The sequence below is a fragment of the Salmo trutta genome, chromosome 1 (genome assembly GCF_901001165.1).
Source record: "Salmo trutta chromosome 1, fSalTru1.1, whole genome shotgun sequence".
Classification (NCBI taxonomy): domain Eukaryota; kingdom Metazoa; phylum Chordata; class Actinopteri; order Salmoniformes; family Salmonidae; genus Salmo; species Salmo trutta.
Genome location: NC_042957.1, coordinates 43,660,313 through 43,732,401, shown reverse-complemented (window position 1 = coordinate 43,732,401; position 72,089 = coordinate 43,660,313). Strand labels below are relative to the sequence as shown.

At 43.3% G+C, this 72,089-nt stretch overlaps 2 protein-coding genes across 3 annotated transcripts; one reads left to right on the top strand and one right to left on the bottom strand.

The window, feature by feature from the left end:
* Positions 1–14,341: 14,341 nt before the first annotated feature.
* Positions 14,342–55,569, top strand: LOC115196558 (globoside alpha-1,3-N-acetylgalactosaminyltransferase 1). Of its 2 annotated transcripts, XM_029757393.1 has the most exons (7): positions 14,343–14,602; positions 17,422–17,460; positions 17,611–17,646; positions 48,267–48,320; positions 53,183–53,215; positions 53,442–53,576; positions 53,982–55,569. In XM_029757393.1, the coding sequence occupies exons 1-7, from the start codon at positions 14,535–14,537 to the stop codon at positions 54,670–54,672; spliced, it is 1,056 nt and encodes a 351-aa protein (XP_029613253.1). In that variant the 5' UTR covers positions 14,343–14,534; the 3' UTR covers positions 54,673–55,569. The 2 variants fall into 2 exon arrangements, with proteins under 2 accessions (XP_029613261.1, XP_029613253.1); XM_029757401.1 differs by lacking the exon at positions 48,267–48,320 and having other exon boundaries at positions 14,342–14,602.
* A 9,019-nt stretch (positions 55,570–64,588) lies between these two features.
* LOC115196551 (interferon a3-like) lies at positions 64,589–68,897 on the bottom strand. The gene is made up of 6 exons (XM_029757378.1): positions 68,515–68,897; positions 68,253–68,340; positions 67,884–67,958; positions 67,615–67,764; positions 65,274–65,351; positions 64,589–64,928 (listed from the first exon to the last, which is right to left on the bottom strand). Exons 1-6 carry the CDS (start codon positions 68,613–68,615, stop codon positions 64,839–64,841), a joined length of 582 nt encoding a protein of 193 aa, XP_029613238.1. The 5' UTR covers positions 68,616–68,897; the 3' UTR covers positions 64,589–64,838.
* Positions 68,898–72,089: the final 3,192 nt, after the last annotated feature.

Sequence of the window (72,089 nt, the reverse complement as noted above, 5' to 3'; positions counted from 1 at the left end):
CCACAGAAGGAGAGTTGTATGGCATTGAAGCTCGTCTGGAGGTTTGTTAACACAGCGTCCAAAGAAGGGCCAGAAGTATACAGAATGGTGTCGCCTGCGTAGAGGTGGATCAGAGAATCACCAGCAGCAAAGAACGACATCATTGATGTATATAGAGAAAAGAGTTGGCCCGAGGCTTGATGCCTGTGGCACCCCCATAGAGACTGCCAGAGGTCCGGACAACAGGCCCTCCGATTTGACACACTGAACTCTGTCAGAAAAGTAGTTGGTGAACAAGGCGAGACAGTCATTTGAGAAACCAAGGCCGTTGAGTCTGCCGATAAGAATGTGGTGATTGACAGAGTCGAAAGCCTTGGCCAGGTTGATGAATACAGCTGCACAGTATTGTCTCTTATTGATGGCGGTTATGATATCATTTAGGACCTTGAGCGTGGCTGAGGTGCACCCATGACCAGCTCGGAAACCAGATTGCATAGCGGAGAAGGTACGGTGGGATTCGAAATGGTCAGTGATCTGTTTGTTAATAACTTGGCTTTCTTAGACCTTAGAAAGGCAGGGTAGGATAGATATAGGTCTGTAGCAGTTTGGGTCTAGAGTGTCTCCCCCTTTGAAGAAGGGGATGACCGCGGCAGCTTTCCAATCTTTGGGGATCTCAGACGATACAAAAGAGAGGTTGAACAAGCTAGTAATAGGGGTTGCAACATTTTCGGCGGATAATTTTAGGAAGAGGGTCCAGAATGTCTAGCCCTGCTGATTTGTAGGGGTCCAGGTTTTGCAGCTCTTTCAGAACATCAGCTATCTGGATTTGGGTGAAGGAGAAATGGGGGAGGCTTGGGCAAGTTACAGTGAGGGGTGCAGGGCTGTTGACCAGGGTCGGGGTAGCCAGGTGGAAAGCATGGCCAGCCGTAGAAAAATGCTTATTGAAATTCTCAATTAGCGCGGATTTATCGGTGGTGACAGTGTTTCCTAGCCTCAGTGCAGTGGGCAGCTGGGAGGAGGTGCTCTTATTCTCCATGGACTTTACAGTGTCCCAGAACTTTTTGCACTTAGTGCTACAGGATGCAAATTTCTGTTTGAAAAAGCTAGCCTTTGCTTTCCTAATTGCCTGTGTATATTCGTTCCTAACTTCCCTGAAAAGTTGCATATCGCGGGGGCTATTCGATGCTAATGCAGTACGCCACAGGATATTTTTGTGTTGGTCAAGGGCAGTCAGGTCTGGAGTGAACCAAGGGCTATATCTGTTCCTGGTTCTAAATTTTTTGAACAGGGCATGTTTATTTAAGATGGTGAGGAAAGCACTTTTAAAGAACAACCAGGCATCCTCTACTGACGGAATGAGGTCAATATCCTTCCAGGATACCCAGGCCAGGTCGATTAGAAAGGCCTGCTCGCTGAAGTGTTTTAGGGAGCATTTGACAGTGATGAGGGGTGGTCGCTTGACCGCAGACATATTACGGACACAGGCAATGAGGCAGTGATCTCTGAGATCCTGGTTGAAGACAGCAGAGGTGTATTTGGAGGGCAGGTTGGTTAGGATGATATCTATGAGGGTGCCCGTGTTTACAGATTTGGGGTTGTACCTGGTGGGTTCATTGATAATTTGTGTGAGGTTGAGGGCATCAAGCTTAGATTGTAGGATGGCCGGGGTGTTAAGCATGTCCCAGTTTAGGTCACCTAACAGCACGAGCTCTGAAGATAGATGGGGGGCAATCAATTCACATATGGTGTCCAGGGCACAGCTGGGGGCAGAAGGTGGTCTATAGCAAGTGGCAACGGTAAGAGACTTGTTTCTGGAGAGGTGGAAGCTCAAATTGCTTGGGCACAGACCTGGATAGTAAGACATAACTCTGCAGGCTATCCCTGCAGTAGATTGCAACTCCGCCCAAACATTGAACTCCGTTCAATGATGATTCCATTTTTTGATTGGACTTTGACTCACGTTGGTTGAGCACTCTCCACTTCTTTCCATTATCAATATTTATTTAGTAAGCTATTTAAGTCAACAGCCACGTGATTCTCCACCCGTGTAGGTAGCCTTCTCTATTTCAATGAGACTGCACATACTAGGTGCACTTGAACTCTCACGCCCAACTAGGAGACGTAGGCTACTGAAGTTGAAGCAGCGACTTCTGAGTGTTTGAATAACGTGAAACAGATGTGTTTTTAATACAATAGCTAGGCTAAAACATGCAAAGCAGAAAGAGGACCATTTCTAAATAATCTGAGGTACAACAGAAGTACAATATTTTCATCAGTCGGAACCTGCTGAGTGACTCTAGTGCAGAGTCAGTACACAACACTATGCTCATCATGTCTTAGCAGGATCAGATAGTGACAGGGGTCCCAGCAGGGTCTGACAGGCAGGGAAGACCAGTCTACAGTGCTCAGGTGAATTTTGCAGTATATTAACAATATCAGTGAATGATACAAAGCTCCATCTTGAATTGATGGGTAGACCTACAGTAGCCATAGTACAGCAGTTTAAGCTTGAAGCTACATGTCTGGGATCTGGGAATAATGGTCATTTCAATTATTGAACCATTGATTCTATTCTAGGATAATGTCATGTATAAATGTACACCAAAGTCATATTTTGTCATGCCTCTTCTTAGGAGGATCAGATGGTGACAGGGGTCTCAGCAAGGTCAGTTAGCCACGGAAGAGCAGTCTGTGACGGAGCTGAGGGGAATTTTTGCAGATACAACGCTTTCTCTCTGTGCTGCAAACACTGGACAAGCCAGATGCTATTCTAAGGCAGTCTGACAAACCTCCAAAGTTGATTTACAAACTGTATCATGGGTTGATAGAAGCTTTTCCCGATGACACAAAATATGTAAAACAAAAATGTGAGGACCTGGTAGAAGCTATTGATGAATAGATACAGATATGTTTGAATGCCCAGTCATGATCATATCATCTCAGACATAAATCACTGCAGTTTAAACCATCCATAAAACATACTATATGCCAGTGAAACTGAATTATATGCATTCAGAAATGTAATTCCTCTGCTGGAGGTGTAAAACATCTCACCCACCTACCCACTGCCTCATCATCCTCTCCCTTCCCTCATCCTCCCCAGGTAAAGTAATGACCTACCTAAAGTACAGAGAGATCCTCATGAGAGAGCTGCTGGAGGAGCACCACACCCCTCTGCGCCGATCCACTGGGGGTCGTCCTGCTGCAGACAATCCCCTACGCATCACTGTACGGCCTTTTCCCTGCAAAGTCCCTCAAACTACTTCTCAAGGTAGTCACACACGGAGGCACTGCAAAGTCTGCCTGTCTGGCACCAGGAGAAGGAAGCAGAGGAGGTTGACAAAGTACATGTGGGTTACAAGCTAAACACCTCTGTGTTTCACCATGCTTCGGGGAGTATCATATGCTCAAGCACTATTGAGCACATCTGCTGACCTGACAGGTGGATTGACAGGTGACCTGCCATGATACTATGCCTTTAGAGGTGGGGGGGTGGAAATGCAGTTGTTCAATCACTGCATGAATATGAAATATGGGTTATGCATATTCCGTTTTTTTCTTCTAGTAAAATAAGTTTTTGTTGTTCAACCATCACCAATACTTCAATAAAATAGACGACTATTACCTATTGGCCTCTGTTTTCTTGCTGTGTTTTCATCCAGCAAAACTGTTAAGGAGTGTACGCTAGCTTACAAAAGCTGGCCTCAATCTTCAGCTCGTAAGATGTCCAGTTCCAGTTATGATATTGGCAAATTCTGTTTGTGTGGGGTTTCTGAAAGTATAGGATAAAGAGGAATTATTAGTAATTAGAATACAATATCAGGATATAACCACATTTACAAAGAAGTAACATAATAACACTGCTATAAAAATAATATATTGCAATGACAAAATCACAAATATGAGTTATATCAGCAACTGTTGAGCTCCACAAGGGGACAGGGCAGAACAGAGCTGTGTTAAATAGGCCAAATGAAAACAAACCATGGGTAGCTTCAAAGGACAACACAAGCTAATCATTTTCTGACGCAATTAGCATTGTTTTACAGAGCTTATAGAAGAATGTAGCTAGCTACATAAGCACGATTTAATATAACATCATAAAGGTTATGAAATTAGTAACATTGTAGCGGTGTTGTAGCCTAGTGGTTAGAGTGTTGGACTAGTAACTGAAAGGTTGCAAGATCAAATCCCCAAGCTGACAAGGTAAAAATCTGTTGTTCTGCCCCTGAACAAGGCAGTTAAACCCCCTGTTCCTAGGCCATCATTGAAAATAAGAATTAGTTCTTAACTGACTTGCCTAGTTAAATAAAAAAAAATACAAATTGTTAGAGAGGGGTAAAGATAAAGCTTTTGTTCGGGTGGCAGGCAGGTACTAATCCTACAGAAAGGAAAACAGTAGGATAGAGAGAGTACTACTACTAGACCCACACACACGGCACAAGACAGATTCAGGATATTTTCCTGTAGTTTTCCTTACGTCCACCAACAGCAGTTAAGGACCGTCAACATAGTGACATAGTGACAAGCTTTTGTTCGGGTGGCAGGCAGGTACTAATCCTACAGAAAGGAAAACAGTAGGATAGAGAGAGTACTACTACTAGACCCACACACACGGCACAAGACAGATTCAGGATATTTTCCTGTAGTTTTCCTTACGTCCACCAACATCAGTTAAGGACCGTCAACATAGTGACAAATCAAATTTTTCTAATTTCAATAGCTCTTTAACCATTTCTCCTAAAACTTTTCAAAATTGGTCCTAGCTAACCCGATGTCATAGACATATTCCACACACTTTTTTTTGTCGATTTACATCTCAAACTATTTTAAATGATTTATTTAAATGTTTGAATTTCAATAGCTCCTTGGTCATGTGATCTGCTGACTTCAAACACATTGCACACCCTTTTGTTTGTCCATTTTCATCTCATGCAATTTTACATGAATTTTCAATGTTTTTCAATGTTTCTCATTTCAATAGCTCCTTAGTAATGTGACCTACTCACTTCAAACAAGGTTCAGAATGTCCACTGACGACCCTTCTATATTGCACACCTTTAAGTTTGTCCATTTACATCATGCTATTTTACATGGATTTTCCAATTTCAAATTTCAATAGCTCCTTGGTCATGTGGCCTACTGACTTCAAACAAGATTCAGAATGTACACTCAATGGGCCTACACATTGCATACCCTTTAGTTTGTCCATTTTCATTGCACATTTTTACATATTTTTCAAACTTTCAGATTTCAATAGCTCCTTGGTCATGTGACCTAATGACTTCAAACAAGGTTCAGAATGTCCACTGACTACCGTTCTACATTGCACACCCTTTAGTTTGTCCATTTTCATCTCACACGTTTTTACATGATTTTTTTAACTTTCTAATTTCAATTGCTCCTTGGTCATGTGACCTACTGACTTCAGACAAGGTTCAGAATATCCACTGTTTAACCTTCTATATTGCTCACCCTTTAGTTTGTACATTTTCATCTCACACGTTTTTACATGAACATTACAAAATTAAAAATGTCAACAGCTCCTTGGTCATGTGACCTACTGACTTCAAACAAGGTTCAGAATGTACACTCAGTGTCACGTCCTGGCCAGTATAAGGGTTAATTGTCATTGTAGTTTGGTCAGGACGTGGCAGAGGGTATTTGGTTTATGTGGTTCGGGGTGGTGTTTTTATAGTAAGGGCATTTGATTTAAGTATTCTGTGGTTTTTTTGGGCACTGTTTGAGATTCATGTATTCTATGTTTAGTCTAGGTAGTCTGGTTCTATGTTTAGTTAACTAGGGTGGGGACTCTCAATTGAAGGCAGGTGTGATCTATTTGCCTTTGATTGAGAGTCCCATATATTAGGGTGTGTTTGTCATTTGTGGGGGATTGTTCTTGCACTGCGTTTTTGTATGCATGTAAGACTGTTCCTGTCGTGTGTATTGTTTTTCCAGTGGATGCTTTACTCCTTTTTTTAAAATTAAAATATGAGCATCCATATTCCCGCTGCAGTTTGGTCTATTCAACACGGCTCTTTTTGTGACAGCGTGTAGTGGTGACGTCAGACCGTTTGGTTACGTAGCCAATATAAACAAGCATGTGTTTAACATTAACATTTAAGTCATTTAGCAGACGCTCTTATCCAGAGCGACTTACAAATTGGTGCATTCACCTTATGATATCCAGTGGAACAACCACTTTACAATAGTGCATCTAAATCTTTTAAGGGGGGGGGGGGTTAGAAGGATTAATTTATCCTATCCCAGGTATTCCTTAAAGAGGTGGTGTTTCAGGTGTCTCCGGAAGGTGGGGATTAACTCCGCTGTCCTGGCGTCGTGAGGGAGCTTGTTCCACCATTGGGGTGCCAGAGCAGCGAACAGTTTGGACTGGGCTGAGCGGGAACCATGCTTCCTCAGAGGTAGGGGGGCCAGCAGGCCAGAGGGGGATGAACGCAGTGCCCTTGTTTGGGTGTAGGGCCTGATCAGAGCCTGAAGGTATGGAGGTGCCGTTCCCCTCACAGCTCCGTAGGCAAGCACCATGGTCTTGTAGCGGATGCGAGCTTCAACTGGAAGCCAGTGGAGAGAGCGGAGGAGCGGGGTGACGTGACAGAACTTGGGAAGGTTGAACACCAGACGGGCTGCGGCGTTCTGGATGAGTTGTAGGGGTTTAATGGCACAGGCAGGGAGCCCAGCCAACAGCGAGTTGCAGTAATCCAGACGGGAGATGACAAGTGCCTGGATTAGGACCTGCGTCGCGTCCTGTGTGAGGCAGGGTCGTACTCTGCGAATGTTGTAGAGCATGAACCTACAGGATCGGGTCAACGCCTTGATGTCAGTGGAGAACGACAGGGTGTTGTCCAGGATCACGCCAAGGTTCTTAGCACTCTGGGAGGAGGACACAAGGGAGTTGTCAACCGTGATGGCGAGATCATGGAACGGGCAGTCCTTCCCCGGGAGGAAGAGCAGCTCCGTCTTGCCGAGGTTCAGCTTGAGGTGGTGATCTGTCATCCACACTGATATGTCTGCCAGACATGCAGAGATGCGATTCGCCGCCTGGTTATCAGAAGGGGGAAAGGAGAAGATTAATTGTGTGTCGTCTGCATAGCAATGATAGGAGAGACCATGTGAGGATATGACAGAGCCAAGTGACTTGGTGTATAGCGAGAATAGGAGAGGGCCTAGAACAGAGCCCTGGGGGACACCAGTGGTGAGAGCGCGTGGTGCGGAGACAGATTCTCGCCACGCCACCTGGTAGGAGCGACCTGTCAGGTAGGACGCAATCCAAGCGTGGGCCGCGCCGGAGATGCCCAACTCGGAGAGGGTGGAGAGGAGGATCTGATGGTTCACAGTATCAAAGGCAGCAGATAGGTCTAGAAGGATGAGAGCAGAGGAGAGAGAGTTAGCTTTAGCAGTGCGGAGAGCCTCCGTGACACAGAGAAGAGCAGTCTCAGTTGAATGCCCAGTCTTGAAACCTGACTGATTAGGATCAAGAAGGTCATTCTGAGAGAGATAGCAGGAGAGCTGGCCAAGGACGGCACGTTCAAGAGTTTTGGAGAGAAAAGAAAGAAGGGATACTGGTCTGTAGTTGTTGACATGGGACCGATCGAGTGTAGGTTTTTTCAGAAGGGGTGCAACTCTCGCTCTCTTGAAGACGGAAGGGACGTAGCCAGCGGTCAAGGATGAGTTGATGAGCGAGGTGAGGTAGGGGAGAAGGTCTCCGGAAATGGTCTGGAGTAGAGAGGAGGGGATAGGGTCAAGTGGGCAGGTTGTTGGGCGGCCGGCCGTCACAAGACGCGAGATTTCATCTGGAGAGAGAGGGGAGAAAGAGGTGTCGTTTGACTTAGCAAACGAGGATCGGATATCGTCAACCTTCTTTTCAAAATGGTTTACGAAGTCATCCGCAGAGAGGGAGAGGGGGGAGGGGGAGGAGGATTCAGGAGGGAGGAGAAGGTAGCAAAGGGCTTCCTAGAGGCAGATGCTTGGAATTTAGAGTGGTAGAAAGTGGCTTTAGCAGCAGAGACAGAAGAGGAGAATGTAGAGAGGAGGGAGTGAAAGGATGCCAGGTCCGCAGGGAGGCGAGTTTTCCTCCATTTCCGCTCGGCTGCCCGGAGCCCTGTTCTGTGAGCTCGCAGTGAGTCGTCGAGCCACGGAGCAGGAGGGGAGGACCGAGCCGGCCTGGAGGATAGGGGACAGAGAAAATCAAAGGATGCAGAAAGGGAGGAGAGGAGGGTTGAGGAGGCAGAATCAGGAGATAGGTTGGAGAAGGTTTGAGCAGAGGGAAGAGATGATAGGATGGTAGAGGAGAGAGTAGCGGGAGAGAGAGAGCGAAGGTTGGGACGGCGCAATACCATCCGAGTAGGGGCAGAGTGAGAAGTGTTGGATGAGAGCGAGAGGGAAAAGGATACAAGGTAGTGGTCGGAGATTTGGAGGGGAGTTGCAATGAGATTAGTGGAAGAACAGCATCTAGTAAAGATGAGGTCAAGCGTATTGCCTGCCTTGTGAGTAGGGGGGGAGGTGAGAGGGTGAGGTCAAAAGAGGAGAGGAGTGGAAAGAAGGAGGCAGAGAGGAATGAGTCAAATGTAGACGTGGGGAGGTTAAAGTCACCCAGAACTGTGAGAGGTGAGCCATCCTCAGGAAAGGAACTTATCAAGGCGTCAAGCTCATTGATGAACTCTCCAAGGGAACCTGGAGGGCGATAAATGATAAGGATGTTAAGCTTGAAAGGGCTGGTAACTGTGACAGCATGGAATTCAAATGAGGAGATAGACAGATGGGTCAGGGGAGAAAGAGAGAATGTCCACTTGGGAGAGATGAGGATTCCAGTGCCACCACCCCGCTGGCTCGATGCTCTAGGGGTATGCGAGAATACGTGGGCAGACGAGGAGAGAGCAGTAGGAGTAGCAGTGTTATCTGTGGTAATCCCTGTTTCCGTCAGCGCCAGGAAGTCTAGGGACTGGAGGGTAGTATAGGCTGAGATGAACTCAGCCTTGTTGGCCGCAGACCGGCAGTTCCAGAGGCTGCCGGAGACCTGGAACTCCACGTGGGTCGTGCGCGCTGGGATCACCAGGTTAGAGTGGCAGCGGCCACGCGGTGTGAAGCGTTTGTATGGCCTGTGCAGAGGGGAGAGAACAGGGATAGACAGACACATAGTTGACAAGCTACAGAAGTGTTGTTTCTTGTATTATTGTCTCTTGTGTCTTTAGAGAACTGTTTCACTTTGATATCCTTTTTCTTCTGTCCTGATTTTCTCTTTCTTTTCTTCTGTTAACTAGATATTCTTTGTTATTCTTCGTTAGCTAGCTCGCTTCTTCCAAAAGAGTCCCTAGCAACTGCTTAGCAACTGGTAAACAATTCAGCTAGCTAAGATAACTACAATTTTATGAAAAATAGTAAATTTTTTCAAAAGCCTATCTTCTTTGTTTGTTGCTTGTTTTTTCTCCTATTCAGTCTTGCAGTTTTCTTTTGCTTTTTTCCGAAGTACTTTACTCTAAAAACCATGTAAATTTCAATATTTGTAGGAGCTCAATTTTTCAGCAGCTGCTGCTCAATTTGGAACTCCGGAACATGTGTTCATTGATTGAGTTAAGATGAACCAGTACTCCAAAACGAGTGGACCAATGGAGTCTCATTGTCTACACCTCCCTTTAAAACCTTGACGAAAAAAGAAATGCCAAAACTTACAATAAAAAAACTAGCAATAAAAGCAAAGAAAAAGAAAGTTAGTAAATGCAGGCAAGAACACAGGCAAAATGGGTTAAATAGGATTGGTTGATGGCAAAGTTTAACTTAAAAGATCTTTGCATTCATAATTTTTTTTAAATTGTCAATCACTTGACATAAAGTTTTGCTCTCGCTTTATTTTTTACAATTCTATACATTTTGCTTTCAGTATTTTTTTTATTTATTTCAATATCATTTATTTCAACCTTCCACGAAAATATGTAAACATTTTCAACATTATTTTTCATGTTGACGATTTATTTTATTTTATTTTAAATTCAATACATATGTAGTGAAATTGGCCATATGTATTGGACCTAGTGAGTTTATTTCAATTGACTAATTTCCTTATAATCAAATCAAATCTTATTGGCAGATGTTATTGCAGGTGTAGAAAAATGTTTGTAACTGTTATATGAACTGTAACTCAGTAAAATCTTTGAAATTGTTGCATATGTTGCTTTTATATTTTAGTTGAGTATATTTAAGAAACCAATACAATTAAAATGAATTACGCTAATTCGTTATTGAATTGGAAATGCTTCTGCTCTTATAGTTGTTAAGCTGCAAGGTCAGTGGGTGAGGTAGTAAGGCACTCAGTGATACACTGCACATCAACAACGTGAGGTAAGTATATGTCTAGCTCTATGACTGTCAAGAACACTAACCCAGTTTAAACTAGCCAATCCCATGAACCCCCAACAAAGACAGATACAGCATTGTACCTTGCTGGCCCACAATGAGGAACTGTGCAGAGAGGCATATAAATAAAAACAAATTGAAGTGAGGAAAGTTTGGACTAAAGTGTGAAAAAGGATCCATAATAATAAGAAACTGTACACTGTAAACCATTTTCTGTTGTCTTTTTACGGTAACTTACAGGCAGCCAGTTTACCGTCAGTTACCATTTAAAATGGTACAGTATGTTACCATACTGTATTATACTGTTTCCAATAATTTTACTGTAATCTTTTTTTATCATTGTTTTTACAGTTACAAGCAACTGGCTGCCTGTAAGTTACTGTAAAACAACAGTACAGTTGGTTACCTCTAGAAGGGCAAGTCATATAAATTACAAAATGTTGGTCTTAAAACTTTTTAAGGTATAGGGGGCAGTATTTTCGATTTCGGATGAAATGCGTGCCCAGAGTAAACTGCCTAATACTCGGGCCCAGAGTCAAATATTTGCATATTATTAGTAGATTTGGATAGAAAACACTCTGAAGTTTCTAAAACTGTTTGAATGATGTCTGTGAGTATAACAGAACTCATATGGCAGGCAAAAACCTGAGAAAATCCAACCAGGAAGTGGGAAATCTGATGCTTGTAGTCTTTTCAAGTCATTGCCTATCTAACACACAGTGACTTAGGGTTCATTTTGCACTTCCTAAGGCTTCCACTAGATGTCAACAGTCTTTAGAACCTTGTTTCAGGCTTTTGCAGTGAACAGAGAGCGAACAAGAAGGCCGGGAAGTTGGTGACCCAGAAAATGACATGAGTTCATTGGCGTGCATTCACGTGATGAGGTAGCTGTGTTCCATAACATTTTTCAAGACATTGGAATCGTCCGGTTGGAATATTATTGAAGTTTTATGTTAAAAAAGCCCTAAAGATTGATGCTATACAATGTTTGACATGTTTCTACGAACGTGAAATTTTCGGCGCACTTCCTTCATTTGGAGTAGCTTACTGAACGCACAAACAACAAGGAGGTATTTGGACATAAATTATGGACTTTATCGAACAAAACAACATTTATTGTGGACCTGGGATGCCTGGAAGTGCCTTCTGATGAAGATCATCAAAGGTAAGTGAATATTTATAATGCTATTTATGATTTTAGATGACTCCAAAATGGCGGGTATCTGTATTGCCTGATGTATTTTTCTGAGCGCCATACTCAGATTATTACAAAGTGTGCTTTCCCCGTGAAGCTTTTTTAAAATCTGTCACAGCGGTTGCATTTAAAAGATGTTTATCTATAATTCTTTGAATAACAGTTTAATATTTTATCAACGTTTATGATGAGTATTTTTGTAAATTGATGTGCTAATTCACCGGCAGTTTTGGAGGCAAAATATTTTCTGAACATCACGCGCCAATGTTAAATGGGTTTTTTGGATATAAATATGAACTTCATCGAACAAAACATACATGTATTGTGTAACATTGAGTCCTAGGAGTGTCATCTGATGAAGATCATCAAAGGTTATTGAATATTTTAGCTGTACTTTTGTTTTTTGTGATGCATGTCCTTGCTTGGAAAATGGCTGTGTGGATTTTCTTGTGAAGTTTATGTCCTAACATAATCTAATTTTATGCTTTCGCCGTAAAGCCTTTTTGAAATCGGACAATGTGGTTAGATTAACGAGAGTCTTATCTTTAAAATGGTGTAAAATAGTTGATTGTTTGAGAAAATGAAATTATGAGATTTTTGCTGTTTTGTATTTCGTGCCATGCTATTTCACTGGCTGTTGAATAGTGTGTCCCGCAGGTGGGACGGTCACGTCCCACCTAGCCCAGAGAGTAACAAAGGCTTCCAAACTGACAGGGAAAAACAGATCAAAGGTGTCATGAGAATTTTCAATCCCAATGATAATAACTAACAATCAATAAGATTTGACTAATCCCCAAGGTTTGTAAGACACTGACACTGGGTTAATAATAATTAGGCAAAGACTCAGCTTATGCAAAAGGTTCGTACAGTTTATTCACGAGAACATTCTGAAGTCCATTATACAAAGACATTCATTTTATAACTCACTCCCTACTTACGCATATACCTCCACACAAACAGTAGATATCCTACACACATACATACACACGAACAGTAGGTGAGTTGTATCCCTCCCCAGAGTTCTCACCATGGTTAATCACTACCCAGTGCTGTCTGTTCCATTCCCCCGAGATTAGAGGAACCTTGAGAAGTACTCCCTGTCCTATTATCTAGCCAGGTCGAGCCAAACACAGTCTTCATTGTTCTCGGTATTCTCGTAGTGCTCAGTTGGTGGAGCATGCTGTGTGCAACGCCAGGGTTGTGGGTTCGTTTCCCACGGGGGGCCAGTACAAAAAAGAAGAAAAAAAACATATGAAATGTATGCATTCACTACTGTAAGTCGCTCTGGATAAGAGCGTCTGCTAAATGACTAAAATTTAAATGTAAATGTTAGGCACACACATACACACATACATTTCTCTTCCTCACAGGTCTCTACTAAACCTTATGTTTAGTACTTTAATCATTCATAATACATGCTACATAACTAATAATCACTAATAATCACTAACTAATAATCACTAATAGTTTCACGGTAGAATTATTTAATCATTACATTTAAACATATTATTCCCTTATCAAAAGGACATGGTAAATACTCAACCATTAAAGGTTTGAGACTTGCTGGAACTCCATTCTACCCCCTTTACACATTTAATTTAGCCTCTTACAAGGCACACCTCAAAATATGTTAACAACAATACTAAAGAAAGTAAGATGGGCAGAAACGGCTTCTCCAACAGAAATCCCCAATCACACTTGTGGGCGATGTCATAGCAACGTTGGCTAGCTAAACTCATGCTTAGGAACACGTCATCAGTCGTCTCGTGCCGTACTGCGCATGTGCAGGCCATTAAATCAAAGGCACTCCTTCAATAATAAGTTGTTTTTGATAAAAATGAAAACATGTCAGTTTGTGACTTTCACGAGGTTGGATTAATAACTACTTAATTAAGACATTGGCTCTAATCTACCGCAGGTTGTGCCTTTAGATTTCGATAACAATGAACGACTAAGGAATATTTATTAACTTTTCTTATTGAACACGGTTACATGCACACAATAATGCGATTATTGTGGATAGTCAGACTAATATAATATATTGTTTAAAACATTTAGGTGCTTTGCAAAAAAGAACGATTTTCCTAATAAGCCAATCAAAATAAATGCTCTACCACAGTGACCGTCTACGTTTTTGGAAGACTATTTGATTTTGAGTTGGGACATATAAAGTTTTTATGTGAACACTATTTCTAAAGATGCATACTTTCAGTTTTTCCAAACTCACTTCACTCTCACATAAGAGGGAGGTTTGCGCTACCAGTGCTGGCACATGTGCAGATCAAATACAGTACACCGCTGGATTGCTGATTAAGCTGTTTACATGACCTTATCATTTGAAAGATTGCTCAGAACAAAAGTGTGTTTTAATAGGCATATGCTTACTTCGATTGTGACATACCGATTAAGATAAGCAGAGTATGGTGTTTACATACAGTACCAGTCAAATGTTTGGACAGACCTACTCATTCCAGAGAGGATCTTTATTTTCACTATTTTCTACATTGTATAATCATAGTGAAGACATCAACACTATAAAATAGAATCTGAAATATCAAATATATGTTGATTTGTTTGACACTTTTTTCGTTACTACATGATTCCATATGTGCTATTTCATAGTTTTGATGTCTACAATGTAGAAAATAGTACAAATAAAGACGGTCAGCTTTGAGGCACTTGTTCATATGGTTGAGGCGCGCATGAATGCGCCGATGGAGGGGTGAGCGGAACATGGTAATTTGGGAATTAGCCAAAGAGAAAGAAAGTAGGAGGAGCCCAGGGAAGCAGTTCCTCCCTTATAATAGGCTACACGAAATACATACACACTCATATTTTGCGTGTCACACCAGTTTAAATTGATATTAAACATCTTTAACTTGTTCCTAAACCCTGACAAGGATTGATTTACTGGTGATAGATTTATCCAGTATCATACATTTGACCAGTATTAATAGGATCAACTAAATCTTTTCGTTACACTACTGCAGGAACAATGCGTTTTAGTTCAAACGTTAAGCTGTATGTTCTGCTTCTCGTTGTTGGAATCTTCTTGCTTCTTGGGTATGTAAACCATTTTGACATGACTTCTAGTTTATTTCTTTTTCTGGGATTAAATTAGTGGCCTTTGTGATATTTTCATATTAGTTTCTAAGAGTGCGATGTAAGTTTTCTTTCTTGAATGTGAGTATGTTCTAATCTGTTAATTAACACTGTTTTGGATTGCTACATGATTCCATATGTGTTATTTCATAGTATTGATGTCTTCACTATTATTCTACAATGTAGAAAATAGTGAAAATAAAGAAAAACCCTCGAATGAGTAGGTGTCCCACGTCCTTATGGGAAAAAACTAATTCATTTCACATGTGATCAAGTTAATGTGGTAACATGAGACAACATGTAAAAGCAACATGTGATAACATGAAACTAACATAAATGTGACATGGGGATGCAACATTTCAACATGTGATACCAGGAAACTACAAGTGACAACATTTGAAACTTTTCACAAGTGAAAATGCAATTCCACATCTGAGAGTTAGATTAAATCAGTAATTCACGCAGACCTGAACTAAGAGGTTGTGAGTTAAAATTCCAGATGGGGACATGTTGAATAATAATTAATGTATTAATAAACATACATAATATAATCCTGTATGTCAAATATGTAAGTGGAAAACACTGCGGCTATTTTGTCATGTTCAGGGGATATTCTAAAAACTTTTTGTTTGCAGGGCATCATGTGAACATTTGAATCTACATGTGAAATGTTATGTGATCACTTGAAATATCATCATATGTCGTGTTCCAAAACCACGTAGTTTAACATGATATCATGTGAAATTTCACAGGTGAAATAATGTGGGGTTTTTGTAAGGTGAGAATCGCTGTTTGCATCACCGAACAATGAACAATAAACTATTAAATCCAGTTTTTAAATGCTACTGTCACGTCCTGACCATAGTAAGTTGTTATTTTCTATGGTAGAGTAGGTCAGGGCATGACAGGGGGTGTTTGTCTGTTGTTGTATTTCTATGTTCAGGTTCTATGTTTTGTATTTCTTTGTGTTGGGCCGAGTATGGTTCCTAAAGAGAGGCAGCTGTCTAACGTTGTCTCTGATTAGGAACCATACTTAGGCAGCCTGTTTTTCCTTTGGGTTTTGTGGGTAGGTGTTTTTCTGTGTTGTTCCTTGTAACCTGGGGGAACTGTTGACCCTCGTTTTTTGTTGATTTAGTGCTATCATTATAGTAAATATGAGCACGTCACACGCTGCGCCTTGGTCCCCTTTGTACCACCCTCGTTACAGCTACACCCAATACCCAAATCAAATCCAGGCTGTGTTCTCACTTTGCGCACACACCTGTCTTTGTTTCACACGCCTGTTTGTCTAGATAATCAGCCCACAATATTGTCACCATGGTGCCCCATGCGTTAAGTAGAGGAAATGCGTGCACGCAAAGTCCAAACAAAACATTGCAAACCAAATTAGATTTTGATCTGGGGAGGGGTTGCAGCATATAAAAACTAGATTCAAAAGTGTCTTGTTCATTGCTAAACGATGCAAATAGCGTATGCAAAAAGAGTTTGTCCAATCGGAGCCGTCAACCGATTATGGATGTTGCTTTAGACGGGGGACACGGTCATATAACTTCTCAAGATTCCATAAAAAAAAATATCTCAAACTTAGCAATTTACAAACTTAAAACACAGCCACGAGGCAAACCTCCCTCTTACCCAGGGGTTATACATGGCCAACACACAGTTAAATATCAGTCACGGTTCAATATGTTGCCACTCAGTGAGTACCAAACCCTGCCGACTACTGTCAAATGTCAAACTTGCATACTACTCTATCTTTTCCTGTTTAACAACAACAGGTACAACCAGGTTCTTACTTTGGGTCATTTTTTTGTTTAAACAAAAACAGGTACAACCAGGTTCTTACTTTGGGTCATTTTCTTGTTTAAACAAAAACAGGTACAAACAGGTTCGTACTTTGGGTTGAATGGAAACATAGAATTCCCAGAGATGTCTGAATGTCACAATTGTTTTCCCTCCACAATAGTCAATGCAAGCTGAATGACTAAGGCTTTCTTTTGAGCCTGGTCAAAAGGGAAAACAAAGGTCACACAAAGATTTAACATGCAAAACCAACAAATACATAGGTTAAGTTGCAGGGTTGAAGGAAGCACTAACTAAACAGTCATTGAACTTCTCAAGATTTAATCAAAACTATTCAATACATTAACTATGTATCTTGGGACACTATTACATCACATATCCCTCTCTGAGTGGTATTGAATAAAGACAATGGCTCTCTGAAACCACATGGAATTAATATCAGCACAGCATTTTTATTGCATTAGCAAAAAATGTAACCCTTTAAAAATGTCTGCACACATGTGAATCGTTGCATTATTCAAGTGTGCAACATTATGTGCAACATGGTTTAATTGAAAAGCTCTTGTATACTTTCAATGTCTTGCCTACTTGTATATACCACTACATACTATGGTGTTCATGGTATATTAATAGCTGAACACACACATGCAGCACGAATGTGGCTTTGGCCACACCAAATCCAAGGTAATGTAAGGATTGCATAAATCCTAATTTACACTCTACACAATACAATAAGATACGCAAATGTGTGCGGCCCGGTAATGTGTAACTCCACGCAACTATGCAGTATTGCCATTTTGCGACACTAATTGCGTCCTTGGGTTGTGTACTTACTTAAGGGTATGAATTACGTTTAAAATACAAGTGGCAAATCTGATGTCGAAGAAAGGCAGCGCCGGCAACACATTTTGTTAATGTAAAAATATCCTAAATGTTTTCATGACAGACTTGAACTGATTCTCTTCTGCCTCCCAAAGGTATGTCTACTTCAGCTTCTTCTCTGAAAGGCTCAACCGGTAAGATCAAGTTCTGTTAATCTATTACAGCCTAATGACGCTATAATGTGATATGAAAGTTGCAATATTTTCTGATTCATATTAACAGGGTTTGGTTTGAGGTTTGAATTTAAGAGGAACGTTATTTTACGGTTTCATTGTTTCCAACAGAGATATCCCAGTTGATGAGTACCAGAAGAACAACAGGTTAGTTGAGATAAACAAAACAATTCCCCCAACAAGTCATGGTACTTCGTACTTTTAAAGTTAGGATGTTAGGATTTTAATTGTTTTGTTCTGTCACAAGATAAGCCATACAATTGCTTTAAACAACACACTCGGGAAGAAAATGGAATGTTCTATTCTCAGCCAGGCCCATCTTTCGAAAGAAAACACAATTTAATCTCTATTTGAGCAAAATAAGTAGTTTGATGTGAACACAAGAAAATCCTAACAATTCAGATAAAGAGCGCCACAGTCAAGCAAAGAAATCTCAATGTTCTATCATAAAGAGACAACAGTTAGTCTCCTTGGTTGAAATGGCTGCTACTTAGAAATACTACACTGCTCAAAAAAATAAAGGGAACACTTAAACAACACAATGTAACTCCAAGTCAATCTCACTTCTGTAAAATCAAACTGGCCACTTAGGAAGCAACACTGATTGACAATAAATGTCACATGCTGTTGTGCAAATGGAATAGACAACAGGTGGAAATTATAGGCAATTAGCAAGACACCCCCAATAAAGGAGTGGTTCTGCAGGTGGGGACCACAGACCACTTCTCAGTTCCTATGCTTCCTGGCTGATGTTTTGGTCACTTTTGAATGCTGGCGGTGCTTTCACTCTAGTGGTAGCATGAGACGGAGTCTACAACCCACACAAGTGGCTCAGGTAGTGCAGCTCATCCAGGATGGCACATCAATGCGAGCTGTGGCAAGAAGGTTTGCTGTGTCTGTCAGCGTAGTGTCCAGAGCATGGAGGCGCTACCAGGAGACAGGCCAGTACATCAGGAGACGTGGAGGAGGCCGTAGGAGGGCAACAACCCAGCAGCAGGACCGCTACCTCCGCCTTTGTGCAAGGAGGAGCAGGAGAAGCACTGCCAGAGCCCTGCAAAATGACCTCCAGCAGGCCACAAATGTGCATGTGTCTGCTCAAACGGTCAGAAACAGACTCCATGAGGGTGGTATGAGGGCCCGACGTCCACAGGTGGGGGTTGTGCTTACAGCCCAACACCGTGCAGGACGTTTGGCATTTGCCAGAGAACACCAAGATTGGCAAATTCGCCACTGGCGCCCTGTGCTCTTCACAGATGAAAGCAGGTTCACACTGAGCACGTGACAGATGTGACAGAGTCTGGAGACGCCGTGGAGAACGTTCTGCTGCCTGCAACATCCTCCAGCATGACCGGTTTGGCGGTGGGTCAGTCATGGTGTGGGGTGGCATTTCTTTGGGGGGCCGCACAGCCCTCCATGTGCTCGCCAGAGGTAGCCTGACTGCCATTAGGTACCGAGATGAGATCCTCAGACCCCTTGTGAGACCATATGCTGGTGTGGTTGGCCCTGGGTTCCTCCTAATGCAAGACAATGCTAGACCTCATGTGGCTGGAGTGTGTCAGCAGTTCCTGCAAGAGGAAGGCATTGATGCTATGGACTGGCCCGCCCATTCCCCAGACCTGAATCCAATTGAGCACATCTGGGACATCATGTCTCGCTCCATCCACCAACGCCACATTGCACCACAGACTGTCCAGGAGTTGGCGGATGCATTAGTCCAGGTCTGGGAGGAGATCCCTCAGGAGACCATCCGCCACCTCATCAGGAGCATGCCCAGGCGTTGTAGGGAGGTCATACAGGCACGTGGAGGCCACACACACTACTGAGCCTCATTTTGACTCGTTTTAAGGACATTACATCAAAGTTGGATGAGCCTGTAGTGTGGTTTTCCACTTTAATTTTGAGTGTGACTCCAAATCCAGACCTCCATGGGTTGATAAATTGGATTTTCATTGATTATTTTTGTGTGATTTTGTTGTCAGCACATTCAACTATGTAAAGAAAAAAGTATTTAATAAGATTATTTCTTTCATTCAGATCTAGGATGTGTTGTTTAAGTGTTCCCTTTATTTTTTTGAGCAGTATATTACAGTAAATGAATAGACGACTTTCACTGCTATAAACATGCCTTCAATACAATCGCATAGTTTTCATAGACCCACCGCGGACATTTGTCAAATAAATATCTCTGTGAAAAGGCGTCCCATGGTCTGTTTAGTCAACAAACGCAATGTAGACCTATTCCGAACACTGCTGGTATCCAATGTAGGCCGTCATTTTAAATACGAATTTGTTCTTAACTGTTTTGCCTCGTTAGATGATCCCGATAATTTAGGTTGCCTAGTGAATGATGCCCCCCTCTGGAATGTTTTATTCCGAACTGTCTGGGACTCGTTTCCCTGTTTCCTACTCAAATATATTTTACTTATTAAGTCAAATTGTTAACTAACTGCAATACACTGGTCTCAAATATATTAGCATAACTAGGCTACACAGAACCATGGCGGACCCATTGTGGAATTATAGGATTTTCATTTATTAAAACGTGTCTCAGTCCAAGGTGCCGAGCTCTGCCCACTGGGGCGTGGCTTAAGGAGCGCTCTTTGAAATAAGCGCTCGTGTCGCCTTTATCCCATGGGATCGACTTTTCTCATCACACTGTCAGTGTCAATTATGCTTGTACTCTGAATTTTGTTGACTTTGTGTGAAGAACAGAACTAAGACACCACTCAAGTAAATAAACTTCATTGTACTTATTTTTATTGTCACACACACATTTCGGGTAAGAGCCCTTCTTCAGCGTGCAAGGCAATGGCAGTCAATGTCACATCAACAATACCATACACAGGTGGGAATAATTCTGAATTGTCTTTCACTTTTGGCCCAATCAAGAGATCCCAGCAGAGAGAGCTGTGAGGGAAACATGAAAATCGAATAAAAATATATAAACACAGCAGACTATGCAATATGTCTCTCTTTGGAGATGCACTGTAATTGATCCCTCTCTCTTTACTTTGTGTAGAGTAAATATGCTAGGCTAAAGGCTTCCATACTTCACTTATTTGGATAATGTGCTATTTTATTATTTGCAAATCTTCTGCTGTATTTTGTGGAATTGCGTTATTGCAGATTCTTTTGGTAATTTCACGGGTCTCGTCGTTAACTTCTGGAAATGTGAACAGTGTACGGAAAAGGTACTCTTTTTGTGGAATGACCCTAAAGTTACACTACATGACCAAAATTATGTGGACACCAACTCGAACATCTCATTCCAAAATCATGGGCATTAATATAGAGTTGGTCCCCCCCATTGCTGCTATAACAGACTGCACTCTTCTGGGAAGGTTTTGGGGATCCTAATAAAATACCACTAGATGTTGGAACATTGCTTCCATTCTGAATGGAACTTGCTTCCATTCAGTCACAAGAGCAGTGATGTCGGACACTGATGTTGGGCGATTAGGCCTGGCTCGCATTCGAGGTTCCAATTCATCCCAAAGGTGTTCAGTGGGGTTCAGGTCAGGGCTTTGTGCAGGCCAGTCAAGTTCTTCCACACCGATCTCAACAAAACATTTCTGTATGGACCTCGCTTAGTGCACAGGGGCATTGTCATGCTGAAACAGGAAAGGACCTTCCCCAAACTGTTGCCACAAAGTTGCCTCCGGAAACTATTCAGACCCCTTGATTTTTTTCACACAAAAAAAATGGTTACAGCCTTATTCTAAAATTGATTTAAATCTGTTATTTTTTTCTCATAAATCTACACACAATACCCCATATTGACAAAGCAAAAACAGGTTTTTAGAAACTGAGATGGGTCAACCTTCCAGAATAACAACCATCTTCACTGAGGAGTGACTGAGGAGTGACCATTGGTTTCTTGATCACCTCCCTGACCAAGGCTCTTATCACCGATTGCTGTTTGGCCAGGCGGCCAGCTCTAGGAAGAGTCTTGTTGAATCCAAAACTTCTTCCATTTAAGAGTGGGGACCACTGTGTTCTTGGGGACCTTCAATGCTGCAGACATTTTTGGTACCCTTCCCCAGATCTGAGCCTCAACACAATCCGGTCTCGGAGCTCTAAGGACAATTCCAATTCCTTTTTTTGTTTTTTTTGCAAATATTTCTAAACACCTGTTTTTGCTTTTTCATTATTGGGTATGGTGTGTAGATTGCTGAGGATTGTTCTTTATTTAATACATTTATAATAAAGCTGTAATATAGGAAATAGTCAAGGGATCTGAATACTTTTCTAAGGGATTGTATGCTGTAGCGTTTAAGATTTCCCTTCACTGAAACTAAGGGGCCTAGCCCAAACCATGAAAAACTGCCACAGCCCAATATTCTTCCTCCACCAAACTTTACAGTTGGCACTATGCATTGGGGAAGGTAGCGTTCTCCTGGCATCCGCCAAACCCAGATTAGTTTGTCGGACTGCCAGATGGTGAAGCAAGATTCATCACTCCAGAGAGTCCAATGGCGGCGAGCTTTACATCACACCAGCCGACGCTTGGCATTATGCATGGTGATCATAGGCTTGTGTCCGGCTGCTCGGCCATGGAAACCCATTTCATGAAGCTCCTGACAAAAAGTTATTGTGCTGACATTTCTTCCAGAGGCAGTTTGGAACTCGGTAGTGAGTGTTGCAACCTAGGACAGACGATTTTTACGCGCTTCTGCACTTGGCGGTCCCGTTCTGTGAGCTTGTGTGGCTTACCACTTCGCGGCTGAGCCATGGTTAATCCGAGACATTTTCACTTCACAATAACAGCACTTACAGTTGACCGGGGCAGTTCTAGCAAGGCAGAAATTTGATGAACTGACTTGTTGGAAAGGTGGCATCCTATGTAAGGGAAGACCCCCATGAAATGGACAAAAATGAATGGGAACATATTGGCACCGCATGAATCATACACCCTAATGACAATACCACCCAATTTACATTTTAGTCATTTAGCAGACGTTCTTATCCAGAGCAACTTACAGTAGTGAATGCATACATTTTTTGAATGCATACATTTTTTTTTTTGACGTACTGGTCCCCCATGGGAATTGAACTCACAACACTAGCATTGCAAACACCATGCTCTACCATATGAGCCACACAGTCCACATTCATCCAAATCATATTGCAAATTTCATATGGCAAATGCCAAGTGTTACACCCCAAAAATCCTATAGATGGCGAGCGCGCTCCACCGTGGATTTTCTTATTGCAAATGTAACACAAGTCAACACCCAAGAGTCAAATTTTGAAAAAAAAAAAAAAAAAAAGTGCTTTCTGGACCGTTTTTTGAAATTCTTTCGATTTTGTTGTCAATTACACATGTATAAGAGCTGTATGAACATACTTTTGACATATTTTTTTGACATAAAAAATTTAAATCCAAGATGGCGTAGCAGTTCAGACGTCCATTACCCTCCTCTTGTCGTGTCCCGTGTATATATTTATTTACATATTTTTGTCTTCACTTATCTTTTTACATTTTTTATTCTAAAAACTCAACCTCAAAGCACTCTCCTGCAACCCGCCTCACCAATTTAAAAAAAAGAAAGTATTATTTACCTCATCTGAATTCCACAACAGAAGCTAGCCAGAGGTTAGCCATTTTCACTGGCTAACGTTGAAGTTCAGCTAGCCACGGTTAGCTGTCCTCAGCTATCCATTAGCTCGAAAAGCTATCGCCAGTTTTTGTACAGCGCGACTCAGACCAGAGCATACCGGACCTATTCTCTCTCCTTTCCCCGATTTCTAGCTCTGGACATTTACACCTGGATCTTGCAGCTAACTAGCTGCTACCTGAGTGACTATTGGCAACGTCGGTCCCGGAATTAACACACATTATTACGGAGCTAGCCAGCTAGCCAGCTGAAGAGTTCCGTCAGCCACTCCTGGGCTTTTCCTGAGCTAGCCAGCTGAAGAGTTCCGTCAGCCACTCCTGGGCTATTCCTGAGCTAGCCAACTGAAGTGTCTCCTGGGCTACAACTCACCTATCCTGACCCGTTTTACTGCCGATGCGGAGCCCCATCGGGTCTTCACGACTGGACCACCGACGTTATCTGCCCGAGGGAGTTATCCAACTGGCCCCTCCGTCGCGACGTAACCTGATCGCCCATCTGCGGCCGGCTAATCGTTAGCTGTCTTTTCGGCTGCGATCTGAATAGGTCTATCGGACACTTTTCTTGGGCCACTATAACTAACTATTTTGCCAACTTGGACAGGTCCCCCCTTCCACACGGAACCCCACTAACCCACAGACGGAAACGCACGAGGTGGCTAAAAACAGACCTCCCTCCTTCTTCCACCAGCTTGCTACCTATGGCCCGGCTAGCTGTCTGAATCTCACTGGACCCTTTGATCACTCGGCTAAGCATGCCTCTCCTTAATGTCAAAATGCATTGTCCATCGCTGTTCTGGTTAGTGTTTATTGGCTTGTTTCACTGTAGAGCCTCTAGCCCTGCTCATTATACCTTATCCAACCTCTCAGTTCCTCCACCCACACATGCTATGACATCTTCTGGTTTCAATGATGTTTCTAGAGACAATATCTCTCTCATAATCACTAAATGCCTAGGTTTACCTCCTCTGTACTCATATCCCACCATACCTTTGTCTGTACATTATACCTTGAAGCTATTTTATCGCCCCCAGAAACCTGCTCCTTTTTCTCTCTATTCTGGACGTCACAGACGACCAATTCTTATAGCTTTTAGCCGTACCCTCATACTTATTCTTCTCTGCTCCTCTGGGGATGTAGAGGTGAATCCAGGCCCTGCAGTGCCTAGCTCCACTCCTACTCCCCAGGCGCTCTCTTTTGATGACTTCTGTAACCGTAATAACCTTGGTTTCATGCATGTTAACATTAGAAGCCTCCTCCCTAAGTTTGTTTTATTCACTGCTTTAGCACACTCTGCCAACCCGGATGTCCTAGCTGTGTCTGAATCTTGGCTTAGGAAGTCCACCAAAAACTCTGAAATCTTCATCCCTAACTACAACGTTTTCAGACAAGATAGAACGCCCAAAGGGGGCGGTGTTGCAATCTACTGCAGAGATAGCCTGCAGAGTTCTGTCCTGCTATCCAGGTCTGTACCCAAACAATTTGAACTTCTTCTTTTAAAAATCCACCTCTCCAAAAACAAGTCTCTCACCGTTGCCGCCTGCTATAGACCCCCCTCGGCCCCTAGCTGTGCTCTGGACACCATATGTGAACTGATTGCCCCTCATCTATCTTCAGAGCTCGTGCTACTAGGTGACCTAAACTGGGACATGCTTAACACCCCAGCCATCCTACAATCCAAGCTTGATGCCCTCAATCTCACACAAATTATTAATGAACCCACCAGGTACAACCCCAAAGCCGCAAACACTGGCACCCTCATAGATATCATCCTAACCAACGTGCCCTCTAAATACACCTCTGCTGTTTTCAACCAAGATCTCAGCGATCACTGCCTCATTGCCTGCACCCGTAATGGGTCAGCGGTCAAACGACCTCCACTCATCACTGTCAAACGCTCCCTGAAACATTTCAACGAGCAAGCCTTTCTAATCGACCTGGCCCTTGTATCCTGGAAGGATATTGACCTCATCCCGTCAGTAGAGGATGCCTGGTTATTTTTTAAAAATGCCTTCCTCTCCATCTTAAATAAGCATGCCCCTTTCAAGAAATTTAGAACCAGGAACAGATATAGCCCTTGGTTCTCCCCAGACCTGACTGCCCTTAACCAACACAAAAATATCCTGTGGCGTTCTGCATTAGCATCAAACTGCCCCCGCGATATGCAACTTTTTAGGGAAGTTAGAAACCAATACACACAGGCAGTTAGAAACGCCAAGGCTAGCTTTTTCAAACAGAAATTTGCTTCGTGCAACTCCAACTCTAAAAAGTTCTGGGACATTGTAAAGTCCATGGAGAATAAGAACACCTCCTCCCAACTGCCCACTGCACTGAGGATAGGAAACTCTGTCACCACCGATAAGCCCATTATAATTGAGAATTTCAATAAGCATTTTTCTAGGCTGGCCATGCTTTCCACCTAACTACCCCTACTGCATTCAACAGCTCTGCACCCCCCACAGCTACTCGCCCAAGCCTCCCCCATTTCTCCTTCTCCCAAATCCATTCAGCTGATGTTCTGAAAGAGCTGCAAAATCTGGACCCCTACAAATCAGCTGGGCTTGACAATCTGGACCCTTTCTTTCTAAAATTATCTGCCGAAATTATTGCAACCCCTATTACTAGCCTGTTCAACCTCTCTTTCGTGTCGTCTGAGATTCCCATAGATTGGAAAGCAGCTGCTGTCATCCCCCTCTTCAAAGGAGGTGACACTCTTGACCCAAATTGCTACAGACCTATATCCATCCTACCCTGCCTTTCTAAGGTCTTCGAAAGCCAAGTCAACAAACAGATTACCGACCATTTCGAATCCCACCGCACCCTCTCCGCTATGCAATCTGGTTTCAGAGCTGGTCATGGGTGCACCTCAGCCACGCTCAAGGTCCTAAACGACATCGTAACCGCCATCGATAAGAAACAATACTGTGCTGCCGTATTCATTGACCTGGCCAAAGCTTTTGACTCTGTTAATCACCACATCCTCATCGGCAGACTCAGTAGCCTTGGTTTCTCAAACGATTGCGTCGCCTGGTTCACCAACTACTTCTCTGACAGAGTTCAGTGTGTCAAATCGGAGGGCCTACTGTCTGGACCTCTGGCAGTCTCTATGGGGGTACCACAGGGTTAAATTCTTGGGCCAACTCTTTTCTCTGTATACATAAATGATGTCGCTCTTGCTGCTGGTGAATCTCTGATCCACCTCTACGCAGACGACACCATTCTGTATACTTCTGGCCCTTCTTTGGACACTGTGTTAACAACCCTCCAGACGAGCTTCAATGCCATTCAACTCTCCTTCCGTGGTCTCCAACTGCTCCTAAACACAAGTAAAACTAAATGCATGCTCTTCAACCGATCGCTGCCTGCACCTGCCCGCCTGTCCAGCATCACTTCTCTGGACGGTTCTAACTTAGAATTTGTGGACAACTACAAATACCTAGGTGTCTGGTTAGACTGTAAACTCTCCTTCCAGACTCACATCAATCATCTCCAATCCAAAGTGAAATCTAGAATTGGCTTCCTATTTCGCAACAAAGCATCCTTCACTCATGCTGCCAAACATACCCTCGTAAAACTGACCATCCTACCAATCCTCGACTTCGGCGATGTCATTTACAAAATAGCCTCCAATACCCTACTCAACAAGCTGGATGCAGTCTATCACAGTGCCATCCGTTTTGTCACCAATGCCCCATATACTACCCACCACTGCGACCTGTATGCTCTCGTTGGCTGGCCTTCGCTTCATAATCGTCGCCAAACACATTGGCTCCAGGTCATGTACAAGACCCTGCTAGGTAAAGTCCCCCCTTATCTCCGCTCACTGGTCACTATAGCAGCACCCACCTGTAGCACGCGCTCCAGCAGGTATATCTCTCTGGTCACCCCGTAAGGCCAAATCCTCCTTTGGTCGTCTCTCCTTCCAGTTCTCTACTGCCAATGACTGGAACGAACTACAAAAATCTCTGAAACTGGAAACACTTATCTCCCTCACTAGCTTTAAGCACCAGCTGTCAGAGCAGCTCACAGATCACTGCACCTGTACAGAGCCCATCTATAATTTAGCCCAAACTACTACCTCTTCCCCTACTGTATTTATTTATTTTGCTCCTTTGCACCATATTATTTATATTTTAACTTTGAACTTTCTTCAAACTACAAATCTACCATTCCAGTGTTTTTTCTTGCTATACTTTATTTACTTTGCCACCATGGCATTTTTTGCCTTTACCTCCCTTATCTCACATCATTTGCTCACATTGTATATAGTCTTATTTTTTTTCTACTGCATCATTGATTGTATGTTGTTTTACTCCATGTGTAACTCTGTGTTTTTGTATGTTGTCGAACTGCTTTGCTTTATCTTGGCCAGGTCGCAATTGTAAATGAGAACTTGTTCTCAACTTGCCTACCTGGTTAAATAAAGGTGAAATAAAATAAAATAAATAAAAATACGTTTTTGGGGGGGTTTTGCTTGTACATAAGGCATATGTTTTGTCCATTTGGAATATGATTTCATAGGAAGTCAAAAGTGACTTTTTTTTTCTTTTTTTGCAAAATGCCATTAGAAATGTCCAAATGAAATGTCCAATTGTTTTTTGGTCAATTATACATGTATGAAAGTATTGAATGTGCCAAATCACAGCAAATATCCAATAGATGGCGAGCGCGCTCCACAGTGAATTTTCTTATTGCAAATGTAACACAAGTCAAGACCCAAGAGTGAAATTTGAAAAAAAGCATTTTTTCCCGAAAACTTATCACCCCCTTAAAAAAGTGCTTTCTGGACCGTCTTTCGAAATCTTTCGATTCTTTTGTCAATTACACATGTATAAGAACTGTATGAACATACTTTTGAGATATTTTATTATATATATACATGTATGAAAGTATTGAATGTGCCAAATCAGGATGTTTGTCCATTTGCCATGTTTGATCATAGGAAGTCGGTTTCCAAACCCAAAAGTCAGTGAACCATGTCCAAATGGCATTTATACTGTCCATATGATATATAGCCCTATGTTAAGCCATGAATCAACCTAGATGATCTATTTGTCATGTATAATGAGGGAGAAGTGGGACTCTGTTGTTTTTTAACGATTTTTTGAAAAACGTCCAAAATGACCTTTACCATCACGAATTTGACATGCTCAAAAATAGTGCAGAAAGGCAGAATTGACTGGCCCAATGAACTCGGGATGGCCGGGCAGTGACTCTGGTTCCTCTCCATCGCTCGTCACCCAGCAAGTCAGCGTCCATCAGTCAATTAGATGTCATTCTGACACCAAACTGATACCATCTGACACCAAATCCACTTTTTCCAACACGTTTAGAAGCCAACTATCACATATATCAGAGCAGGCCCATAATTCCCAGCGCCTTCAGTTTAAACCATAAAACACATAGTTACGTTCTAGCTGAGGGTCCAGCTCTGACATTATGTGTAGGCCTATGTGAGGCGACCCCGAATCCCAAGTTTCGGCTCGATAGATCATTCGGTGCCCGAGCAATGACCTTAATTGGTGCTGAAATTCAATTTTTTCCGGGCGTTGCTACGGGGTCCTTGAATGAGCTATCGGACAGAAACGTTGGGGTCCGTCTTTATTGTCCGAGGAGATTTCAATGCACCTAGTCCTGTGACTCTGGGACATTTCTAAATGTCGCCATTTTCGTGATGGTCAAAATGAATTGAACATATTGCAAATGTACGAGGCTGTTTCTCGGTCTGAGAACCTTCAAAAGCCACAGAACTCACCATGCGCTATCGACTTGAGCTCTAGAACATGTTTCTAAAGTTTCAGAGCTCTATGTCTGACAGTTCTTTGATCGTTTGAACGAAGGTAACTATTGCAGGCACTGTATGTCTCTAAGCCCCACAATGTGTCACTATGTCCTAGCTGTGTGTGTGTGTTAGTTTTTTTGCAAATATGATGGGATAAATGACTAATTTACAGTTCATGAGGGTTACCCAGTCACACATATGAAGTTTTGGAAAGAAGTTACTTTTTTAACCCTTCAAAACAGCTACTGTGACCCCAATTTAAGGCACTTCCAGTTGGCACAGGAAGCTTAGAATCGACACATGTTGTCATTGGGGTAGGCTTTTACAGTTTTAAGCATTTACGTTAAGAATTGACTCATTTACACAGGGTTGAATTGAGTGATTTTCACAATCTGCAGGTTGGTTATATCAAAACACCTTTAGGGTGTTTTTAACAACTTCCGGTTGCTCCAGGAAGCTTAGAATCGACACAGGTAGACCTCACAGTAGCCTGATGGATTTTTATTGAAGACAGGTTCATAAGGCATCCATAACCCACATAGGCTTCAGGTTGAATTAAGGGGAATAGGCAATGTATTCCTATGGGGAGAGAAGTCATTGCAAACTGTTTGATGTAAACACCTTCTTTTCTCTGTTAAGGGTTAATGCCACATGGTCAAGATTAGGCTTGCACAAATCGGGAGGACCTCAGGAACGTTCCTGAGGTCGAATTGTGCTTCTAACCCCAACAGTTCTCTCGCTGTCACCCAAAAGCACTTGAAATTTAGGGCCAGGCTTCATTTTGGGCCTACTTTTATTCAAGGTTGCTGCGCTCAGACCGAGTGAGCTACGGTCAAGCGGGGCATCTCGTTGAACTCGGCACAGCCTAGAGATAATGGTAATGCCATTGCTGGCTCTGTGTGTCTTTAACCTCTCTAGGGTAGGGGGCAGTATTTGCACGGCCGGATAAAAAACATACCCGATTTAATCTGTTTATTACTACTGCCCAGAAACGAGAATATGCATATAATTATTGGCTTTGGATAGAAAACACCCTAAAGTTTCTAAAACTGTTTGAATGGTGTCTGTGAGTATAACAGAACTCATTTGGCAGGCCAAAACCTGAGAAGATTCCAAACAGGAAGCGCCAACTCTGACCATTTCTTGGCCTTGTTGATCATCTCTATCCAAAACAGGGGATCTCTGCTGTAACGTGACATTTTCTAACGCTCCCATAGGCTCTCAGAAGGCGGCAAAAAGCTGAATGATGTCTTTGCAGCCCCTGGCTGAAAAACATTAGCGCATTTGGTAAGTGGTCATCAGAGGACAATGAGACTGAAGCGCGTGCACGAGGCGACACCGTGTTTTTATTTTTTCGTCTTTGAACGTAAACAGGGTTTTCCGGTCGGAATATTATCGCTTTTTTATGAGAAAAATAGCATAAAAATTTATTTTAAACAGCGGTTGACATGCTTCGAAGTACGGTAATGGAATATTTAGACATTTTTTGTCACGAAACGCGTCGGGCGTGTCACCCTTCGTCACCCTTCGGATAGTGTCTTGAACGCACGAACTAAACAGAGGATATTTGAACATAACTATGGATTATTTTGAACCAAACCAACATTTGTTATTGAAGTAGAAGTCCTGGGAGTGCATTCTGACGAAGAACAGCAAAGGTAATCCAATTTTTCTTATAGTAAATCTGACTTTGTTGAGGGCTAAACTTGGTGGGTGTCTAAATAGCTAGCCCGTGATGGCTGGGCTATCTACTCAGAATATTGCAAAATGTGCTTTCACCGAAAAGCTATTTTAAAATCGGACATAGCGATTGCATAAAGGAGTTCTGTATCTATAATTCTTAAAATAATTGTTATGTTTTTTGTGAACGTTTATCGTGAGTAATTTAGTAAATTCACCGGAAGTTTGCGGTGGGTATGCTAGTTCTGAACGTCACATGCTAATGTAAAAAGCTGTTTTTTGATATAAATATGAACTTGATTGAACAAAACATGCATGTATTGTATAACATAATGTCCTAGGGGTGTCATCTGATGAAGATCATCAAAGGTTAGTGCTGCATTTAGCTGTGGTTTGGGTTTATGTGACATTATATGCTAGCTTGAAAAATGGGTGTCTGATTACTTCTGGCTGGGTACTCTGCTGACATAATCTAATGTTTTGTTTTCGTTGTAAAGCCTTTTTGAAATCGGACAGTGTGGTTAGATTAACGAGAGTCTTGTCTTTTAAAATGGTGTAAAATAGTCATATGTTTGAGAAATTGAAGTAATAGCATTTCTAAGGTATTTGAATAACGCACCACGGGATTCCACTGGCTGTTGAGTAGGTGGGACGATTTCGTCCCACATACCCTAGAGAGGTTAAGGCATTTCTGGTTGACACAGGAAGCTGAAAGTGAACACATATTCTCCTTGGGTTAGGCTCTTATAGAATATTGAGTTTTAGGTCTTTACGTTAAGAACTGACTTCTTTACAGAGGGTTGAACGAGGTTGTGTTATTTCAGAAAATCACAGAAAATCACAGAAATATCACAGAGCTCCGAAACCTGCCTTAAGGGATTCATCTGAACACGCTGCAACTGGATCTGTAACTTTTTAGGAAAAAAAACTCATTTTTTTGAATATCACCAATTTGACATTGAACGATTTCTCTTAATTGACGATAGATAAATGTCTGGTTCTTTATTTCCTGACACCATAGGCTCATGTACTTTGACGTGAAGCGGTCAAATTAGCACTCTATTTAAATTTTTGACCTTTAATCCCAGAAAATTGGCCTTAACTCAAAAAGCGTTGAGGCCTCGACTCCATCTTGTTCGGGGCCAACTGCCCATTATGCCAAACCAATGCTCACCAAGATTCGTCTTCTAAGTCTTTTCCATTTAGGAGAAAAGGCCATGTCGTGATTAGTGATGTTTGTTACATTTGCAATATGATTCCATTCGCCCTCCTGTGGTATAATCCGGGACAGGTGAAAAATGACAAAAATTTGAACATTTTGTAAAACGGAAACCGAATGTCCGAAAGACTCCGTTTGATGACTTCTCAGAAGATCCGGCCCCGGTGCACGGCCCGACGCCGTCCGCAAATTTTACAAACGTTCGCGGACATCTAGTACGGCACCGTACATTTGCAATATGGACTTTCTCATTAACCATACAGCAAATGCCGAAATGTTCCCTTTATGTATGACAGTGACACATTGAAAGTCACTGAGCTTTTCAGCAAGGCCATTCTACTGCCAGTGTTTGTCTATGGAGATTGCAAGGCGGTGTGCTCGATTTTATACACCTGTCTGGAACGGGTGTGGCTGACATAGCCGAATCCACTAATTTGAAGGGGTGTCCACATACTTTTGTAGCTTATATATATATATATATATATTTATATATAGTATATATACTGCTCCAAAAAATAAAGGGAACACTAAAATAACACATCCTTGATCTGAATGAATGAAATAATGTTATTAAATACTTTTTTCTTTACATAGTTGAATGTGCTGACAACCAAATCACACAAAAATAATCAATGGAAATCCAATTTATCAACCCATGGAGGTCTGGATTTGGAGTCACACTCAAAATTATAGTGGAAAACCACACTACAGGCTGATCCAACTTTGATGTAATGGATGACGGATCACCACCTCAAGCTGAACCTCGGCAAGACGGAGCTGCTCTTCCTCCCGGGGAAGGACTGCCCGTTCCATGATCTTGCCATCACGGTTGACAACTCCCTTGTGTCCTCCTCCCAGAGTGCTAAGAACCTTGGCGTGATCCTGGACAACACCCTGTCGTTCTCCACTAACATCAAGGAGGTGACCCGATCCTGTAGGTTCATGCTCTACAACATTCGCAGAGTACGACCCTGCCTCACACAGGAAGCGGCGCTGGTCCTAATCCAGGCACTTGTCATCTCCCGTCTGGATTACTGCAACTCGCTGTTGGCTGGGCTCCCTGCCTGTGCCATTAAACCCCTACAACTCATCCAGAACACCGCAGCCCGTCTGGTGTTCAACCTTCCCAAGTTCTCTCACGTCACCCCGCTCCTCCGCTCTCTCCACTGGCTTCCAGTTGAAGCTCGCATCCGCTACAAGACCATGGTGCTTGCCTACGGAGCTGTGAGGGGAACGGCACCTCCGTACCTTCAGGCTCTGATCAGGCCCTACACCCAAACAGGCCCTTCATCCACCTCTGGTCTGCTCGCCTCCCTACCTCTGAGGATGCACAGTTCCCGCTCAGCCCAGTCAAAACTGTTCGCTGCTCTGGCACCCCAATGGTGGAACAAGCTCCCTCACGACGCCAGGACAGCGGAGTCAATCACCACCTTCCGGAGACACCTGAAACCCCACCTCTTTAAGGAATACCTGGGATAGGATAAAGTAATCCTTCTAACCCCCCCCCCTTAAAAGATTTAGATGCACTATTGTAAAGTGGTTGTTCCACTGGATATCATAAGGTGAATGCACCAATTTGTAAGTCGCTCTGGATAAGAGCGTCTGCTAAATGACTTAACCTGTCTGGGGTATGTGGGACGATTTCGTCCCACCTACGTAACAGCTACTGATATTCCAGTGGCGCGATTTTTGAATCGTTAGAAATACTATTACTTCAATTTCTCAAACATATGACTATTTTACAGCTATTTAAAGACAAGAATCTCGTTAATCTAACCCCACTGTCCGATTTCAAAAAGGCTTTACAACGAAAGCAAAACATTAGATTATGTCAGCAGAGTACCCAGCCAGAAATAATCAGACAGCCATTTTTCAAGCTAGCATATCATGTCACATAAACCCAAACCACAGCTAAATGCAGCACTAACCTTTGATGATCTTCATCAGATGACACACCTAGGACATTGTGTTATACAATACATGCATGTCTGTTCAATCAAGTTCATATTTATATCAAAAAACAGCTTTTTGCATTAGCATGTGACGTTCAGAAAACGCATAACCCCCGGCAAACTTCCGTTGAATTTACTAACAGTTTGCTAAATTACTCACGATAAACGTTCACAAAAAGCATAACAATTATTTTAAGAATTATAGATACATTACTCCTCTATGCACTCGATATGTCCGATTTTAAAATAGCTTTTCGGATGAAGCACATTTTGCAATAATCTAAGTACATAGCCCGGCATTACAGGGCTAGCTATTTAGATACCCACCCAGGTCAGCATCCACCAAAATCACATTTCCTATAAGAAAAATGTTCTTACCTTGCTTGTTCTTCATCAGAATACACTGCCAGGACTTCTACTTCAATAACAAATGTTGGTTTGGTCCCAAATAATCCATCGTTATATCCAAACAGCGACGTTTTGTTCGTGAGTTCTAGAATGCTTCTTCCCGGTTTCGCGCATGGCGCGTTGGCTTGTCAAAAATGTCTAAATATTCCATTACCGTACTTCGAAGCATGTCAACCGCTGTTTAAAACCAATTTTTATGCCATTTATGTCGTAGAGAAGTGATAATATTCCGACCGGGAGTATGCATTGAGCCTAAACAGCCGAATAAAAATTTCTCCTCAGAAGCGACTCATGCACGCGCATCATTCAAAGGTCCTCGGAGCATCCACTTACAAAAGGCGATAATATGTTTCAACCTGAGGCTCCCTCGTAAACCTTCAGTTATTTCGCGGGCTCTGAGAGCCTATTGGAGCCCTGGGAATTGTCACGTTACAGCTAAGATCCTTACTTTTCAATAAAAAGATGCAAGACGCACGACTCCTTGTCAGACAGGGTACTTCCTGCTTGAAACCTTGTCAGGTTTTTGCCTGCCATAGGAGTTCTGTTATACTCACAGACACCATTCAAACAGTTTTAGAAAATTCAGAGTGTTTTCTATCCAAACCTGAACAATAATATGCATATTCTAGCTTCTGAGTTGGTGTAGGAGGCAGTTAAAAATGGGAACATATTTTTCCAAAATTCTCAATACTGCCCCCTAGCCCAGACAGGTTAAATGTAAATGTAAATGTCCTTAAAACAAGTCAAAATGAGGCTCAGTAGTGTGTGTGGCCTCCACGTGCCTGTATGACCTCCCTACAATGCCTGGGCATGCTCCTGATGAGGTGGCAGATGGTCTCCTGAGGGATCTCCTCCCAGACCTGGACTAAAGCATCCGCCAACTCCTGGACAGTCTGTGGTGCAATGTGGCGTTGGAGGATGGAGCGAGACATGATGTCCCAGATGTGCTCAATTAGATTCAGGTCTGGGGAACGGGCGGGCCAGTCCATAGCATCAATGCCTTCCTCTTGCAGGAACTGCTGACACACTCCAGCCACATGAGGTCTAGCATTGTCTTGCATTAGGAGGAACCCAGGGCCAATCTTGGTGGAACCGAATTTGCCAATCTTGGTTTTCTCTGGCAAATGCCAAACGTCCTGCACGGTGTTGGGCTGTAAGCACAACCCCCACCTGTGGACGTCGGGCCCTCATACCACCCTCATGGAGTCTGTTTCTGACCGTTTGAGCAGACACATGCACATTTGTGGCCTGCTGGAGGTCATTTTGCAGGGCTCTGGCAGTGCTCCTCCTCCGTCCTGCTGCTGGGTTGTTGCCCTCCTACGGCCTCCTCCACGTCTCCTGATGTACTGGCCTGTCTCTTGTAGCGCCTCCATGCTCTGGACACTACGCTGACAGACACAGCAAACCTTCTTGCCACAGCTCGCATTGATGTGCCATCCTGGATGAGCTGCACTACCTGAGCCACTTGTGTGGGTTGTAGACTCCGTCTCATGCTACCACTAGAGTGAAAGCACCGCCAGCATTCAAAAGTGACCAAAACATCAGCCAGGAAGCATAGGAACTGAGAAGTGGTCTGTGGTCCCCACCTGCAGAACCACTCCTTTATTGGGGGTGTCTTGCTAATTGCCTATAATTTCCACCTGTTGTCTATTCCATTTGCACAACAGCATGTGAAATTTATTGTCAATCAGTGTTGCTTCCTAAGTGGACAGTTTGATTTCACAGAAGTGTGATTGACTTGGAGTTACATTGTGTTGTTTAAGTGTTCCCTTTATTTTTTTGAGCAGTGTATATTATAATATCCACTTTCTATCTCAGAATCATTGCAATGTGCTTAACATTAAAAATGTAAATGAAAATTATTCAAATCTTAAAAATCAAATTCAACCAGAGAGCGCCCTTAGATCATGGTAAAAGGCCGCACTTGACCGTTGCACTTGAATCATTCCCACGGTAAATGGCTAGGCCTGCTACGCTATGATACCACACACTATCGCAGAGACTTTGATATTACCGGCCGCAATAGATATGGTAAAAGCAATATATGGGGAGGCACAGAAACTCACATCAATACCTTTGTCAGGTGATGCTGTTAAACAAATAATTTATGCTGTTGCTAGTGTCGTGTCTTTGGCTATGCCGGATTAAGTGATATGACATGCTAATTTATAAAATAATTTCTCTGTAATTAATATTACCTGATTAAGCTAATCATGTAAATGTAATTAACTAGAAAGTCGGGGCACCACAGAAGAACGTTTATAGAGCTGTTATCTTCTGAATAAACTCTTAAAATACTTAGTAATATTTTACATCGATAGCAGTCAATCTTATCTTATTTTCAATCTCATCATGAAAGTTATAAATTCTTGGTTATCTTCACGAACCCTGGCTAACAAGTTGAATCAGCAATACAAAATTGGGTTTAATTATTTATTTACTAAATACCTAACTAATCACACAGAATTACAAATACACAGAATTCATATGATGTCATACAGAAAACGTCCTGGTGGACTGAGCCTGTATCATGGCTGGTTACACAAAGGAAAAGGGGGTTGGGCTTGAATGAAAGAGCGGGAAGATTTAGGAACACAGAAACAGCAGCTATGCTATCGTAAATACATTATCTTATGCATTCTAAATTACCGCCCATTTGGAAAAGGAAAATGCAATAAATATTTACTCTGAGCTGCGCTTCGGTAGATTGGTCGTAGATGCTGGCCGTGGTTGGCCAACAGATCTTCCTGTTGTGTAGTGGAAGAATGTCAATGGTGGTGGTATCTTCGTCTGGTTGTTAGACTGGATCCGTCGTCCGTCCTTTCCTAGCCCACGTTAGCAGCGGCTAATTCAACGGCTAGGAAGTATCACTTCTGTAGTGAATAAGCTCAAAGTTCATACCAGTTCATACCATAGCTCACGCCGAGGTTGGCTTTGTTCTGTTCTTGATATGTGTCTGTCCTTATAACGTAGAGGCTGCAGTCCTCCCGTATTGGAACCCTGAATGTCTTTTCGTCAAAGACTTATATAGTGGAGAGGGGGAGGAAGGAGGCTTCATCGTTTATAACCCCATGTCTCTTCACAGGGTTGGCCACTGATCGGCAGGGCACTTTCCCTATGAAAACCCGATTCTCTCATTTGGAAGCTAAAATTACATTTAATCTCCTAACAAACAATTTCAATATCAAACATTTCAATTGCATAACAATTCCATGTGACTCTGATAACTAGAGGGTGTATACTTTCTCCGGTACAGTTTATATCGTCCTGCCATCAATCATAATGTCTCAGATAACAATGAACTGACATACATACTCATTACGTTATCAAGCATATTTCCAACTGGTTTTATTAACAAAAGATGGTTCCTTTCCCTATTTGTTTGATGTTCCCAGACTCTCTATATTTAACACAGGCTATTCCAGTCCTTCAGTAGGGTCAGAGAGAGAGGGGAAGGGAGAAGGTATTTATGGGGGGTCATAAACCTTACCCACAGGCCAACGTCATGACAGTCCCCCCATGTTGGGTTCAATCTTGCGATTAACCTGCATGTTGTAAACCAACATAAAAATGAACGTGGGTTGTCCTGGTTGTGGATCATCGTTGTGGTCCCCATCTGGCGGTCGACCCGGGTAGGGTGTCTGCAAATGAAGAAGTCCGCTCCAAGGCTGGGCAGCAGATGTCCAGTTGGTGGTTGCTATTGCAGTCCCCCCTCTGGTGGTCGACCCGGGTAGGGTCTCTGCAAATGAAGATGTCCGTTCCATGACTCGGCAGCGGATGTCCGGATTGGGATCGCCGTTCCGGACCTGTCGTCTGGTCGTCCAGACTGGAATATCTGGGCAGTAACTTAGGCAGAGGTTAACAACGCACACACACTCATGAAATATATCATTACATTTCCTCCCAAATGAGCGGCGTTGTGGCACTAACTGATGGTTGTATGGGGGAGTTGTTTATGGCTCTATCACTTTCTATGTGCCAAAGAAAATGAAACAAAATTAATGAAAGCATAAACAAAACAAAATAGTTATGCCACCTTAATCATCTAATTGGACTGTATTCTATCTACGTCCATGGTCTTGGCAAAATGACCCTATCATGGCATTGTCTAATGTCATATCTAGGGCTTTCCTAATTTGCGGGGTGGCGCTTAGGGTACTATCCTAAGTTGACAACTATATGATAAGTCTACAGCTGTAAGGCACTAGTTTTGGGCAGTCTACAGGATGACCTATGGACTTCTGGTTAGAAAACTGGTGAGTGCTGTAGAGTCAAAGGCCTAGAAGTAAATGTTCAACTTTACTAAGGCTGATATTTTGCTTGGACCCTTAAGTGATCCTAGCATAAATCCTAATTGGATGTTCCGTTGTGCATGTGCGTTTATGCTTACACAATCGCGCATGTCAAGGGAAGAAAACCAAGTATCCTGGCAGATTACAACTTGTTCAGAATGAGTCTGACGTAGTCAGGTAATTTTCAGGTCAATGCCTTGAGGTCAGTCAGAATTGGTGTCAAGGGAGTCTGTAGTAGTTTTCTACAAGTCACGGTGTCTTCCACTATTGTAGTGGCGGTAGGTATGAAGTCTATTTCATAGCTATGTTATCCACGGAGGAGCTAACCTCACGACGGAAGTACTCTAAGTATTTGACCAGTCGTACGTGGTGTGATCATGGTTCATGACTTCTAATAACTTTTCTCCTGAACGGAGGGTTCTATTTATTAGTGGCATGTGTTAACCCTTGGAAGAGTGCACTGGAGATTCCCTTCCCTGTGTTGCACTCTGATTGACTCCTATGTCGCTATTATCAATAGCAATTTAACTTGTGAGGTTACTAATCCTCTTACTGAGTGTTGCTGGACTGACTGTGGTATTGGTACTGGTATTCAAGGGGTCCAGTTGTCCTACCGATTTATTCTGAAATATTATCTACCGGAACACATGATTGGAGCATATTACTAGTTGTATTGTAGTTGAACCTACACATGGCAAGGAATGATTATTGTTGCCATTTGTTTTGGAGGTGGACAAGTCCACTGGACTTCCTTTACGACCAGTGTGGTACACCTCAGTACTATCTTAGATGTGTTCTAAGATAATCCCCGTCTAGGGGCCTGTCTGCTCCTCACTGTTCTCATAGGGGAGTTTACAACTAGATTTGATTTATGCTCTGGCGGCCTCGTACGGTGTTGTCCGTAGTCTCGACCCCCCCACCGGCCTCGATGAGGCTCACCATGGGTCTGGGCTACTATTCCCCCCCTTTGTGTCTCGGGACCCCCCCACCAGCGGGTGGTGTTGGTGTCCGAGGCGCAAACGAGAAGGTCGGACCCTATGTACGAGTTGTCAGTGGCCGCGTTATTATGAGAATGGCTGTAACCTTTCAACCAAATCTCCTGGTGTTTGTGCTTCAACACCCTCAGTGGCTGTCGAGGTCTGTCAGTCACCACCGCGTCCGCGTGTGGCAACCTCTTCAGTACCTGCAAACTGAGACGAGGATATCGGTCTGTGATATCGCAAAGTGTTTCACCAATGGGAGTCATCGGGTCAGTTGCTGGACTGACGCCATTAGTGCCAGTAGTAAGGGGTGACAGTCCCCAACAAAGCAGAAGGTGTATCATCGGAAGCAGAGTGTACTCTGCACATCAATGTTTTTCTTGCTGAGACGGCCGCAGTGCTTGCGGAAGTGTCCGAAGGGCCAGAGAAGTTCATCTCAACTACCGTATTGCACGACTGCAAGAAGGAGGGAAGTTGCTCATTCACAGAGACAGCTGGCTCGAAATCATGAAAAGAATGGTCAATCAGATTGGCTGATGGAATGTGTCGAGATATCGTAATATCTCCTTGGATCGGATTCTGCACCAAGAGGTTTCTACACGTCTTTTTCCCAAGGGGTGCTTTTGACAGATACCCCTCGTGAAGGACTGCGTTGCAGCTAGCGTTAGGGGAAGACAGTGTGGTCAGTGGAGAAGGCACTGTGGCCTGTGACCATACCTGGTTGGTTTTCCAATCCATCAATGGGAGTAACCGATCCATCAAGTCTGCTCCAAGTAGCAGGGTTACAGTTTCGAGGCTGGTAACATACACAGGATGAACGAGCGATACGTCCTGGAAGTGTAGTTTCAGCATGACTCTCAATGTGAGAGGCGAGGTAGTCTGAGTGACCCCTCGAAGTGTAGTGTCGCATCGTTCCACTTTTAACCAACGTTTAGTTGGCTTCAAAGCCCTTTTGAGATCATCAAACAATGTTTGAGAGATGAGTGATATTGTCGCACCCGAATCAATTAGCGCATGACAAGCAAAGCAGTCCTCCAGGACTGTTTCCAGGTATGGCCGTTTAGATTCGTGGTTAGTGGACATATTCCCCACAAAGTGGAGTGGTCGTTCGCAACGACGTGATGTGCCATGTCTGTTCAAGATGGAAGCAGATTGACTTTTCCGATTTTGAGTGGGCTTGGCTTTAACTAAGCGTTTGACCTTTACCTTCGCAACTTTTGTATCGGAGTCTATAGACCGAGCCCGGGGGCTTGTTTCTTGATCAAGCGGGCCCTGGATAGGGTCTTGAATGAGAGCGGGAGACATTTGAACTTTAACGTCCTTGCTATGGGTGTTAATTCCTGCGGACCTGGTGTCCGGTAATTCCCCGTCTCGTCCTTGTGACTTATCTTTTACCCTTTTCTCAAATTGTTCTCGCTTTAGTTCTTCCCGTAGTGGGACTTCTGGAGAACATTGGTCTACGTTTTGATCGTCCTTCAACCCTTTGTTACCCTTGTGTTCTGACACTTTGTGTGGGTTGGGTACAGGAACGTAGCGAACAGGTCGATTGTAGCGGTAGTCGTTTTGAAGGCGACGTATTTTACAGTTATTTCGACCGCGGCGGTTATTGGAATCATGGTTTCGTGGTAGAAACTGTTGTTGTGCGTCAGCTCTCGACGCTCCAATACCTGATAATGCACCCTCTAACTGGAATGAGTGCTCCTGGTCAAACTTCAAAACCGAGTGGTCAGGGCTCTTAGCGTTGCGAGCTTTTGATGCCTCAAAAGCTGTGCTTGCAAGCTCTCTGAGTTGTAAGATAGGCAAGCCAACGTGGGCTGCAGGGCCCAAGTAGGTAATGAAGGTGGGATACATGTTCGACAGAAACATTTGTTTGAATGGTAACAGCTCTTCCATTCCTGTTTCTGTGAGTAGGCCAAAGTAAGCTGAACGAAGCCTATGATAGAAAGCTTGTGGGTGTTCGTTTCGAGCTTGTTTGACCGTGTTAGCCAGTGAGCTATCGTGTTTGCGAGTCGCAGAACCACTGAATTCTAATTTCAAAGCTGTGGCAAGTTTAGCGTAGTCATTTAGCACGTGTTGCTGTTGTAGGCGAATGAACCTCGTCACGTGTCTATTCGACGTTCGCTTCAACAGGTAAACCCTGTCAGAACCCGTAGCGTTCGGGTAGCCATCCAACGCGTCCTCTATGTCAGCTAGGAACGTCTCAGTATCGTTTGGCTGACCTGGAACGGGGTCAAAGGTGGGGAAATTCTTGACGAGTTTGTCAAGGTATTCCGCACCAAGCGGGCGGAGAGGGTTGGCTTCATCCTGTGGAGAAATTGGGGCCGAAAGGCCAAGAGGAGAAGCCAAGCTTTGGCTTTGTTGGCCAAGAGGCTCCATATTACTCAGTGCCGAATGGCCAAGAGGAGAAGACTGAGGGACACATGATGGATGCAATGTCTGAAACCTATCGTCTTCACTCCTTTGAGTACCGGACTCCGGTTGCTTGGATGGGTAGTCATGCTGTAGAGCGTGACCATTCTGGATTTCCTCCAGATGGTACCTAAGGGTGGTCTTCTGCTGCATTGCAGAGTCCACTTGAGCGCTTAGAGTACCAATTTTGGACACGTGAGTGTCACACCTGCTCCTTTCGGTCTCCAACTTATCTGTCATGGTTTGCAGATAGAGGTCTCGAGTACGGAGCGAGAGATTCAGTGATGAGATTTCCTCTGCTTGCTTAGAAATCAGTATTTCCATCCTCATCACCTGAGTTCTCTCATCATTCATTTGGTCAGCAACTTCAATAAGTTCTGCTGATTTATCATCCAACTTTGTCACTGTGTTCATTAACTGATCGTCTTTGGTCTGCAGCGCTTTGAGGAGCACCGTGTTATTTTGAGTAACATTCAACAAAACAGCATGCATGTTGTCCAGTTGAGCGCTCCTGTTTGTAGATAACTCTTCAGATTTATCTAGTTTGGCGTGGACATCATCGTATTTAGTTTTGGCTAAATCGAGTTGTTCCTGCAGATGACGATTTTGTTCAAGAGTTTGTGCTCGTTCATCGTCATAAGTATTTGCAATTACTTTTAATTGTTCCGATTTCAAACGCAGTTCCTCGACTAGCAGAATGTTTTCATTTCCTGCTTTTGTCAATAGTTGCTCAGTTCTCTCCACCTGTGCCCTCATGTTAGCCATGTCTTGCACGTGCTTCAGCTGTGCACTGTGGTATTGGATCGATGCCAACCTTTGATGGCGATACATAAGTACTAAAGTGGAGAGAACCGTCACAAAGCCTGTGTTTGATGGTTGATTTTGGACAGCGTTCGCAATTTCGGCTGATTTTTCACTAATGGCATAATTAGGGTTGGTATCGCTGCTGAGGTCAGAGATCAATCCTTTTATGGGTGGAGGTTCCCTAATTAGTGGAGGAGTGGTGACCACCTCCTTTGGTAGCTTGCACATTATTAGAAAAATTTAGAGGAAAAATGTTCCTATTTTATTCAATGTTTGGGTTGGAATTCATTGGAAGCTGCAAAGACCAGTTTAATCTATTTATAGATGTTGACGAACCATCAGTACTGTACCAGTAATGTGGAAGTTGGATGTGAATGAATTTGCAAAAGCAAATTGAATGAATTAATCAATGCCAATGATTAATCCTACCTGGGTAGGCTATCTGGGTATTAAACTTGAATTAACCTTAGAGGTTGCTTCATCCAGGTTAATATGAGAAGTTTTAAACGTGTCTCATTTGATTGGAAGAACATTAAGGTTTGTTCAACAATTTAATTTATTAAATTGAATGAGATGATAATCCCTACCATCTCCATTGATTGGATATAATAAGTGTAAACAGTAGATTAAATGTTGGGAACACTTCCCACTATGGTACACTTCTTCCTTGGGCCGAAGCCACATGGGATTCCCGCTGGGGCGGGACTTCTGTCAGTACTGGATTACTGAATGGGTTATGCAAAAACCAAATTTTACTGATTGATCAATTTTAATGATAAATCAAACCTGTATAGGCTATTTGGGATTTAAACTTGAATTAACCTTAGAGGTTTATTCATCTAGGTTAATGTGGAAAAAAGATTACAATGTCTCATTTAGAAAACTCATCAATTTGGATATTTAAAAAAAAAATCCACTTGAGAACGTAAATCTGGCAATTTCACTTATTAGTTCAATTGAATAAGACATCGATATCCGTCTGGATATCATGAGTAACGACTTGAGTGTCACCTGACTAATTATTTGAAAAAAGTACTGGTGACTCTCATAGGGGAGTCTGCTGGCACACGTTGAAATCAACGGAAGTACCCAGGGCAGGACTTTCGTTCCGCAAGTCGGATGAATTACCATGTGGCACAAACAAAATGGCTGTTTTCCCTTTTGTTAGCTTAGCATCTCGAGCAAGCTAATGCTACTTGATGCCTGAAAAATGCTCACATAGGATTCCCTTGGCAAGGGAAAGGTTTTACTTATAACGTATTATGTTCAAACCCTTTTCGGCGATATTTGACGATGTTTTAACCGGAACTCGCGGTAAACAACAAAATGCACCGTGGTCTCCTCGCATCGAAACGCGAGAGACAGACAGAGAGATACTTATAAACTGGTCAAGCTAATCTCTCCTAAATTTCAATCGGCTGGGTCTTTGTCCTCGCTCGAGAAATTAATAATGACCTAGCCAACACGCGTCTGAAACGCGCGAGGCAGAAATAGCCCAGCGTTTGGCCAAACGCGCTATTTATCAGATAGCTTTATCAGCCCTCATACAGAACTGTATAGGGTATGCTACCCACTGACTACCTCAGAGCACAACACTGAGGCTATTCTCCAGAACACACACGCACCAATAATTCCGATCTACAATTCCCATAATGTATATAAAATACTTGGTATATTATGTAATCTGCTTTTCAATTTTATATAGGCTGAATCAAAATGAAAGCTTCATCCTATTTTAGATTCCTCGCACGGGGGCTCCATATGTCGTGTCTTTGGCTATGCCGGATTAAGTGATATGACATGCTAACTTATAAAATAATTTCTCTGTAATTAATATTACCTGATTAAGCTAATCATGTAAATGTAATTAACTAGAAAGTCGGGGCACCACAGAAGAACGTTTATAGAGCTGTTATCTTCTGAATAAACTCTTAAAATACTTAGTAATATTTTACATCGATAGCAGTCAATCTTATCTTATTTTCAATCTCATCATGAAAGTTATAAATTCTTGGTTATCTTCACGAACCCTGGCTAACAAGTTGAATCAGCAATACAAAATTGGGTTTAATTATTTATTTACTAAATACCTAACTAATCACACAGAATTACAAATACACAGAATTCATATGATGTCATACAGAAAACGTCCTGGTGGACTGAGCCTGTATCATGGCTGGTTACACAAAGGAAAAGGGGGTTGGGCTTGAATGAAAGAGCGGGAAGATTTAGGAACACAGAAACAGCAGCTATGCTATCGTAAATACATTATCTTATGCATTCTAAATTACCGCCCATTTGGAAAAGGAAAATGCAATAAATATTTACTCTGAGCTGCGCTTCGGTAGATTGGTCGTAGATGCTGGCCGTGGTTGGCCAACAGATCTTCCTGTTGTGTAGTGGAAGAATGTCAATGGTGGTGGTATCTTCGTCTGGTTGTTAGACTGGATCCGTCGTCCGTCCTTTCCTAGCCCACGTTAGCAGCGGCTAATTCAACGGCTAGGAAGTATCACTTCTGTAGTGAATAAGCTCAAAGTTCATACCAGTTCATACCATAGCTCACGCCGAGGTTGGCTTTGTTCTGTTCTTGATATGTGTCTGTCCTTATAACGTAGAGGCTGCAGTCCTCCCGTATTGGAACCCTGAATGTCTTTTCGTCAAAGACTTATATAGTGGAGAGGGGGAGGAAGGAGGCTTCATCGTTTATAACCCCATGTCTCTTCACAGGGTTGGCCACTGATCGGCAGGGCACTTTCCCTATGAAAACCCGATTCTCTCATTTGGAAGCTAAAATTACATTTAATCTCCTAACAAACAATTTCAATATCAAACATTTCAATTGCATAACAATTCCATGTGACTCTGATAACTAGAGGGTGTATACTTTCTCCGGTACAGTTTATATCGTCCTGCCATCAATCATAATGTCTCAGATAACAATGAACTGACATACATACTCATTACGTTATCAAGCATATTTCCAACTGGTTTTATTAACAAAAGATGGTTCCTTTCCCTATTTGTTTGATGTTCCCAGACTCTCTATATTTAACACAGGCTATTCCAGTCCTTCAGTAGGGTCAGAGAGAGAGGGGAAGGGAGAAGGTATTTATGGGGGGTCATAAACCTTACCCACAGGCCAACGTCATGACACTAGCAATTAAGAAGCAACTAACTGAATTACTCAAACTCCCAAGCTTACACTCTACAAAAGGACATTAGCAGTGAGGGTAAAGATGGCAATGCATTCACTTTTGTTTGCATACAGTGCCTTCGAGAAAATATTCAGACCACTTGACTTTTTTCACATTTTGTTAGATTACATCCTTGTTCTAAAATTGATTTAAAAAATGTTTTATCTCATCAATCTACACACAATACTTCATAATGACAAAGCAAAAAAAATTTTTTTTAATTGTTTGCCTATTTATTAAATATTAAAAACAGAAATATCACATTTACATAAGTATTCAGACACTTTACTCAGTAATTTGTTGAAGCACCTTTTACAGCCTTGAGTCTTCTTGGGTATGACACTACAAGCTTGGCACACCTGTATTTGGGGAGTTTCTACTATGCTTCTCTGCAGATCCTCTCAAGCTCTGTCAGGTTGGATGGGGAGCGTTGCTGCACAGCTATTTTCAGGTCTTTCCAGATATTGGTTTCAAGTCTGGGCTCTGACTGAGCCACTCAAGGACATACAGAGACTTGTCCCGATGCCACTCTTGCATTGTTTTGGCTGAGTGCTTAGGGTCGTGGTCCTGTTGGAATGTGAACCTTCGCCCCCAGTCTGAGGTCCTGTGCGTTCTGGAGCAGATTTTCATCAAGGATCTCTCTGTACTTTGCTCCGTTCATCTTTGCCTCGATCCTGAATAGTCTCCCAGTACCACAGCATGAAGCTGCCACCACCATGCTTCACCGTAGGGATGGTGACAGGTTTCCTCCAGACGTGACGCTTGGCATTCAGGACAAAGAGTTGAATCTTGGTTTCATCAGACCAGAGAATCTTGTTTCTCGTGGTCTGAGAGTCTTTAGGTATCTTTTGGAAAACTCCAAGTGGCTTTCGTCTGGCCACTCTAAAATAAAAGGCCTGATTGGTAGAGTGCTGCAGAGATGGTTGTCCTTCTGGAAGGTTCTCCCATCTCCACAGAGGAACTCTAGAGCTCTCTCAGAGTGACCATCGGGTTCTTGGTCACCTCCCTGACCAAGGCCCTTCTACCGCGATTGCTCAGTTTGGCCAGGAGGCCATCTCTAGGAAGTGCCTTGGTGGCTCCAAACTTCTTCCATTTAAGAATGATGGAGGCCACTGTTTTCTTGGGGACCTTCAATGCTGCAGAAATGTTTTGGTAACCTTCCCCAGATCTGTGCCTCGACACAATTCTGTCTCGGAGGGTGATTAATGGAAACAGGATGCACCTGAGCTCAATTTCGAGTCTCATCGCAAAGGGTCTGAATACTTATGTAAATATTTGTTATTTATGTTTAATACATTTGCAAAAATGTCTAATAACCTGTTTTCGCTTTGTCATTATTGGGTATTGTTTGTAGATTGCTGAAGATTTGTATTTATTTAATCCATTTTAGAATAAGGCTGTGACGTAACAAAATGTGGAAAAAGTCAAGGGGTCTGAATACTTTCCGAAGACACTGTACATATCAGGGGATGCTAATCACAAGGACATATTGTTCTGTCTCACGATTCCCAAGCTTGGAACAGCACAGGGTATGTTCAGTGTGCTGCGTGGCTGTATTGTCGAAAAACAGATTCCATGGGATCGAATGGTGTGCTTAAGCCTTTTGCACGGATATCGCTCCATCTATGGCGAGACGGCGGACAGGCCCTCTTCCCTCGGTTGTGCATGTTTCTAACAGAAAACAGAAAACGCATTCACAGGTCATTATGGAGGAGTTTTGGTACCTGACTCAAAGAGAATACCCTGCTGTCTTCCTCTGAGCATTTAAACTCATGGTAGCCTTCACCAGCTCTTATCTGTGTGAAGCTGGATTTAGTGCTCTCATCGGCATTAAAACCAAATATTGATGGGTTTTAACAGCAGGGATGAGGTGACAGCAGGGATGAGGTGCATACTGTCGACCACACCTCCTGACTTAGAGAAGCTCCGACGTGACATGCATCAAGCACACCCATCTCATTAGTGGTGGTGAGATAAGAGACAATTTGCCAGACTAATTTGCAATTGAGTGTCACAACCCCACATTAAAAGTATGCGAAGGTGAGTTGAGAAGACAATAAGAAATACTGTTAGAAAGTTTTTCAAACAAAAAAGTAAACATTGGCTGTTAATTCCATGCTTTTTTTCACGTGGTTGGGGTTGTGAGAATTTTCCGATATCAAAATGGGGTCGTGGGCCAAAATGGTTTGGGAACCCCTGCACTAATAGCACCTATCCTTCTACTATATATAATACAGTCACCACTACACTAGCCTCGAATTGTCAACACTAGCTTCTAACATTTTAAACTTCTAAACTCCTTCCACTAACATAAAAATACTTCTGGACAGCTGAAGCAAGTCAAACAATTTTTCTTCATGAAAAAGTACCCTTTCTAGTTTATCGTCTTCATTGTGTTTGTTTTCTTCTTACAATGTTTTTCTATTCATACAGCCTGAGTAAGCCCATGGTCAGAAGCAGAGTACGGAACATTGTCTCTTCTGAAAAGTGTGTATCTGTATTTTTGTAATGGGTGTGTGTTGGTGGCAGCGAAGTCAGGCGCAGGAGAATCGAACATGCTATAAACGGAGTTGTTTAATCTGTGCTTCACAAAACTCCAAAACCAAAATTACAAAAGAAATAAAAGTGGGTACTAAACCCGTTGTGCACCAACCCATAATACACAAACATACAATCAAACAACCTTCGACAAGGACATGAGGGGAAACAGAGGGTTAAATACACAACATGTAATTGATGGGATTGGAACCAGGTGTGAAGACAAAACCAATGGAAAATGAAAAATGGATCAGTGATGGCTAGAAGGTCAGTGACGTCGACCGTACCCCCCCCAACGCGCGGCTCCAACAGTGCATCGGCACCGATCTCGGGGACGAATCGGAGGGCGAGGCGCAGGGCGATCCGGATGGAGACGGTGGAAATCTCGCAGCATGGAAGGATCCAATACGTCCTCCACCGGAACCCAGCATCTCTCCTCCGGACCATCGGTCTGACTCTGATGCCAAGGAGCCAGAACCGGCTGATACCCCAATACACACTGGAAGGGAGAAAGGTTAGTGGAGGAGTAGCGGAGTGAGTTCTGGGCCATCTCTGCCCAGGGCACGAACGCCGCCCACTCCCCCGGCCGGTCCTGGCAATAAGACCTCTCAGAAACCTACCCACATCCTGGTTAACTCTCTCCACCTGCCCGTTACTCTCGGGGTGAAAACCTGAGGTAAGGCTGACCGAGACCCCCAGACGTTCCATGAACGCCTTCCAGACCCTTGATGTGAACTGGGGACCCCGATCAGATACTATATCCTCAGGCACCCCGTAGTGCCGGAAGATGTGTGTAAACAGGGACTCCGCAGTTTGTAGGGCTGTAGGGAGACTGGGCAAAGGGAGGAGACGACAGGACTTAGAAAAACCTATCCACAACGACCAGGATCGTGGTGTTACCCTGTGAAGGTGGAAGATCGGTTAGGAAATCCACCGACAGGTGCGACCACGGCCGTTGTGGAACGGGTAAGGGTTGTAACTTACCTTTGGGCAGGTGTCTAGGAGCCTTGCACTGGGTGCACACCGAGCAGGAGGAAACATAAACCCTCACGTCCTTAGCTAAAGTGGGCCACCAGTACTTCCCACTAAGACAGCGCACCATCCTACCGATCCCAGGATGACCAGAGGAGGGTGACGTGTGGGCCCAATAGATCACCCGGTCGTACAGACGCCCAGCTGGTCACTGAGGGGGAGCGGGCTCTGCACGTGACGCCCGCTCAATGTCCGCGTCCAGCTCCCACACTACCGGTGCCACCAAACAAGAGGCGGGGAGTATGGGAGTGGGATCCATGGGCCGCTCCTCTGTGTCATACAGCTGGGACAATGCGTCTGCCTTAACATTCTGGGAGCCTGGTCTGTAAGAGAGGGTAAACACAAAACGTGTGAAAAACATCGCCCACCTTGCCTGGCGAGGGTTCAGTCTCCTCGCCACCCGGATGTACTCCAGATTGCGGTGGTCAGTCCAGATGAGAAAAGGGTGTCTAGCCCCCTCAAGCCAATGTCTCCATGCCTTCAGGGCCTTGACGACAGCCAACAACTCCCGCTGCCCCACGTCATAATTTTGCTCCACCAGGCTGAGCTTCTTCGAGAAGAAGGCACAAGGGCGGAGCTTCGGTGGTGTACCCGAGCGCTGAGAGAGCACAGCTCCTATCCCAGCCTCGGACACGTCCACCTCCACTATGAACGCCAAAGAGGGATCCGGATGGGCCAGCACGGGAGCTGAGGTAATCAAAGTCCTCAGGTGACTGAAAGCCCTGTCTGGGCAGCTGTCCACTACAAGCGCACCGGGCCCCCCTTCAGCAGTGAAGTAATGGGAGCCCCTACCTGACCAAAACCACGGATAAACCTCCGGTAGTAGTTGGCAAACCCTAAGAATCACTGCACCTCCTTTACCGTGGTGGGAGTCGGCCAATTACGCACGGCTGCAATGCGGTCACTCTCCATCTCCACCCCTGACGTGGAAATGCGATACCCTAGGAAGGAGATGGACTGTTGGAAGAACAGGCATTTCTCAGCCTTGACGTACAGGTTATGCTCCAACAGGCGACCAAGCACTTTGCGCACCAGGGACACATGCTCGGCGCATGTAGCGGAGTATATCAAAATGTCATCAGTATACACCACTACACCCTGCCCATGCAGGTCCCTGAAAATCTGATCTACAAAAGCTTGGAAGACTGATGGCGCATTCATCAACCCGTACGGCATGACAAGGTACTCATAGTGCCCAGAGGTGGTACTGCAAGCCGTCTTCCACTCGTCTCCCTCTCGGATACGCACCAGATTGTAAGCGCTCCTGAGATCTAGTTTGGTGAAGAAGCGCGCCCCGTGCATTGACTATCGCTGTAGCTATGAGCGATAGCGGGTAACTATAACTCACCGTGATCTGATTTAGACCCCGGTAGTCAATACACAGAAGCAGACCTCCCTCCTTCTTCTTCACAAAAAAGAAACTTGAGGAGACGGTGAAGTGGAGGACCGAATGTACCCCTGACGCAGGGATTCGGAGACATACGTTTCCATTGCCTCAGTCTCCGCCTGTGAGAGGGGATACACGTGACTCCTGGGAAGTGCAGTGTCTACTAGGAGATCTATCGCACAATCGCCCCGTCGATGAGGTGGTAATTGAGTCGCCTTCTTTTTAGAGAAGGCGAGAGCCAAATCGGCATATTCAGGGGGAATGCGCAAGGTGGAGACCTGGTCTGGACTCTCCACCATAGTAGCACCAACGGAAACCCCTAAACACCTACCTGAGCACTCTCGCAACCACCCCGTGAGAGTCCTCTGTGGCCAAAAAAGAGTGGGGTTATGACAAGCTAACCAGGGTAGGCCGAGCACCACGGGAAATGCAGGAGAGTCAATAAGGAAAAGACAAATTTTCTCCGTGTGACCCCCCTGCGTCACCATGCCCAAAGGAGCGGTGACCTCCCTAATTAACCCTGACCCTAATGGTCGACTATCTAAGGCGGGAACGGGGAAGGGCACATCCACGGGAACAATGGGGGTCCCTAAACCATGAGCTAAAACTCTATCAATGAAATTAATTTGCCGCGCCTGAATCTACGAGTGCCTTATGCTGGGAATGCGGGGAAAACTCAGGAAAAGTGACAGACACAAACATATGTGCAACAGAGGACTCTGGGTGAAAATGGTGCCAGCTCACCTGGGGTGACGCCAGAGCGCCCTGCCTGCTGCCTCGATTCCCAGAGGAACCAACCTGGCACCGACCAGCAGTGTGACCTCTGCGGCCACAGATGGTGCACGAGCGGAAACCCCCTCCGGTCTCCCTGCACACCGCCCCTCCCAGCTCCATGGGTATCGGAAAGGGGGTGCGGGAGGATGGAACCACCAGACCCCAATCTGGACGTCCGCGAGTAGCCAGCAGGTTGTCCAGCCGGATGGACAGGTCCACCAGCTGGTCGAAAGTGAGGGTGGTGTCTCTGCAGGCCAGCTCCCGACAGACGTCCTCGCGCAGACTGCAGCGGTAGTGGTTGATCAGGGCCCTGTTGTTCCATCCCGCACCGGCAGCCAGGGTTCTAAACTCTAAGGCAAACTCCTGGGCGCTCCTCGTCTCCTGCCTCAGATGGTAGAGGCGCTCACCCACCGCTCTGCCCTCGGGCGGGTGGTCGAAGACTGCCCGGAAATGGCGGGTGAACTCCTCAAAATGGTCCAACGCCGCATCTCCCTCTCTCCACACGGCGTTGGCCCACTCCAGGGCTTTCCCGGTGATGCACGAGACGAGGGCGGACACCCTCTCATGGTCCGATGGAGCTGGGTGGACCATGGCCAGATAGAGGTTTAGTTGAAGGAGGAACCCCAGGCAGTTGGCAGCACTCCCGTCATACTCCTGTGGCAAGGAGAGACGGATCCCACTGGGCTCAGGCGGGAAAGGGGCGCTCAGGGGAGTCCCCGGTTGTGCTGGTGGAGGCGCTGGAAGAACTCCCTGTCTCTCCCAGTGGTCCATTGTCTGGACAACGCGATCCATGGCGGCACCCAGATGGTGAAGCATAACCGCATGCTCCTGGACGCGCTCCTCCACCTCCATGGCCGGGGTGCCTTCTGACTCCATAGACGGTCGGAGATTCTGTAATGGGTGCGTGTTGGTGGCAGGGAAGTCAGGCGCAGGAGAATCGAACTTGCTATAAACGGAGTTGTTTAATCTGTGTTTCACAAAACTCCAAAACCAAAAATACAAAATAAATAAAAGTGGGTACAAAACCCGTCGCACACCAACACATAATACACAAACATACAATCAAACAATCTCCAACAAGGACATGAGGGGAAACAGAGGGTTAAATACACAACATGTAATTGATGGGATTGGAACCAGGTGTGAAGGAAAACAAGACAAAACAATGGAAAATGAAAAATGGATCAGTGATGGCTAGAAGGTCAGTGACGTCGACCGCCGAACACCGCCCGAACAAGGAGAGGGACCGACTTCGGCGGAAGTGGTGACAATTTTACTCTACCATCATTAACCATAGCAGTATGGTGTCATGTTGTACTGATGAAAACAATCAAATCAATCCTACAAAAAATAAATCCAAAAATGGACTGACAATCAATCAGATTAGTGGTCCTTTTATGTCATAGAAATGTACATCAATGTCATGTTTCATTTACTGCATGAATTGGTGATGGGATACTGTATGTGTTTAGCTTGTAGCAAGGTTGTTGGGCAGTAGTTCTATTAATGTATATTTTTTGTAGTAGTACAACTATTACAGTTTGGTCTATCTAAAACTACCAACATCAGCCCATCTCTTCATTACAATTAAGTAATGCATTACGTTTTGTTCTCCCAGGCTTTTGTACAAGCAGCCCAGTGTCTTGGTGGGGTAAGCATCATTTTTATCTTATGTTAAAGTCATATTAGCTGACGTAATGTAAGTGTCTGACACATCGGTGTGGGGAGCTTTGATATATTAGGTAGGCCACACCTGACATTAGTGTCTGATACATCAAGGTCCTTTAATTGCCAGTACCATAATGAAATATTGAGATCATAACATGGCTCTGGTCAGTACAGCACAGTCAGACAGGACCTTTGTTCTGTTTCTCTAGACGTACTGATGTGGTGACAGTGACACCATGGTTGGCATCCATCATCTGGGAAGGCACCTTTGACCCTGTGCTCGTTGACAACATCTACAAGCCCATGAACCTCACCATAGCAACCACAGTGTTTGCAGTTGGAAAGTGAGTAGCCTACAACTTTTGCAAAATATTTTAAAGGGAAGTTAAATTATCAATACTTTTTCAACACTGCAACTATAAGTAAATAAGTACCTGATGGCAGGTAATTAAATATCATGGTGTTATCATGATTCATGCCTTGGAACATTGTTAATTAATTAATACATTAATAATTGTACTACTTCATGTATTATCCTCTAGACTGTATACTGGCCTGAAAGTGGTAGAATGTCCTGTGAGAATGATGTTGAGTTAAGGGGATACCTAGTCAGTTGACCAACTGAATGCATTCAACCGAAATGTGTCTTCCGCATTTAAGCCAACCCCTCTGATACAGAGAAGTTCTGCCATTGTATCCTTGAGCAAGGCACTAATCCTTATGTTATGTATGTCTTTAAATACTGACAGATATGTCAGCTTTCTCAGAGATTTTCTGGAGACAGCGGAGAAGCACTTCATGGTCGGCTTCAACGTGCGCTACTATGTTTTCACTGATCGTCCCCACGATGTTCCTTCAGTGAACCTAACTCAGGGGAGACATTTAAGTGTGATCCAGGTCCCAGGTTCAAACCGCTGGCAGGAGATATCAGCCCGGAGGATGGAGATCATCCAGACCACCATTGAAAGTCAGATCAGCAGGGAGGCCGACTACATCTTCTGTCTTGACGTGGACAGCAAGTTCCACGCTCGCTGGGGGGCCGAGTCTCTAGGAAGGCTGGTTGCTGTGATACACCCAGGCTACTATGAGCAGACCCGTGGCAGCTTCCCGTACGAACGGCGTCCAGCCTCGATGGCCTACATCCCCATGGATGAGGGAGACTACTACTATGGTGGGGCTATGATCGGCGGGTTCGTGGAGGATGTGTACACACTTACAAAGGTATGTCGGCACCGGTTTGAGGTGGATGCTGGGAATTCCATCGAGGCTGCCTGGCAGGAGGAGAGCCACCTCAACAGGTACCTGCTCTATAACAAGCCCAGCAAGGTGTTGTCTCCGGAGTACCTGTGGCAGGACTTCAAGGCCAAAACCAAAGAGGTCAAAGTAATTCGCTTCTCAGGGGTCATTAAAAACTATGCTGAAGTTCGTCCCAATGTATAAAAAGAGGAAGTGGATATTTGACCAGCAGAAAAAAAATGAATTCAGTCTTAGCAGTATAAATTCATTGAGGTTGTGGTTATGTTTAGGTTTAGGAATGAGGGTTAGGTTAAGGTTAAGTTTGAGTAGAGTTTCTCTGAGTTACATTTGTGGGTTGCAGTTCGGGAAAGGCATTGTCACGTCCTGGCCAGTATAAGGTTAATTGTTTTGTAGTTTGGTCAGGACGTGGCAGAGGGTATTTGTTTTATGTGGTTCAGGGTGGTGTGTTTTGTTAAAAGGGTGTTTGATTTAGTAATTCCGGGTTTTGGTTTATGTTTAGGTATTTCTATGTGGAGTCTAGTGAGTGTATGTCTATGTTTGGTTAATTGGGGTTGGGACTCTCAGTTGAAGGCAGGTGTTGTCTATCTGCCTTTGATTGAGAGTCCCATATAGTAGGGTGTGTTTGTGTTTGGTATTTGTGGGTGATTGTTCTGTGTTGAGCCTATGCTTTGCAGACTGTCAGTTTATCGTTCGTTTTCTTGTTTGTTGTTTTTTTGTATTCGTGCTGATTTAATTAAATGTTCAAGATGAACTATATCGATCATCCTTTTCCGACGATGATTTCGTTATATCGTCGAGCGACGAGGAAATCCCTGACAGGCATAATAATAAAAATAATTTGGGGGCTACTTAAATTTGTCCTGTTACACACGTGGGTGTTTTTTAGAATAAGGCTGTAATGTAACAACATGGGGAAAATGTGAAGGAGTCTGAACACTTTCTGAATGCACTGTATTGACTTTTTTGTTGAAGAAGAAAGGATGAGCTTTATTATATTACAGTCATGAATGAGAAGTTGTTTCAATGATTCATATTACACACGTGTAGGACATTGCAATAAATGAGTCACACTTATCAGAATAGTTTCTCATCTTTGAACTGCCCTGTAACAATGATTATGAGGCGTATGACTAACAAACAAAGGGTTTAGTTGTGGAGAGATGCAGAAATAGGGAATATTACATAAAGTAGATTCCATCTATAAATCTGTAAGTCAGACAAGGCACAGCAGTGGGCTGAATTCCATTTAATGAAAAAAGGGCAAAAACTGCACAAAGGGCAAGGTGGAGCTGGCAGTCCTATCCAGAAACAACCCCTACCTACTACACACATATAGATCTAAAATGCTTGGATAGGTACAAGCAATGTTCCTTCTAAGCTGAGCACAGCTCCCCTCGGACTGCCGAGCAGAAGAAATATCAGCCTGCGGAGAGAAGCACTAGATTGAACATCACTCAACTTTATAGAGTTTTCCCTTTTAATTACCACTATCAACGCTTCACTCTACTGTGGGAATGCTCGAATCAATGGAATATTAGCCACTTTAAATGTAATATACCGAAACAAAACCAACTATGCAAGACTTGGAGTAGGATTCTATTGCACTGACAGGCAAGACTCAGGCCCATACTCTACACAGATTGGTGCGCCATAACCAATCAGAGCTGCAGTTGGCCAATATGCAAATTACCATGGCCATATATGGATCTGTGCCATTCAATTTAATAAACTGGACTGTGTTTATATCATGAGTGGTCTCGCGTAAATGCGCTTGTTTTGATATCGAAGCGAGAGCTGCATGTAGCCACCTGTGTACATTTTTCAAATTCTTTGCTAGTTATTGAGTTATTAGCCCAGTTATAGCTAATGTCTAGTCAACAATGGGGAAGTGGTTGCTTCCCACAAGAGCACCAAATATGTGTATTTCTTGCCATCTTTGAAAAGCCAGTCAGGTAAAGAGATTTTTTTATGTCTTAAAGGGTCAGTGTTGTATTTTGAGACAGTCTTGAATAAGATAAGTAGCAAATAGGCAGAGGGTAGCATAAATTGTCTGTTTCTCTGTAATAATTGTATGGAAATAATAATGCATTTTATTTTGAAAGTGGTTTCTTGCATCAAACAACAACATTTTCAGCCCCCTTGTCTGAAGGACAAGTTGATAAACATTAAAGTCAAGCCCTGCATGTTTTTTTCAAAAGTCTCATGGAATGTATGCCTACATTGAACACCACACATTTGCTGCTACTGACAGAACATCAATTTCCATGTTAAAATGTTGTGGGTTGCACTCTGGTAGGTCTACAATATGATCAAAAAGACACAGCAGCCGACTGTTAAAACTGTAACTTAAAGCAGGTACAGCCTCAGTGTTCACAGTACACTCGCGCCAGAAGTTGCACAGAATTTTCACAATGTTCCAGTTTGCACTCAGTAGACCTGAAATTTGCTCAATGCCGAAAAACATTAGCGGGAACATTGGGTACAAGCAATATGGCAAAATGACTCCTAGCCTATCAGAAGGCAAAGTGGAGCAAAGTCTAGATAGCTTGCTAATACCTATACACTTTATTTCAGATCTATATGAAGTGCCTTGGAATTAGGAGAGGGTTGTGTCTGGACTGGACCATTGCCTTTATAAACAGTATTATCCACAACAGGGAGTCCTCAAGACTAGGTGAAGGAAGGTCTCAAGTTTTCGGGAATGGCAATAATTTGGGTTCACTCACAAGATCTTCCATTGAAAACAAAGAAAAACAAAAGACAAATCCTTTTTAGAAGGCAATATGGAGGATGGACTTCATTGTGTAAAAACATTCTGACAATGTCAGGGCAAAAGGGTAAATCATTCATTACAATGAGCCCATAGAGAATTGGATGGGGGAAGGGGCTTCAGAATAGCCTGCACTATCACATTTTATTGGTGTCAGGTGCGTCGTAAGAAGTGGACCAAAACGCAGCGGGGATATGAATACTCATCTTCTTTTATTAGATGGAAACCAAAACAAAACACTATTACAAAAACAATGACGAAAAACAGTCCTGTTAGGCTCACAGCTATACACGGAACAACTACCCACAAAACCCATGGAAAAAAAAACCCTACTAAATAGGACCTTCAATTAGAGGCAACGAGGAACAGCTGCCTCCAATTGAAGGTCAGCCCAATAAATTAAACATAGAAATATAAGAACTAGAACAAACATAGAAATATATTAACATAGATCATAACCCAAAAAACGCCGAAACACACAAAACAAACACACCCCTGCCCCGTCCTGACCAACTACAATAACAAAATGACCCCTTTTCTGGTCAGGACATGACAATTGGGTTACATGTACTGCCCTGAAAGCAGACAGAACTGGAAACAGGTGTATATCTGCCATTGTCACACCCTGATCTGTTTCACCTATCTTTATGCTTATCTCCACCCCCACCAGGTATCTCCCATCTTCCCCCATTATTCCACCTGCGTTTTCTGTTTGTCTGTTGCCAGTTCATCTTGTCTTACCAGCGTGTTTTCCTGGTTTCCAGTCTCTCTAGTTTCTGTTTTCTAGTCCTCCCAGTTCTGACCATTCTGCCTGCCCTGAGCCTGCCTGCCGTCCTGTACCTGTCGGACTCTGATCTGGTTACGAACCTCTGGCTGTCCTCGACCTGCCCTTTGCCTGCTCTAAGTGTTATAATAAATGATTTGAGAACAGAACAATCCGCCTCCTGTGTCTGCATCTGGGTAATATCCTGAGTCGTGATAGCCATATTTGACCAAAATCAGACAGCATTGTACTTTTAAACAGGTGAATGAGGAGAGTTGACTTAGCCAAACGAGGAGTTCGTCATTACATAATGCTTATACATGCAATAAGCTAGTGATAATAATATTGAGTGAGCTAGCCTAGCAAGCAAGAATTTCACTGCACCTTTTACGCATGCTGTAAACTGTGTACAACACATACAATTGTATTAAATTTAATCTCCCAATTGGAAGTAAGAGAGGGTTGTGTCTGGACCATTGCCTTCATATACAGTATTATCCACAACAGCCCCCAAGAGCAGGTGAAGGAAGGGCTCAAGTTTTGGGAATGGCATTAATGTGGTTATCGATTTTGGTTCATTCACAAGACCTAGGCAACCCGAAGAGTTCATCATTACATAATGCTTATACATGCAATAAGCTAGTGATAATAATATTGAGTGAGCTAGCCTAGCAAGCAAGAATTTCACTGCACCTTTTACGCATGCTGTAAACTCTGAACAACAAATGCAATTTGATTTAATTTAATTAGGTATTCAACCTAATTTTAAAGCACATAGTAGAGAATGGCATTCAAGAAATTAATACAGAAATTTTGGATTTCTAAGCATCCATATCTTCTCTTGTCTAGCACTACTACAGAATGTCCCCATACATGAAATCTGAGCCTCCATCCTCTCTAACATTGCTGTCCCCAAAACAGCACCTACGGGGGAAGAGTTCCCCCTGCTGGCCTGTTGACATCACTTCAAGCAGATCAGAACAGACTACCACGCAGACATTTCACTGCACGTTTTATACATGCTGTAAACTGTGTACAGCAAAAAAAATGGATTTGATTTAATCTCCCAATGTATTCAACCTAATTTTAAAGCACATACAGTAAACGGTCAAAACTTTGGACACACCTACTCTTTCAAGGGTTTTTCATTATTTGACTATTTTCTACATTGTAGAATAATAGTGAATAAATCTAAACTACAAAATAACACATATTGAATCATGTAGTAACCCAAAAAGTGTTAAACAAATCAAAATATATTTCAGAATCTTCAAAGTAGCCACCCTTTGCCTTGATGACAGATTTGCACATTCTCTCAACCAGCTTTATAAGGTAGTCACATAGAAATGCATTTCAATTAACAGATGTGCCTTCATAACAGTTAATTTGTGGAATTTCTTTCCATCTTAATGTGTTTGAGACAATTAGTTGTGTTGTGACAAGGTAGGGGTGGTATACAGAAGATAAGCCTACTCGGTAAAATACCAAGTCCATATTATGGGAATGCTTGAATCAATGGAATATTAGCCACTTTCAATGTAACACACCAAAACAAAACGAACTATGCAAAACTTAGTATGGAAAACATTGGAGTAGGATTCTATTGCATTGGCAGGCAAGACTCAGGCCCATATTCTACACAAACTGGTGTGCCATAACCAGCTCAAATATGCAAAGAGAAACAACAGTCCATCATTCCTTTAAAACATGAAGGTCAGTCAATCTGGAACATTTCAAGAACTTTGAACGTATCTTCATGTGCAGTCGCAAAAACCATCAAGCGCTATGATGAAACTAGCTCTCATGAGGACCGCAACAGGGAAGGAAGACCAAGAGATACCTCTGCTGCAGAGGATAAGTTCATTAGATTTACCAGCCTCAGAAATTGCAGCCGAAATAAATACTTCACAGAGTTCAAGTAACAGATAAATCTCAAAATCAACTGTTCAGAGGAGACTGCGTGAATCAGGCCTTCATGGTCGAATTGCTGCAAAGAAACCACTACTAAAGGACACCAATAATAAGAAGAGACTTGCTTGGGCCAAGAAACACGAGCAATGGACATTAGACCGGTGGAAATCTGTCCTTTGGTCTGATCTCAAAATTTGAGATTTTTGGTTCTGACTGCCATGTCTTTGTGAGACACAGAGTAGGTAAACAGATTATCTCTGCATGTGTGGTTCCCACAGTGAAGCATGGGGGAGGAGGTGTGATGGTGTGGGGGTGCTTTGCTGGTGACACTGTCTGGACTTATTTAGAATTAAAGGCACACTTAACCAATATGGTTACCAAAGGATTCTGCAGCGATACGCCATCCCATCTGATTTGTGCTTAGCAGGACGATCATTTGTTTTTCAACAGGACAATTACTCAACACATCTCCAGGCTGTGTAAGGGCTATTTGACGAAGAAGGAGAGTGATGGAGTGCTGCACCAGATGACCTGGCCTCCACAATCAGCCGACCTCAACCCAATTGAGATGGTTTGGGATGAGTTGGACCGCAGAGTGAAGGAAAAGCAGCCAACAAGTGCTCAGCATATGTGGGAACTCCTTCAAGACTGTTGGAAAAGCATTCCAGGTGAAGCTGGCTGAGAGAATGCCAAGAGTGTGCAAAGCTGACATCAAGACAAAGGATGGCAACTGAAGAATCTCAAATATAAAATATATTTTGATTTGTTTCAAACTTTTTTGGTTACTACATGATTTCTTACATGTTGTTTTATAGTTTTGATGTCTTCACTATCATTCTTCAATGTAGAAAATAGTGAAAATAAAGAAAAACCCGTGAATGGGACAGTACATGAATTTGTCCCAATACTTTTGGTCCCCTAAAATGGGACTATGTACAAAAAGTAGTGTAATTTCTAAACGGTTCACCCGATACGGATGGAACACTCACTAAGCCCTAAACGTCAACTAAATCTTGTAATAAATAATGTGGAAATTGAGCAAGTTGAGATGACTAAACTGCTTTGAGTAACCCTAGATTGTAAACTGTCACGGTCAAAAAATATTGATGCAGTAGTACAGTGCCTTGCAAAAGTATTCATCCCCTATTAATTTCTTTAAAACAGGATATATGCTACATGTGCACCACCAAGTTAGAACAGTAGGCAAAATTAAGAGGTGAAAAAATATCAAATTATTAGGGTGAGGCACAATGAACGCCGTTTAGGCCTTTGCGTGTCAAAAAAGATACACGTCATGTAACACTATTTAACACGTTAAATAAAACGTCAAATAACAAAATCCTATTATAGAATGTTGTTTGTTATGAATTTTCACGTGAAAGCCAAGCACCACCACTACTATCAGTAGCACTGTCAAACCTGTACAAACGATGTGTTTACAATACCTCGTTGGTGAAAATAGACCAAATTATTAGGGTGCGGCACATGGGCTACTAACAGCTTACTACACAACATACACTTAGTATCTTTTTTTAATGTTTTTTTTTTCACCCCTTTTTTCTCCCCAATTTCGTGGTATCCAATTGGTAGTAGTTACAGTCTTGTCTCATCGCTGCAACTCCCGTACGGTCTCGGGAGAGGCGAAGGTCGAGAGCCATGCGTCCTCCGAAACACAACCCAACTGCTTCTTGACACAATGCCCATCCAACCCGGAAGCCAGCCGCACCAATGTGTCAGAGGAAACATCGTACACCTGGCGAAAGTGTCAGCATGCACTGCGCCCGGCCCACCACAGGAGTCGCTAGTGCTCGATGAGACAAGGATATCCCTGCCGGCCAAACCCTCCCTAACCCGGATGATGCTGGGCCAATTGTGCGCCGCCCCATGGGCCTCCCGGTCGCGGCCGGCTGCGACAAAGCCTGGACTCGAACCCAGAATCTCTAGTGGCACAGAGACCACTGCGCCACTCGGGAGGCCCTACACTTAGTATCTTAGCTACAGTATACATACAGAGCCTTGCAAAAGTATTCATCCCCTTGGCGTTTTTCCTATTTTGTTGCATTACAACCTGATAACCCAGGGAACACTCGAAAGGTGAGAGCCCGGTGGCAGAGCAGGGGAGGGTGTTGTGGGCGTATTCAACCCACATGAGTTGCTGGCTCCAAGTGGTGGGGTTGGTGGAGACAAGGCAGCGAAGAGTCGTCTCCAGGTCTTGATTGGCTCACTCTGACTTGCCGTTGGACTGAGGGTGGGCTGGCCGACGACCCAATGAGTGTGCAGAACGCCTTACAGAACCAGGATGAGAACTGAGGACCCCAGTTGGAGACCATGTCCACCGGGAATCCATGGATCCGGAAGACGTGCTGCACCATGAGCTGGGCTGTCTCTTTGGCAGACGGTAGCTTGGGGAGAGGAATGAAATGGGCGGCTTTGGAAAACCGGTCCATTACAGTCAGGATAGTGGTGTTGCCATCAGACGGGGGAGACCCGTGACGAAGTCCAGGGATATGTGAGATCAGGGACGGTGAGGGACAGACAGTGGTTGAAAGAGACCAGCCGGAACTTGCCGAGGAGTCTTGTTCTGCACACAGATCATGCAGGCGGCGAAGAACATGAAGGTGGCGTGACAGCGCGCCTGGCTTGATATTCTTGGATCCCGGTCAGTAGGAAATGGAGAAGTTAAACCGGGTGAAAAGCAGGGCCCACCTAGCTTGCCTGGAATTGAGAAGCTTGGCGTTGTGGAGATATTCCAGGTTCTTGTGATCCATCCACACAATGAACGGATGTTCCGCCCCCTCCAACCAGTGTCTCCACTCCTCCAAAGCCATCTTCACCGCGAGAAGCTCACGATTCCCCACATCTTAATTCCTCTCCATAGCGTTGAGGCGATGTGAGAAGGCGCAGGGATGTAGCTTGAGGTCGAGGGCAGAACGCTGGAACAGGACAGCCCCCACTCCGACATCCGAAGCATCGGCCTCCACCATGAACTGACTGGATGGGTCAGGATGAACCAATATGGGAGCAGTGGTAAAGTGGTGCTTGAGGTCCTGGAACACCCAGTCAGCAACTGGGGACCACGTGAATGGAACCTTGGGAGAGGTGAGTGCAGACTGCAGGGCGCCAGGGTGCTGTAACCCTTGATAAAGCTGCAATAAAAGTTGGCAAATCCCAAGAAACGTTGCAGCTGCACTCTGGATGTTGGCTGGGGCCAATCCCCCACCACTCTCACCTTCCCGGGATCCATCTGTACATTCCCTGCAGCGATGATGTAACCAAGGATGGGGATGGTAGAGCAATGGAATTCACATTTCTTCACCGTGATGTCATTGAGGCCCCGGTAGTCGATGCATGGGCACTGGGTTTTGTTCTTCAAAGAAGAACCATGCGCTGGCGGGGGAGGCAGAAGGACGGATACACCCTGCAACTTAATTATGGGAGTGGGAGTGGTATTGTTGGTGACCCGGACTATAGAGCGCCCGTCTAGCATTCTAACGTCCATGGGAATGGACAGGGTCTGAGTGGGATGCCCGGCTCGGACGCCAGGGATGCGTCCAACAAACTCTCATCGGGGCCAGTTCGTACTGTCAAGGCTCAGGAGAAGACCCAGATGCAGACAGTTTCGAAGTAACAAAGTTTATTACAAAAACAGGGGGGCAGGCAAACGACAGGACAGAGGTCAGTAATCCAGAGTAGAGCCCAAAAGGTACAGAACGGCAGGCAGGCTCAGGGTCAGGGCACGCAGAATGGTCAAAACAGGGAAAACTCGAAAACAGGAACACGGGAAAAACACTGGTAGGCTTGACGAAACAAACGAACTGGCAACAGACAAACAGAGAACACAGGTATGGAGACAAGCACAAAGACAGGTGAAACAGATCAGGGTGTGAGACATATAACCTCATACCGTTATACAAATGGATATACAGCATATCTACAATAACTTTCTTTTATCCAGAAATTCCAAGTCTTATGAAAGGACTGTGAGCTGCCACATTGGCCTACATAATACACACTTTTGTCTAATGTCATACAGGAATTGACCTCATTTATCCATTGAGAACTATTGGGAGGATCCCCATGATGCCACTTAAAAAGATCTATATATATGACTAAGCTAAATCAATTGTTTGTTTTTATTTTCTTGCCCACGACCACCCTGCCTTGTTCGGGGGACTAAACTACTATCGATTAAAAGTATTTCTTGTTTTTTGTCTCTTTTTCATATTGTCTTTCCATATCTTTTTTTCCCGTATTTCTTCTCCAATCATAGTAAAAACATACAGGTGTTTAATACATTGGACAGACTTTATAAATAAACATCCCACAATGTCAAGTAGGAGCTGTTCCTGGTCCCCCAGATTATACTCTACTCCTCATCCAGATCTCCCCACTCCCCTTCAGCCCACTGCCCCAGTGGGATTACCACACAAAAACAAGAAAAACATAAAACAGTAACCCTCACAAAGTACAAAAACACATTAAAAATAAATTACACAAAGAAACAAAACTACAAGCATACATAAACTTAAAGTAGAAACTGTCATGTGACTGATCAGAGACAAGTTTAATCTGCATCCCCTCTGATGATTAGATTAGGCTGCTCAATATTATAAATCCACTCTCGTTGGTTTCAGACAAGAACGAAATCTGGACAATTTATACAAAATAAGTTTTTATTCACAATTTCAATATTCTTTTCTCATTGATTTTTGAAGTAGACAGGCAATACGTTTCAGTTCAATACAGGTACAAAAGGGAAATACAAAATATAAATAATAATTTATGAAAATAAAAAACAATAATATACAGATTTAAATATAATAAATAGACTAACAAGTGCCTACATGATTGTATTCATGCTTTATAAACTGGTAAGTGCGTAGCTTCTGAGATGAGTACGGATGATCAGTACATTTGTCCCGCAAGGATATCCAATCTTTGCAGATGACGTTTTGTCTCTTTCCTGATGAGCTCCCACGCCTCTGCACTGTAGTTCTGAAAAACATCGAAAATTTGAAATATTAGTGGGGTGAACTTTCTTGTCAACATAATGACCATATTGTCTTGAACAACAAATAAAGGACTGGTGCTGTATGTATGATGCTTCTCAGAGTAGGAGTGCTGATTTAGGATCAGTTTTGCCTTTTAGGTCACTATAAATAGGACAGAGGAGACCGGAGAGAAGACCTGATACTAGATCAGCAGTTCTTCTCTGAGACACTTGATACATATGGCCCCAGAACCCTTTTTTTTGTGAACCCTGCTCCTGTTTAGCCTAGCCTAGTTTATATTCATTTGAAAACATCTATCAAACATGTTTCCATACGAAACCAAACTCACCATTTTTCTCAGAACTCTCCTATTCAACTTCCTGAAGTACCGTTTCAGTCTCCTCTCAGGTTTCATGGCAGGTGATACCTGTTGGACAAAATTAAACAAAACATTAGCGTCATACAGATGTACGATCTTCATTTGATCTGTTTTTTTTTCCTGAGAATTTTCCTGCACGGCAGGAAATGGAAACTTATAGTGCGTTCAAGGTTTAAAAAGGATTCTAAAGTTTGCAATTTCGACTTTAAAATATCGAACTTGATTTACCGTAATGAAAAAACGCACCAAAGCCTACAAAAAATGTCTGTTAATTATAACCACAATAATTTACATTTGTCATTGATGCAGTATTATTTTTGTGATGTCGCAAACTGGCTCAAAATCTGTAATAACCTATATACAGTGCATTCGGGAAGTATTCAGACCCCTTCCCTTTTTCCACATTTTATTACGTTACAACCTTTTTCTAAAATGGATTAAAGAAAAAAAATCATCATCGATCTACACACAATACCCAATAATGACAATGCAAAAACAGAAATACCTAATGTTCCTCGACACAAGATTGTGTCGAGGAACAGATCTGGGAAAGGGTACCAAAACATTTCTGCTTGTAACCACCAAGACTCTTCCTAGAGTTGGCCACCTGGCCAAACTGAGCAATCGGGAGAGAAGCACCTTTGTCAGGGGGGTGACCAAGAGCCCAATGGTCACTCTGACAGAGCTCCAGATTTCCTCTTTGGAAATGGGAGAGCCTTCCAGAAGGACAACCATCTCTGCAGTACTCCACCAATCAGGCCTTTATGGTAGTGGCCAGACAGAAGCCACTCCTCAGTAAAAGGCACATAACAGCCCGCTTGGAGTTTGCCAAAAGGCACCTGAAGGACTCTCAGACCATGAGAAGCAAGATTGTCTGGTCTGATGAAACCAAGATTGAACTCTTTGGCCTGAATGCCAAGCAATACGTTTGGAGGAAACCTTGCACCATCCCTACGGTTAAGCATGGTGGTTGCAGCATCGTGCTGTGGGGATGTTTTTCAGTGGCAGGGACTGGGAGACTAGTCAGGATCGAGAGAAAGATGAACGGAGCAAAGTACAGAGAGATCCTTGATGAAAACCTGCTCCAGAGCACTCAGGACATCAGACTGGGGTTAAGGTTCACCTTCCAACAGGACAACAACCCTAAGCATACAGCCAAGACAACGCAGGAGTGGCTTTGGGACAAGTCTCTGAATGTCCTTGAATGGCCCAGCCAGAGCCCGGACTTGACCTGATCAAACATCTCTGGAGAGACCTGAAATAGCTGTGCCGTTCGCTCCTTACCTGACAGATCTTGAGAGGATCTGCAGAGAAGAATGGCAGAAACTTCCAAATACAGGTGTGCCAAGCTTGTAGGTATCAAGTTATAAGGTCTAACCAAGGTGCACAGTGTTGAAGAAACAAAAGTTTATTCTTTAAACAGGGGCAGGCAAACGACAGGTCATGGCAGACAGGGGTCAATAATACAGAGAGGGTGTAAGACACCGGAACAGCAGGCAGACTCAGGATCAGGTCAGGCAGAGGTCGGTAATCCAGAGTAGTGAGGCAAAGGTACAGGACGGCAGGCAGGCTCAGGGCAGGCAGGAAAGGTCAAAACCAGGAAACCAGAGAACAGGGACTATAGAAAAGACAGGAGCAAGGGAAATCGCTGGTAGGTTTGAACGAACAAAACGAACTGGCACAGACAGACAGAAAACACAGGTATATAAGTACCCAGGGGATAATGGGGAGATGGGCAACACCTGGAGGGGGGTGGAGACGAGCACAAGGACAGGTGAAACAGATCAGGGTGTGACAGTAGCTTCATACCTAAGAAGATTCAAGGCAGTAATCACTGCCAAAGGTGCTTCAACAAAGTACTGAGTAAATGGTCTGAATACTTATGTAAAAGTGATATTTAATTTTTTTATTGTGAACACCTTTGCATACATTTCTAAAACAGGGTTTTTGCTTTGTCATTATGGAGAATTGTGTAGATTGATGAGGGGAAACATGTATTTAATCAATTTTAGAATAAGGCTGTAACGTAACAAAATGTGGAAAAAGTCAAAGGGTTGAATACTTTCCGAATTCATTTTATACTTCGATTTTTTCACTTGTAGAATTAGTAGGATACACATAAACCAGGGCTCTCTAATCCTGTTCCTGGAGAACTACCTTCCACACCTGATTAATTAGCTGGTTGATAAACTGAATCAGGTTAGTTACAACTGGGGTTGGAGCAAAAACCTACAGGAGGGTAGCTCTCCATGAACGGGGTTGGAGAGCCCTGACCTAAACAGTGATACTTTAAAATAGACTTGTTACTTACACAGGAATTAAGGTTCTCAAATTGGCGATCCAGAATGTTTAGGAAATCGTCCATGTTTTTCTTGTCCCAGATGACAGACTTCATATTCCCATCAAACAGTTTTATGATTTGATAGATGGTCTCGTTCAGGAATCTGACTTTGTCCTCAAACTACACAGGGTGATATAAATTGTTTTAATTAGAAACAGTATGGCATCAATATTACATTGGGTCAAGACCACTATACCAAAGCATATCAGAACATGATAAGTCACAATTTGAGTCTTTACCTCGGCATCATCTATGTGTCTGTAAAGTGATGTTGGAAAAAGGACAGGGACATTCTGCTTTGTGATATCTCCTCCCTGGAAAACAATCAATATAGTATGTCAAGTCACGTGTCAAATACTTAAAGAGCAATCAAGACTGACATAAAGTATAGCTTGTACTGCAAGTACAGTAGGCCTAATGTAGTTAGCCTCTCTTGATCTCTCTGTCATTATAGCCTTAGCGCCCTTTTACAATGTATATTCGAATATAGGCTAACAGTTTTCTAACACAGAGGCTATATGAAACATATGACTATTTTACTTGGTTGATTGTTTTGCTCTCCTTAATACATGCATTCAGTCTCCTCTTACAGTGTGCTGATAACTCACCATCTGGTCCAGCTGGGAAAGGTATTCTGCGCTCAAGTGACCGAAGTGGTGTCGGATCCACTCACAGCAATGACACATGCTCTGCATACTGCAAAGAATAAGAAAAAGACACGTCCAACTCTGCATTGTATACATTGTAAATAGCAGTTTGTTTTGCTTTTAGTTTTCCAGATGAGTTTGAACATCTTGGCTGTGTTAAGTAGTTTTACTGTGGAGTTAGGAAAGGGAAAACTGTATGGAGAATTTCCCCTGATCAACCTACCGGAGGCGGGGACTTTCATTTTCCAGACTACAACATGCAGCAATAAGAATTACATGCCTCCTCCGTCTTCTGGACCAACAAATCCCAGTAAATCTATACATATTCTCCTTGAAATCATCTTTGAATTATAGTAGAACCACAATATAAGATTATTAAATGTACATATCGGCTAGGCTATTAGCGGGAATAGGCTAATCGCGAGCATTGCTTTCAACTGCTAATAACTTCGCCTGAACGATAAAAAAAAGGCTGATAACAAAATCGTCGAAGTCGAAATAAAACCCACAGTTCTTAAGAAATGTGGCCATATAAAACATTAATTTAGTGGGCTTCTTTCAAAGTTAGTCCGACACACTGTTCCGCAGTCCTCTGCTGTTGCAGTACAACTGAAAAGTGAATGGGAGACGTCAGCGCCCTACCCCCATCACTCAACTTTCATTTTCACAATGACGTAACCAACTTTCACCCTACAGTTGTCTGCTGGTGATGCAATGTTGACAAGCAACGACTACATGATTTGTTGGAACTTTCTATTTGTCGTTTTCTTTACAAATGTAAATATCATATACTGTAGGGAAGTGGTCACCAAAACTGTCTGCACGGTCCTGGAGACCAGCAGGAGGAGGTGCAGGCTTTTGTTCCAACCCAGTACGAACACACCTGTTCCATCAGGGTCTTGATAAGATGTCATAGATGGTTTCATCCTGAAATGTCATATTGTAGGCTAAAATATGAGATGTAGCCTAATTATTCTGTTGGGCTCGCATTTGTTCATAAAGCGTCTCAGAGTAGGAGTGCTGATCGAGGACCAGGACCCCCTCTGTTCATTCATTATAATCTAAAAGGCAAAACTGATCCTAGATCAGCACTCCTGAGATGCTTTATAAATATGGGTCTTGGTGTTATTCAATATAGCCTTAATAAGCCTTATGTTTAAAATACATTTTATCTATTGGAGACCAGCCATGAGGATGAATCATAGGAGTGACACTTGAAATGTGATACCAAAGAGTCAGAGAGCAATATTTCCCATCACATACAGTACCAGTCAAAAGGTTGGACACACCTACTCATTCAAGGGTTTTTCTTTATTTTTACTCTATTCTACATTGTAGAATAATAGTGAACACATCAAAACTATGAAATAACACATATGGAATCATGTAGTAATCAAAAAAATGTAAACAAATCTTCAAAGTAGCCACCCTTTGCCTTGATGACAGCTTTGCACACTCTTGGCATTCTCTCATCCAGCTTCACAATGTCTCCTGGAATGCATTTCAATTAACAGGTGTGCCTTGTTAAAAGTACATTTGTGGAATATATTCCCTTCTTAATGCGTTTCAGCCAATCCGTTGTGTTGTGACAAGGTAGGGGTGGTATACAGATGATAGCCCTATTTGTTTAAAGACCAAGTCCATATTATGGAAAGAACAGCTAAAATAAGCAAAGAGAAATGACAGTCCATCATTACTTTAAGACATGAAGGTGAGTCAATCTGAAAAATGTCAAGAACTTTGTAAGTTTCTTCAAGTGCAGTCGCAAAAACCATCAAGCGCTATGATGAAACTGCCTCCCCTGAGGACATCCACAGGAAAGGAACACCCACAGATTCCTCTGCTGCAGAGAATAAGTTCATTAGAGGTACCAGCCTCAGAAATTGCAGCCCAAATAAATGCTTCATGGAGATCAAGTAATAGACACATTTCAACATCAACTGTTCAGAGGAGACTGTGAATCAGGCTTTCATGGTCAAATTGCTGCAAAGAAACCACTACTAAAGGACACCAATATGAAAAAAAGACTTGCTTGGGCCAAGAAACACAAGCAATGGACATTAGACCGGTGGAAATTTGTCCTTTGGTCTGATGGGTAAAAATTTGAGATTTTTGGTTCCAATCACTGTGTCTTTCTGAGACACGTCTTTGTGAGGAGAAGGGATGATCTCTGCATGTCTGGTTCCCACCATGAGGCATGTAGGAGGAGGTGTGATGGTGTGGGGGGGCTTTGCTGGTGGCACTGTCTGTGATTTATTAAGTATTCAAGACACACTTAACCAGCATGGCTATCACAGCATTCTGCAGCGATACACCATCCCATCTGGTTTGTGCTTAGTGGGACTATAATTTGTTTTTCAACAGGACAATTACCCAACACACCTTCAAGCTGTGTAAGGGCTATTTGACCAAGAAGGGGAGTGATGGAGTGCTGATTCAGATGACCTGGCCTCCACAATCACCCGATCTCAACCCAGTTTGTTTGGGATGAGTGGGACCTCAGAGAGAAGTAAAACCAGGCAACAAGAGCTCAGTATATGTGGGAAATCTTTCAAGACTGTTGGAAAAGCATTCCAGGTGAAGCTGATTGAGAAAATGCAAAGAGTATACAAAAGCTTTGAAATCTCAAATATAACATACAGTTGAAGTCGGAAGTTAAAACTTGTTTTTCAACCAATCCACAAATGTATTGTTAACAAACTATAGTTTTGGCAAGTCGGTTAGGACATCTTCTTTGTGCATGACACAAGTCATTTTTCCAACAATTGTTTACAGACAGATTATTTCACTTATAATTCATTGTATCACAATTCCAGTGGGTCAGAAGTTTACATACACTAAGTTGACTGTGCCTATAAACAGCTTGGAAAATTCCAGAAAATTATGTCATTGCTTTAGAAGCTTCTGATAGTCTAATTGACATAATTTGAGTCAATTGGAGATGTACCTGTGGATGTATTTCAAGGCCTTCCTTCAAACTTAGTGCTCTTTTTTTTGACATCATGGGAAAATCAAAAGAAATCAACCAAGACCGCAGAAAATAAATTGTAGACCTCCATGAAGTCTGGTTCATCCTTGGGAGCAATTTCCAAACGCCTGAAGGTACCACGTTCATCTGTACAAACAATAGTACGCAAGTATACACACCATCATACCGCTCAGGAAGGAGACACGTTCTGTCAACTAGAGATGAACGTACTTTGGTGTGAAAAGTGCAAATCAATCCCAGAACAACAGCAAAGGACCTGGTGAAGATGCTGGAGGAAACAGGTACTAAAGTATCTATATCCACAGTAAAACGAGTCCTATATCGACATAACCTGAAAGGCCACTCAGCAAGGAAGAAGCCACTGCTCCATAAAAATGCCAGACTACAGTTTTGCAACTGCACATGTGGACAAAGATCGTACTTTTTGGAGAAATGTCCTCTGTTCTAATGAAACAGAAATAGAACTGTTTGGCCATAATGACCATCGTTATGTTTGGAGGAAAAAGGGGGAGGCTTGCAAGCCGAAGAACACCATCCCAACCGTGAAGCACGGGGGTAGCAGCATCATGTTGTGGGGGTGCTTTGCTGCAGGAGGGACTGGTGCACTTCACAAAATAGATGGCATCATGAGGCAGAAAAATTATGTGCATATATTGAAGCAACATCTCAAGACATCAGTCAGGAAGTTAAAGCTTGGTCGCAAATGGGTCTTCCAAATGGACAATGACCCCAAGCATACTTCCAAAGTTGTGGCAAAATGCCTTAAGGACAAAAAAGTCAAGGTATTGGAGTGGCCATCACAAAGCCCT

What these genes read in the sequence shown, in the direction of transcription:
- LOC115196558 (XM_029757393.1), top strand. Translation starts at nt 14,535, where the DNA reads ATGCGTTTTAGTTCAAACGTTAAGCTGTATGTTCTGCTTCTCGTTGTT. An exon ending in GAGTACCAGAAGAACAACAG is followed by an intron (nt 17,647 to 48,266) that starts GTTAGTTGAGAT and finishes CTATTCATACAG; the next exon opens with CCTGAGTAAGCCCATGGTCA. An exon ending in ACAGTGTTTGCAGTTGGAAA is followed by an intron (nt 53,577 to 53,981) that starts GTGAGTAGCCTA and finishes AAATACTGACAG; the next exon opens with ATATGTCAGCTTTCTCAGAG.
- LOC115196551 (XM_029757378.1), bottom strand. Translation starts at nt 68,615, where the DNA reads ATGTATAGATTTACTGGGATTTGTTGGTCCAGAAGACGGAGGAGGCAT. An exon ending in TTTCCCAGCTGGACCAGATG is followed by an intron (nt 67,959 to 68,252) that starts GTGAGTTATCAG and finishes ATTGTTTTCCAG; the next exon opens with GGAGGAGATATCACAAAGCA. An exon ending in GGAGAGTTCTGAGAAAAATG is followed by an intron (nt 64,929 to 65,273) that starts GTGAGTTTGGTT and finishes GATGTTTTTCAG; the next exon opens with AACTACAGTGCAGAGGCGTG.